The sequence below is a fragment of the Cynocephalus volans genome, chromosome 12 (genome assembly GCF_027409185.1).
Source record: "Cynocephalus volans isolate mCynVol1 chromosome 12, mCynVol1.pri, whole genome shotgun sequence".
Taxonomy (NCBI): Eukaryota; Metazoa; Chordata; class Mammalia; order Dermoptera; family Cynocephalidae; genus Cynocephalus; species Cynocephalus volans.
In genome coordinates, this window is record NC_084471.1 from 11365481 (window position 1) to 11436911 (window position 71431).

The 71431-nt window shown below is 49.9% G+C and overlaps 2 protein-coding genes across 2 annotated transcripts; one reads left to right on the forward strand and one right to left on the reverse strand.

The window, feature by feature from the left end:
- Positions 1-6450: 6450 nt before the first annotated feature.
- Positions 6451-38051, reverse strand: LOC134391612 (DNA dC->dU-editing enzyme APOBEC-3B-like). Its single transcript, XM_063115622.1, has 13 exons — positions 37998-38051; positions 36628-36742; positions 36148-36408; positions 19026-19072; positions 18806-18919; positions 18370-18479; positions 16927-17083; positions 14914-15193; positions 14579-14693; positions 8326-8482; positions 7256-7535; positions 6806-6918; positions 6451-6465 (listed from the first exon to the last, which is right to left on the reverse strand). The coding sequence occupies exons 1-13, from the start codon at positions 38049-38051 to the stop codon at positions 6451-6453; spliced, it is 1818 nt and encodes a 605-aa protein (XP_062971692.1).
- A 55-nt stretch (positions 38052-38106) lies between these two features.
- On the forward strand, positions 38107-45622 carry LOC134391613 (DNA dC->dU-editing enzyme APOBEC-3A-like). The gene is given in 7 exon segments (XM_063115623.1): positions 38107-38130; positions 38734-38817; positions 41275-41387; positions 41389-41546; positions 41990-42105; positions 45158-45273; positions 45481-45622. Coding segments are annotated over 7 exon segments (753 nt in total).
- The last annotated feature ends 25809 nt before the right edge of the window (positions 45623-71431 follow it).

Sequence of the window (71431 nt, forward strand, 5' to 3'; positions counted from 1 at the left end):
CACCTATAAGGGAGCCCCAATCAGGCTAACATCAGACTTTTCATCACAAACCCTAAAAGCTAGAAAGGAACGGGATGATATTTTCAAAATACTAAAAGACAAAGATTGCCAGCCAAGAATACTCTACCCTGCAAGGCTATCCTTCTGAAATGAAGGGCAAATAGTATATTTCTCAGACAAAAACTGCGGGAGTTCACTACCACACGACCACCCGTACAAGAAATCCTCAAGGGAGTACTGGGTTTGGTTCCTGAAAAATAACTACCACTGCCATAAAACCCCAAGAAAAATCAATACCCACTAGTATAATAAAAGTGGCATTCATGAAGAGAAAACAAGCAAACAAAAACGCTATCTACAACCTAAGGAACCAACAAACACAGAAACCAAACAGTAAATCAGAAAGCAAGGAACAAAAGACACCTAGGACAACCAAACAACCAATAAAATGCTAGTAATAAATCAACATCTTTCAATAACAACTCTTAATGTAAAAGGCTTGAATTCCCCAATTAAAAGACACAGACTGGCTGACTGAATCAAAAAGGAGGACCCAACTATATGCTGCCTACAAGAGACCCACCTCACCCATAAAGATTCACACAGACTAAGAGTGAAAGGATGGAAAAAGATTTACCATGCAAACAGAAAAGAAAAACGAGCTGGAGTAGCTATTCTTATATCTGACAAAATAGACTTTAAACTAAAAACCATAAAAAGAGACAATGAGGGACACTACTTAATGATAAAAGGACTGATCCATCAAGAAGACATAACAATCATAAATATGTACGCACCCAATGTTGGAGCAGCCAGATTTATAAAACAAACTCTATTAGACCTCAAGAAGGAAATAGACACTAATACCATAATAGCAGGGGACCTGAACACCCCACTGTCAATATTAGACAGATCATCTAGGCAAAGAATCAGTAGAGAAACACAAGATCTAAACAAGACTCTAGACCAATTGGAATTGGCAGATATCTACAGAACATTCCATCCAACAACCTCAGAATATTCATTCTTCTCATCAGCACATGGATCATTCTCCAGGATAGATCACATATTAGGTCACAAATCAAGTCTCAATAAATTCAAAAAAATTGGAATTATCCCATGTATTTTCTCAGACCACAATGGATTAAAACTAGAAATTAGTAACAAACGAAACTCTGGAAAGTATACAAACACATGGAAATTAAACAGCATTCTACTTAATGACATATGGGTCCAAGAAGAAATCAAGCATGAAATCAAAAAATTTATTGAAACTAATGAAAACAATGATACATCATACCAAAACCTGTGGGATACTGCAAAAGCAGTATTGAGGGGGAAATTTATTGCATTAAACGCTCACTTCAGAAGAATGGAAAGATGGCAAGTGAACAACCTAACACTTCACCTTCAAGAACTAGAAAAACAAGAACAATCCAAACCTAAAGTTAGCAGACGGAAAGAAATCATTAAGATCAGAGCAGAACTGAATGAAATTGAAAACCAAAAAACAATTCAAAAGATCAATGAATCAAAAAGTTGGTTTTTTGAAAAGGTAAATAAAATTGACAGACCATTAGCATGGCTAGCAAAAAAAAGAAGAGAGAAGACTCAAATAACAAAAATTAGAAATGAAAAAGGCGATATTACAACTGATTCATCTGAAATACAAGGAATCATTCAAGACTACTATAAACAACTATACGCCAACAACTTTGAAAATCTGGAGGAAATCGATAAATTTCTGGACACACACAAGCTCCAAAAACTGAACCATGAAGATGTAGAAAATTTGAACAGACCAATAACAATAAAGGAGATTGAAGCAGTTATCAGAAGGCTCCCAACAAAGAAAAGCCCAGGACCAGATGGATTCACAGCAGAATTTTACCAAACATTCAAAGAGGAATTGACACCGATTCTTTACAAACTATTCCAAAAGATTGAAACAGACGCAAATCTCCCAAACTCATTCTATGAAGCAAACATCATCCTGATACCAAAACCAGGTAAATATATAACCAAAAAAGAAAACTACAGGCCGATATCCTTGATGAATATAGATGCAAAAATCCTCACTAAAATACTAGCAAACAGAATACAGCAACACATACGTAAAATTATTCATCACGATCAAGTGGGATTCATCCCAGGGATGCAAGGTTGGTTCAACATATGCAAATCAATAAATGTGATACACCATATTAATAAAGTCAAACACAAAGACCATATGATCATCTCTATAGATGCTGAAAAAGCATTTGATAAAGTTCAGCACTCATTCCTGACAAAGACCCTCTATAAGTTAGGTATAGAGGGAAAGTATCTCAACATAATTAAAGCCATATATGCCAAACCCACTGCCAATATCATCCTGAATGGGGAAAAGCTGAAAGCTTTTCCTTTAAGAACAGGAACTAGACAAGGATGCCCACTCTCACCACTCCTATTCAACATAGTGTTGGAAGTACGAGCCAGAGCAATCAGAGAAGAGAAGGAAATAAAGGGCATCCAGATTGGAAAAGATGAAGTCAAAGTGTCCCGGTTTGCAGATGACATGATCCTATATATCGAACAGCCTAAAACCTCTACCCCAAAACTCTTGGAATTGATAAATGATTTCAGCACAGTAGCAGGATACAAAATCAACACACAAAAATCAGTAGCATTTCTTTTCTCCAATAGTGAACATGCAGAATGAGAAATCAAGAAAGCCTGCTCATTTACAATAGCCACCAAAAAAATAAAATACTTAGTAATTGAGTTAACCAAGGAGGTGAAAAATCTCTATAATGAGAACTACAAACCACTGCTGAGAGAAATTAGAGAGGATACAAGAAGATGGAAAGGTATCCCATGCTCTTGGATTGGAAGAATCAACATAGTGAAAATGTCCATACTACCCAAAGTGATATACAAATTCAATGCAATCCCCATCAAAATTCCAAAGACATTTTTCTCAGAAAAGGAAAGAACTATCCAGACATTTATATGGAATAATAAAAGACCACGCATAGCCAAAGCAATGCTGAGCAAAAAAAATAAAGCTGGAGGCATAAACTACCTGACTTTAAGCTATACTACAAAGCTATAATAACCAAAACAGTATGGTACTGGCATCAAAACAGACACACTGACCAATGGAATAGAATCGAGAATCCAGAAATCAACCCACACACTTACTGCCATCTGATCTTTGTCAAAGGCACCAAGCGTATTCACTGGGGAAGGGACTGCCTTTTCAGCAAATGGTGCTGGGATAACTGGATATCCATATGCAGGAGAATGAAACTAGACCCATATCTCTCACCGTATACTAAAATCAACTCAAAATGAATTAAGGATTTAAATATACACCTTGAAGCAATAAAACTTCTTAAAGAAAACATAGGAGAAACACTTCAGGAAATAGGACTGGACACAGACTTCATGAATACGACCCCAAAAGCACGGGCAACCAAAGAAAAAATAAATAAATGGGATTATATCAAACTAAAAAGCTTCTGCACAGCAAAAGAAACAATTAACAGAGTTAAAAGACAACCAACAGAGTGGGAGAAAATATTTGCAAAATATACATCTGACAAAGGATTAATATCCAGAATATATAAGGAACTCAAACAACTTTACAAGAAGAAAACAAGCAACCCAATTAAAAAATGGGCAAAAGAGCTAAGTAGGCATTTCTCTAAGGAAGATATCCAAATGGCCAACAGACATATGAAAAAATGCTCAACATCACTCAGCATCCGGGAAATGGAAATCAAAACCACAGTGAGATACCATCTAACCCCAGTTAGGATGGCTAAAATCCAAAAGACTCTGAACGATAAATGCTGGTGAGGTTGCAGAGAAAAAGGAACTCTCATACATTGTTGGTGGGACTGCAAAATGGTGCAGCCTCTATGGAAAATGGTATGGAGGTTCCTCAAACAATTGCAGATAGATCTACCATACGACCCAGCTATCCCACTGTTGGGAATATACCCAGAGGAATGGAAATCATCAAGTCGAAGGTATACCTGTTCCCCAATGTTCATCGCAGCACTCTTTACAATAGCCAAGAGTTGGAACCAGCCCAAATGTCCATCATCAGATGAGTGGATACGGAAAATGTGGTACATCTACACAATGGAATACTACTCAGCTATAAAAATGAATGAAATACTGCCATTTGCAACAACATGGATGGACCTTGAGAGAATTATATTAAGTGAAACAAGTCAGGCACAGAAAGAGAAATACCACATGTTCTCACTTATTGGTGGGAGCTAAAAATTAATATATAAATTCTACACACACACACACACACACACACACACACACACACACACACACACACACACACACACACACACACACACAACAAACGGTGGGGGAAGAAGATATAACAACCACAATTACTTGAAGTTGATATGACAAGGAAACAGAAAGGACATTGTTGGGGGGGAGGGGGAGGGAGAAGGGAGGGAGGTTTTGGTGATGGGGAGCAATAATCAACCACTATGTATATCGACAAAATAAAATTAAAAAAAAAAATCAGAACACTTTCCTAGAAGACATTTTCTTACGTTGATTGGTTATAATCGGGTCACATGGCCACTCTTAGTTTCAAGAGTGGCTAAAAAGTATCTGACAAAGGGAAAGGATTGCATGACAGACTTAGGCCAATCATCACACATCCCCTAGGCTACAAACAGTGGGCTATTCAATACTGTTCGGTTAGATACCCCAGGCTCTGACCAACATAGGGGTTCTAATAGATTTGCCTTCATGTATTTGGCTGCTATGTTGTTTGGTACATACAAGTTTGTGATTGTTACATCTTATTCTTCAATTTTTCCCTTATCATTACATTAAGTCCCTCTTTAACCTGTTGGATGCCTTAAACTTCACCTTGTGAACTATTGCCTCTCTTGCTTTCTTTTTAAATTTTAATTTGCCTGATGTCTCTCTGTTCATCCCTTTATTTTCAACTTATTTTGTTTGTTTCTTTTTTTTTTTTAAGAGTGTTTCTTGTAAGCAGCATGGAAAAACTTATTCTGTTTGCATTTAGAGTAAGGTGCTTGATTTTCTCGTTTCATCTTATGCTATATTCATTATCAATTGTAACTTATTTCCTCCTCACTTTCCTTTCCTTTGTTTTTATCAGGGCATTGGCAGTAGAGGTGGCCAAGACAGAGGTTCTGTGCTAGCATCCAGCATCCAGCTGTGGTTGATGTGGGTAGAGCAGTGCTGTCTTCACCAGACCAGCTTTGCAGCATAGTTTGGGGGATCCTTCCTGGCTTTGAATCCTCTGAATTTAGTCCTCCATCTTTCCTAGAGATTCAGTGTGCTACCCAACATCTTTTTTTTTCTCACATTTAATTAGCCAGAATTGGTGTTTGTCGCTTCAACTAAGAACACTGAGTAGCAGAGTTCCAAGTTTTTTGTTTCTTTCCAATCAATTTTATGGGGCACCTCTGCTCAATAGAGTTTTACCTTATTTATTTAGACATATATTAGATACTGAGAAGGGGCAGAGGATACTTAGACCACAAAATAATTAAACTATTTTAGACTCAACAAGAAATTTTCCTGTATGTTTTCTTCTTGGAGATGTAGAATAAAATCCTTTATGCTAATTTTTATGAGAGAAAGACCTGATTCCCCTCTTAGAAAGTAACCCAATGTCTTACTCCATTTGTGCTACTGTAGCAAAACACCACACTGGGCGATTCATAAACAATAGAAATTTATTTCTCACAGTTCTGGAAAATGGGAAGTCCAAAATCACCAGCAGGTTTGGTTGTCTGGTGAGAGATGCTCTCTGCTTCCAGGATGGCACCATGTTCTCTCAGAGGGGAGAAATGCTGTGTTCTCATATGGTGGCAGGTGGAAGAGCAAGCTGGCCAAATGCTGTGTGAAGCCTCTCTTATGAGAGTCTCAATCCCATTCACAAGGGAGGAGTCCTCATGGCCCAGTCACCTCTTAAAGCCCCACTTCTTAACACCGCAGCATCTTAACACCGCAGCGTCTTAACACCGCAGCATCTGAACACCGCAGCGTCTTAACACCGCAACATCTTAATATACTGGCAACATCTGAATTTTGGAGGGGACACATTCAAGCCATAGTGCTCAGGTTTTACAGACTTTGAAATTATTTTTACAATTATAAAATTATGTGCCCACTTATAAAACAAAAGAAGACAGAAGTGAATGAAGGAGAAAGAAGGGTCTTCTGGACTTGGGTCAGAGCCAGGTTTGGGGTGAGGGGCAAGTATTTGGAGCCTGCTTCTTGTTCATAAGGGCCAGCAGTTTATGAGGCAATGAGATGCTCCAGGGACAGTCATCTTGAGTCACTCGCTGATGAGGAGAGTTCTGGGGATCCAAGTTGCAAATTTCTGAAGTCATCCGTTAAGACATTGACATTCCAGGACTGTTGAGAGAGAAAAGGCAATTCGGAAACTCAGCTGGTGAGAAGCTGCAGGAGGAAGGGAGGGAGAGGTGGTGATGAGAGCCCGGGAAGAGAGAGGAGAGGCCCGCCCGGGAAGAGAGAGGAGAGGCCCGGGAGGCCCGGGAGGCCTTGACAGGAACGGAGTGATGAGAGCATCTACAGAAAGGGAGAGAAGGGAGGAGCTGGGAGCCCCTGGCAGCAGAGGAAAGCGAGAAAGGGTGTCGTGAGAAGAGAGCAAGGTGTGGGGGAGCACGGGGACAGCGGGAGGAGAGGAGGGGCGGCAGGTCCACGGCTGGGCGGGCAGGTGCGGGGCAGGCACGGGGCAGGTGTGGGACCGGCCGGGGCTGCTGCAGGGACAGCTTCTCACCCTCAGGATCCTCTCGAGCCGTTGGCTTATGCTGTTGCTGTACTGCTCCAGATTCTCCCACTCCTCAAAGGGCCTTTCCTCATCCACAAAGTTTCTCCAGCAGTCAGTAAACTCTGAGATGGAAGAGGGGGAACCAGTCAGGCCCCGGGACAGGCGCCGCAGGGCCAGGGGCTCCCCCCGCCACCCCAGCACTACTCTCTCCCCAGAATCCTTCCTTCCAGGACGTACACGGTACTTCAAAAAGCTCGTGGAAAGATTTGTATAATCCTTCAATTCTCTTTTTTTCACAAACTCTTTAAAGTGTCCTCATATCAAATCTCGGGCATCACTGGGCCACCATTCTTCCTTCCTGCTCAGTCCCCAACCTCTGTCCCCCCTACCCCAGGTTTTGCCCTCTTGGAACTGCAAACCCTTCCCTGTCTACTGAGAGCTCCGGTCTCTCCTTCCTACCTGGGAGTTTCATGACATCCACTGGGACGTTGGATTTACACAGAAGTTGCAGCCCCTCCTGATGCTTCCTGCGCCAGTGGCAGTACAGGCGGGAGGTGAAGATCCGCAGTCTGCAGCGGGGGTGATCGTGATGGTGGTGGTTTATGAACTCAACCAGTTCCCGGGCACAGGAGGGGCAGGGGCTCCACGTGAGATAGCAGGTGATTTCGTAGCTCTGGGCTGGGTCCAGCCTCATTGACTGGATCTTGTCAATAAAGCGAATTTCTGCATGGCGACGTTTCTAGAGAGGGTTCCAGACAGAGAAGGAAGGGTTAGAAGGCAAAGGCCAGAGGTCATGTGACTGAGGGCAGGGTTGGGGTGAGGGGCACCATCCTGTAAACTTTCTAGTGTGAGCCTCGCCTCGCCTCGCACAGGGAAAGAACCTCTTTCCTGCCTTCCTTCTTTCATGTAGCCCTTCACTCACTCACTCGTCCACTAACTCAACAACATTCCCAAAGCCCCCAGGAATCCCAGTGCCCAGGGAAGGAGACAGTGGCAAACGGACACCACCTCCATGCTCAGTCCTGGCTGCCCTGTGGACCTCGCCTCTGGAACTTGCCCAGGAGTTGTCTGAAAGGTGTTCCAGCCTGGGGATCCTAAGGCACAGTCCGGGGTGGGAAGGCAGAGGGACGGGGCAGGGTGGGAGACAGCAGGGCAGAAGGCAGGTCTGGGGTGCAGATTGCATAGGCGGAGTTAGGAGTTCAGAACTAGGAATAGCATCTTGTTTTTCTGCACCGCAGTGACTGAGCTGAGATGGGGAGGATGAGTGAACGTGAACTTCTCAAAGAGGGGCAGAGAGAGCGTTCTACGGAGGGAACGGCTTCTGCGGAGGTCCAGGGATGGGACAGAATGTGGACAGTCCCAGGGAAGCTGGGCTGCTCAGAGCCAGCTAAGCCACTGCCAGGCAGGGAGCTCAGGAAATCACAGAGGGATTAAGTGGCAGTTGAGGAACTGCTAGGCTTGCATTACATGCGTTTTCCCTGCACGTTGGAGGGGGTAACTGCCCTGTGCCAGTACAGCAAGTCTGGCACCTCGTTTTGAAAGCAGCCTTTGTCGAGTGTGGGGCCACTGAGCAGCTTCAGCTGGTAGCACAAGTACGTCTTCCTCCGGAAGTAGGGCTTTTTGACCCGGTGCTGGTTGTTAAACTGTTTGCTGAATACATCTTCCTTCAGCCACCTCATTGTGTTTCTGTGCAGCAGGAAGGAGAAAATCAAAGAAACAGAGAGAATCCTCTGGAGTTACTGGGCCCCTGGGGGAAGGTGAGGGAGGGTCTCCTCTTTCCTTGTTGGCCAGGAGACCGGGGAGGGAGAGGAAGAGGGGCTGGCAAGAGCAGCAGGAAGAGGGTGAGCTCTATCTCCCACCTTGCATGCTGCCTGCCACCCTCCCACCAGGTGGATGCCAGCCCTTGGCACTGTCCTGCCAGGTTGGGTGGGGAGCCCCTCCCGGGGAACTGTGGGTGCACCCTCCCCTTGGACAATGACACACCCTCCTGGGCTCAGAGCCTCTGCTTTGTGCCGCTCATACACTTTTGTCCCGAGCCTCAGACCCTTCCTCCCAACCTCCAGCTTGACAGCCCCTCCTGGGGATCCCAGAGGCCTCTCAACCCCAACATTGTCCAATGCCAGGAACCTTCTCTTTGGAGAGTGGGGGATGGGAACTGGTGTTTCCTCTAACTCTGTGCTCTTTGCTTAGGTGTAACCATCTTGTCTGCACAAGGAGCACTGAGGTGGGTGAACAGGAAAACTGTTGTCACCAACAGAGGACTTTTGGCTGAAGAATGTACATAGATTTTTCTCCCCCTAATTGTGATCACACTCTATATAGGGTGTTCAATTTTGTTTCTTACTTTGTTTCATTTAATACGATATTGCAAAGTGACCTGGCACAGTTGGGCATGCAGAACCACTGCATTCTTTTTGATAAATGCTGTTGTTTTTGCACAGATAGAAGTAGGTTGACAGAACTGGGAGCCTTCCTCCACTCCACAGGGAAGGACACTGAAGGCATGCTTTGGCCAGAGCCCCACGGCTTGTGGACATTTATGATTAAGTGGACACCAGACAGTCTTGACAGCTGCATGGGAAGCTCAGTGGAACCCAGCTTTCTGTCTTTCTGGACACTGCGACAACACCTTGTGTGAACATATTACCCAAGGCAAATGTGACCTGGCTGACCATTGAGTGAGGCTCAGGTGACCACGGACACTCACAATGTATATCTGGACACAGGAATTAGGCTGAGGTTGCTATTCCTCAGGGCACTGACCATGGGGCCCAGTTGATTTCCATATCCTGTGACTGCAAGGCCAGAAGCTTCTCCCCCAGCTTTCCAGCCATCTCATGAAACACACTAATTCCACCAACAAAAAACCATTTCTAACATGTTATGTTAATTAATAAAGCCACTAAGTTCATTGGTGGAAACCTATTTCTGACATCCCTTTATGCCAATTAGTAAAACTTCAGGTGCATTTGGAGGAAGATTGCTGAAGAGCTGGTGGACGCCATCTCTGGACTGTGGCCTTGGATTAATGACCAGCGACTCCACCTGAAGTGGCAGCTCCCAAACAGGGCAACTAGCCGCCCTCAGCATGAGGCTTAAGACAAAAACACCCATTTATAGCACATGTGGGATGACCAACTCTGCCCCATCTGCCTGGGATCTCCCCAGTTTTAGTCCAGAAGTTCCCACATCTGGGAAATCCCACAGTCCTGGACAAACCAAGCCAATCAAGGCTGAAATATTTCAAATTTTAGACGGTCACAGTATCGTAATAGTACAAATGTTGAATCTTGACCTTGAATAGTTAAAAGTGTAGATATGAGAGAAACCACTTGTAAGAATTATTTAAAGACCAATTTAATTTCTGTTTCACACTGGTAGTGTCTTTAAGGGAAACAAGTTATCTTTTGTCCTGCATAGAGTTTTTCCTCCACAGAGCAAAAATTAGAACATTCTTTGCAAAATTATACAAGTCTTTTAAGTAAAATGTATAAACATGTCTTTAGAGATGACTCCAGTCATTGTTGCAATCACCCTTCAACCTGAAGTCTGCAACTGAGCTTGAACAGAGAGCTTTCAGGAGACCCAGCAGCTGTACCCACGGGTGGCTGTGCCCACAGAACATGTCCAGGGACCTAGACACACAGGATGTAGAGAAGCAGGAGGCTTCTGCTGAGGCAGAGCCTGAGCCCAGAGGGGGCTGGGTGGGAACAGCGGGCAGAGTACCTGGTCCCTGCAGCCCGGCTGCAACTCCTTGTGGACTTGTCCAAGCTCTCCCCTTGAAACGGGCGCCTTGGCTCCGCTTCTCTCAGACAAGGCCGCTGTTAGCCTTGGGTAAGTCTTTTGTCTGTGAGTGTCCTGCTGCAGCAGAGGCCATAGGCTCTTCCTGCCACGGTTGGGCGATCACCCCTGATCACCTCACCAATCACATCACCGGGGTGGGAGGGCCGGGGTTGATTTTACTTCCCTGGGCTCTGACTCACCTTCTCTCCTCTCCGCCCCTCCCACATACCTGATGTGTGGAGTCTGGACACAGCCTCCTTGGCTGGCTTGTCTCAGCTCTGCCTTTTTGTCATGGGCACTCAGGCTCCATTTCCTGCTTTGGGAGACCTCCCAGGGACATCTGAGTGGAGGCCCCACCTTCTTCCTGGGGTGGGAGGGCCTGCAGGGTTTGGCTTCCTCTGCCTCTGGCCCATCTTCTCTCCTTCCGGCTTGGCAGAGCAGGGCCTCTGATGGAGGCAGGCCCCTCTATGCAGCAGGACCCAAGGGAATTGCAAAAGGAAAGAGGAAGTAATTGCCACCAGGGAGAGAGGGTACAGACCCGGGCTGGGAGAGCAGACAGGTGCCCCTGCCCATTGGACAGGGCAGGTTGGAGCCCTCTCCATACCGCCCCTACTTGGCCCTTATTTGTCATTCAGCCTTCTGGCAGGACTCAGGGCAGGATGCAAAGGGAGGGCTGGGCATCAGTGCACAGGATTTCATCTCCAGCCCTGGAGAAGGCAGGTGTGTTGAGCAGATCCTGGGCCCTCACCTCTTCCCCAGTCCCTCAATAGCTCTGAGAGGGGAGGATCATGATCCTGACATCTCAGAGGAGGTCCCAAGCACAGAGAGGCTAAAATACTCTCTCAAGGTCACACAGCAAACAAATGGCAGAGCTGGATGGCCAGTTTCCCTTCCCCATGCCCAGCTCCTTCCAGGTTCCTCATTGTTCCCTGGAAAGCAGAGGAGAGGTGACACAGGGTGTGGGGCTTGCTGTCAGCAAAGGGCCTTCCAGGATAGGGATTCCAGGAGGACTTCAGGTTTGCATACTTCTGGGAAGCTATCTGCTTGCCTTGGCATGTGTCCACCAAGTACCATCTGATAAAGAAAACACGGAGTATGTTGTGAAAGTTGAATCCTAAGGGAGAACTTAGAGCAGCACTCAGTCATCTCAGAGTCCAGATTTCAAAGATGAACCACAAATGAACCTTTCCCAGCTTGTCCCTCTCCACTCCCCACTTCACATACATCCTGTCCCCCAGGCCCTAGGATGGCCCCTGGGGTAACAGTAGCTTGGGCAGGAGTTTAGAGGATCCATGGAAATGTTACTGGACTCAGGTCCGGCTGCCCGCCCCCTTGAAAAGGAAAGAAAAAACTCAGAAATCAAATGGTTGGTGTTAGAAAAGCAGATGTATTCAGCTGAAGGAGGTGGCAGGCTACCCCATCTCAAAGGTTTACATTTACTGAGGGGTTTTTAAAGGAAGGCTTCAGGGAATGAAATGTGGGAGGTGAAAAGCAGGAGAGCAGATGTGAGTTACGAGGGGTCCGTTTCTATGTGTCAGGTACAAAGTCTTGCCAAAGCCTCTCTGGTTTCTGTTCTCATCTTCGCTGTTATCTCAGGACCCTGCAAGATTTTGGTTTGTGCCAGTGCACTTGGCTAGTGCCCAAGGTCAGCTTCAGTCATTTGGCCTTGATCATGTCTCAAAATTCTACAAGTCTCAAAGAAAGAACTGTTAGCTTTGCAAAGTACTAATTAGCTTCTTGGCCTTGTTTTCCTGCTTCGCGAGCAAGATAAGAAAGGGAATGGGAAGCAAGAGTGGAGAGAAAAAAACTGCCCTTTTAAAAATCCTCCCCCTCTTTGCAGCCCAGGCAGCTTTAGGTCCCAACATGGCTTCAGTCCTGCTCACTCCAACAGAAATGACGTCTCCTCCACTTCCATCTGTCTTAATGTCCTGGGAGCACAGCCCATGGAAGATTCCAGAATAAGCCGAGCCATTTCAGGGAGAGATCAGATCTGCTCACTGGGATGTTTGTCAAAGTCAGAGAGCTAAGGTGTCTCCTAACCTGAGAAGCAGGAAGGTGGAACCTTTGCTGGCCTTTCCTGCAGAAGCGTTCCTGCTGCGGGGAACTAGCCAGTGCCTGTGAGCAGAGACCCAAAAGGTGTGAGCCTTCTGGGAAGGGTGCTGTGCCTGGAGTGTGCCCAGCTTGGAGGACACATCCTGGAGGCCCCGTGGGTCTCTAAGACTGGGTCTGCTCAGTTCTTTTTCTCCAGGAGGAGGACACAGTCCGGCCTGTCCACTTTGGCCCATGTTGATGACTGAGACAATCAAGGAATGCACCGTCCGGATCTCTGCCCTCCATGCTTTGCTCCTCGCAGGAAATTCCAAACGGAGAGAGCATCAGGACAGACGTGCTGAAGCAGCCAGAGGGACCCCCCAGATCCTGCCCTCGGGAACCACTCCCAGGGCCCCAGCATCATGGGGCCACGGAGGGAGAGTGTCTGCCGCCTCCCATTCATTCCACCCAGAGGCCCTGGCTGAGGCAAGAGCGGCAGGCGGGGGTGAGGCCCGAGAATGTCCACAGTGATTCTGAGTGTGCCGCACGCTCAGTGCTTCCTTCTTCTCTTCCACCTTCCATCTTTGCCTGCCCGGACTTGCACCGTCAGGCTGAACTCCTGCTTCCTCTTGTCCTGAGTCGTGGAATAGCAGTGGCTGGCATCCCGGGCCACCCTGCCTGGACCCTCCCCTGAGCTTGTGCACAACTCCCTTCACCTTGGGGTTCGCTTCTGAGGTCCAGGACCGAGGGGTTCGCTGCTGCTTCACCTCGAGGCCCGCACTGCCTTTTCTCTGTCCCATTTGGGCCTTGGGGGTCTGTCTTATGTTCTATTCTGCTTTTTGGAAAAGCTCAGACAGTCTCCGGCCTCACGTTATTTCCTAAAATCTTACTTAAGTGTGAACGTGACCACTGGATGTGTTCTTTCGGCTCCCCCTGCAGCACCCTCCCCAGGCTGCAGCCCATGCCAGCTGCTTCTCTGGGAGGGCTGGGAGCAGGATGCAGGGTCAGCAGGAGGGAGGGCTGGGGGTGAAGGAGAGTGACAAGGTGGGACTCCAGGGACAGCAGGGGTGGATGGAAGGGGTGGCAGCGTCACGTGAGGGGTCACCCAGGAGGTCGACCCACAGAACAAGGACTGCTGCCCTCCCCACCCACGCTCGGCCACAGAGGCCCTCGGTCACTGTCACAGGCTGAATTGGGTCCCCCCAATGCATGTGTGGAAGCCCTAACCCCAGTACCTGAGGGGAAGAGAGCACTTGGAGACACGCACTTTAAAGGCTGACAAGTTAAAGTGAGGCCGATGGTGTGTCCTGACCCGACCTGACTGGTGTCTTACGACAAGAGGCAATCAGGACACAGAGAGACACGGGGGACGTGTGCATACAGAGGAGAGACCATGTGAGGACACAGAGAGAGGGCGGCCTTCTGCAAGCCAGGAAGAGGGGCCTCAGGAGAAGCGACCCTGCTGAGCCCCTGATCGTGGACATCCAGCCTCCAGAACAGGGAGAAGTCACTCCCTGGTGACTGGCGCCTGGTCTGGGGCGCTTATTAAGGCAGCCCTGGCAGCTACGGGTCACTTTCACAGAGGAGGTGCCTTCACTGATAAGTCAAGGCTGCCTCGCAGGATATTTCTCAAAGCTTCTGATTTTCATGCTTATGTGTTTTCGTGCCTGTTTATGTTCAGTGTAACACAGATTCGGTTGCTATGTCGTGATGGCAGGAGCCAGGGTAGGGGGGCTCTGAGACTGGAGAGAGGAGACGTTGGGCTGCATGGAGGTGGCTCCGCGGGGAGAAAGGGATCTTTTCCAGGAGGGGCCCAGGGAAGCAGGGAGGAGACGGTGAGGGGGAGCAGCCCAGGGCCGGGCAGGCAGGAGGCCAGGCAGGGAGGGGAGCTGGTCAGAGCAGAGGGACGGCCTGAGGGGTCGAGTGGAGGTGACAGGGGGAGGTGAGGAGCCCCAGGAAGCCCCTCACCTGAGAATGTCCCCCAGCATGGAGTTCAGGAAGTGAAAATTTGTCGTCAGTTTCTTCCAAGGCTTGAAGGGCATTCCCTGGTTGTACACAAACTCTTCCCAGCAGCTTTGAAATTCTGAAATAGAAGAGGCAGGAAGCAGCCAGGGCTGAGCGGGCCCTGCTCCCTGACCTCCGGGCTCGCCCTCCCTGGGACCTGTCTCCTGGCGGCCAGTTGGGATCAGGGCTGGCTCCGTCCTGTGAGACTGCCCTGGGGCCCTCACCCTGCAGGCATCGCACACCTGCCCTCCCTCACCCTGGCCCCTCCCGAAGCCCAGCAGGCCGCCCCCACTTCTCACCTTGGAAGGACATGACGTCCACCTGGGCCCCTTCCCAGCACAGCCTGCGAAGCCCCTGCCTGTATTCTGATTTCCAAAAGTAGTAGAGGCGGGCGGCGAAGATGGTCAGCCTCACGTTTCTGTGCCTGGCCAGGAAGTCGGCCACCTGTTCTGCACACTCGCAGCATGGGCTCCAGGATATGTACCAGGTGACCAAGTAGTGCTTGTCACGGGACAGCACGTTGTTGAAGAACCAAGAGAGGAAGCACAATTCTGCATGGAGGGGAGGACAGGGATAGACCTGGGAGAAGTGGAGAAGGAAAGGGAAGCTCTTGGGTGGGGAGCAGGCAGCAGGGCAGGTGCAGGGAGAGGGGAGCAGGTGGTGGGGCAGGTGCAGGGAGGGGGAGCAGGTGATGGGGCAGGTGCAGGGAGGGGGAGCAGGTGATGGGGCAGGTGCAGGGAGGGGGGAGCAGGCAGCAGGGCAGGTGCAGGGAGAGGGAAGCAGGCGGTGGGGCAGGAGCCCCAGGCATGTTATTCACTGATGATCCCTTTCTCCTTTCCTCCTGCCATGGTTTGGATGTTTGTCCCCTCCAAACTCATGATCAAATTAAAGTGCCATTGGAATGGTATTAAGAGGTGGAAACTTTAAGAGGTGATTAGGCCATGAGAGCTCCTCCCCCTGGGTGGGGTTGGTGCTGTTCTACAAGAGCAAGTTCAGCCCCCTCCTGCCCCCTCTTGCCCCCTGGCCTTCAGCCCTGTCATGATGCAGCAAGAGGGCCCTCGCCAGAGCCGGCACCTTGATATTGGACTTTGCAGCCTCCAGAACTGTGAGGCAATACATTTCCGATGACTGGGAGGTACCCAGTGTCAGGAATTCTGCACAGAACGGACTAAGAAGCTCCCTACTCTTCTTTTTTAAGTCGTGCTCATCCCCCTCATTCCAGGACATTTATTCTAATGTCCACTGTCCCAGGCACCCGTTCAGCAAGCATTCCGAGTCCTGCTCTGGCCAGGCCCTCAGGACTCAGGCTGGTTCCCGGCCTCCTGTCTGCTGGGGAGGGCTACAGAGCTGCACTGTCCCATGAGGGCCATTGGTCACAGGTGGATACTGAGCACTTGAAATGTGACTCGTCTGAAGTGAGACCTGCAGCCTGTGTAAAATACACAGCTCATTTCAAAGACTCACAATGCAAATGAAAAGAACGTACACTCTCTCGTGAAGAATGTTATGTTACTTATATGTTGGAATAACGTTAGGTATACTGCACTCAATGAATTATTAAAATTAATTTTGCCAATTTCTGTCAGCTTTGTAAGCTCTGGGTCTAGAAAAATTTAAATTACTTGTCCGACTGCTATTACATTTTATTGGGTGGCCCTGCTACGGAGCACGCCTGCCCACCCAGCAATGGCTCCCCCAACACATTCAGAAAAGTCTCCAGCCTGGGCGGAGGAGGACGGCAGGTGTGGGTGGACGTCTGCAGGGGTGGCGAGGGGTGGGCGTGGGCTGCAGGGGCTGGTGCCTGCTCTAGTGGCTGCAGAGGCCGGCCACAGCTGCTGTAGTGGTCACCCAAGGGAGTCCTGTCCACGGCCTCTGAGCAGGCTGTGGTCACCACTGTGTGATAATGTGTCCTAGACCAGGAAGAACCAGGGTTGTGGCTGGGGCCGGTAGGACCAGCCTGCGGGTCCTAGGGCCAGATAAGGTGTGGGGTGCACAAGACGCCCCAACTTTCCCAGAGGCTCTTCCCTTGAAGACTGCTAGATGCAGAGCGCAGTTACAAGATTTTGGGATACAACCACTCGGAGACTCAGGGCCGTGGCCTTTAAACAGGACCTTTTGTGACAAGTTGGGCACCATCATCTGTCAAATTCTGCAACAGTCAAGCGGGAACATCAGGGCCAAGGACTGAAGGAATGTTCCGGGAAGAAAACGCACAGTGGGGAGCCCACATCTGGCATTTTGCTTAACGTAATTTTTTCTGCAATCTCAACTGGCTTAGCGCCTGGCTGCGATGTGACTGGTCAGGCTGGTACCTGGTTTTTAAAGACTCCCCTGTCAATGAGGACAGGCGAGCGGTGCTCCACTGCTTCCACTCGGTAGCATAGGAAGGCGGTGTTCCGGCCAGAGGCATAGCGAAGGTTTCGGAAGTGGAAATAGAATGTTCCTCGGTATAACCCCTCCATTGGGTTCCTGGGGCACCAGAGAGAAAAGAGAAAATGCAGACAGCGCTCCCCGGTTCCTCCAGGCTGCTGTCCTCTGAGCCCATCTCCCTGCACCCTGCTGGGCGCTGCGCGTCCCCCAACCCTCCACAGCCCTGAGAATGTCCTGCTGCCTTTCCAGGCGGGGACATGGGGAACAGGGAAGAGGAGAGGACGAGCCCGGGGCAGCAGGGAGGGGCCCACCTCTCCCACCTCGGGCCCCAGCTCTGGTCCTTTCAGTGGGACACCCCCCACCCTCCAGTATGCCTGCGCACACTTTAGAAAAACGCAAAAGAGGAAAACAACCCTCCTCTCCGCAAAATAGCTCTTAACATTTCGGTTCAATTCATTCCTGACTTTTCACCTATGCATGTTTTTTGTTTTGTTTTTGTTTTAATCAGAGCAACAGCCGAATTCACGGGTGGGCACAGGCTACTGTTCTGAGTGCGCATGTGTCTGAGCTCAGCTGATCCTGCCCCAATCCTGCAGGAGGCAACCCCCAGAGGTGGGGTAACCTGCCCAGACCACAGAGCTGGTGAGTGATGGAGCTGGTCCCCTGTGCTGGCCAGGCCGGCACCTCATGTCACCTGCAGGAGTGTGTGTGCACTTATGGATGCACGTACTTAATCCTAATCTACCTAATCTTAAAGTATGAGCATTTCTCCAATTCCGTGTTAGTTGTATAGTTCCACAGGGGACGTGTGGACACTGAGGTCGTGGCTATGTTGGGGACATTCTGCATTGACTCTTCTGCTCACAGTGGAGCCGTCTGTGGAGAAATGCTTCATCTTCTTGCCTCTGAGAGCTAGTCCCTTCTCCCCCACCCCCTCCTAAGACTTTGCGTGTGAAGCAGTGTAAATATTCCAGAAAATCCATGGAAGTGCTTTGGACAAAATTTCCAGTGGCTTCAGTCATCCATCCATTCAATTCTAACTGTCAACGGAGTACAGGCATGTCCTGATGACACATAAAGCCAGGAGCCCTGCACAGGGAAGGCAGCAGACAGCCAGGCCGATGACTTTCACTGTGAGGGGCTCAGCAAGGGAGGGAGACCAGGGTGGGGCAGGTGGGCACAGTGGCCAATTGAGAAGCAGCAGGGCCACCCCCAGAACGGGGCAAAGACCTGCGATGGGCGTGTGTGCTGCAGAGGTGCCCAGAGAGGGACAGAAATATGGCTGGGCCTGGTGAAGCAGTGACCCCGAGCAGAGGCACATCAGGGGCCACCAGGAAAGGAGGGGCAGCCGAGAGGAGCCCAGCAGGGCCAGTGAGCAGCGGTACCTGATCTGTGGACACCAGCTGCAGCCTCCTCGGTAGGCCTGTCTCGACCGGGCTCCTGGGAATCTTTGTCCTTGGCGCCAGGGTTCCATTTCCCGTTCATAGGGCCCTTGCTTCAGGAAAGCCCCTTATTGGTGAGTGACGTCCTAGGGCCACTTTTGTGCAGGCCCCACCCTCTTCCTGCTTAGGCACTGGGGTGGGAGGGTCCTGAGGCTCAGCCCCTCCTTCCCTCCTTCTCTGGGGCCCTCAGGCTTGGAGGAGCGGGACCTCTGATGGAGACAGGCCCTTCCTGCAGCAGGACCCAAGGGAATTGCAAAGGGAAAGAGAAAGTAATTGCCGCCGGGGAGCGGAAGAGTCCAGGCTTGGGCTGAGAGAGCGGGGCAGACGCCCCCTCTACTCTTGACAGGGCAAGCTGGAGCCCTGTCCCCACCACCCCTACCCAGCCCAGGTCTGTGCCCAGAGTGACGTGCAGCTGCTGCCCTTTGGATGAACGGAGGTTGGAGACTCGGGGGTCATGGGAAGTGTGGATCTGGGTCAGGCGCTTGTATTTACTCTGGCACAGAAGTGAAGGGATGGATGTGCTTCGAGTTCCTTATTCTGTGCCCAGTCCTTGACCTGTGTCCCCTCATCTACCCTCCCGGCTGCCCAGGGGGACTCACGTGGACCCAAGCTCGGAGGTGGCTAGGTGGCTGATCAGGACAGACAGCTGCAGATGGTGGAGCTGGCGTTAGAGCCTAAGTTGGCTGCTGCGCGATGCCAGCAGCGTCTGCCGTTTCCCACTGCAAGTCAGAGGAGGGCGTCCGACGGCTGGAGACAAACGGACTTGCTGCCTGCACAGACGCTGGAGGGCTGCTGGGTGGACCGAGGGATCATGGAGGACATGCACTCGCACGCAGACACCTGTGCACATGGATACGCGCACACATAGACACACAGATGCACACGCACAGACATATGCATACACTTGCACAGACACACAGACACATGCACAGACTCGCGCACACACATGCACACAAACACATATGCATACACATGCACAGACACGTATGCATACACGTGCACAGACACATGCACAGATACACATGCACACATGCAGACACACATGCATACACACAGACAGACACATGCATACACTTGCACAGACACACATAGACACATGCACAGACATGCGCACGCACAGACACACATCGCCACACACAAACACATATGCATACACACAGACACACAGACACACACACACACACACACACACACACACACACACACACACACAGCTTTCTGATCTTTAAGTCCATCGTAGGATAAAACCCAGAATATTTTGGAGGAATGAATATATATTGTGTCCTTCACATAATCTTCCTAAATATGAGGATACTTCAAAGTGTTTGGAAAATAGAATTAAGAGATAGTACGAATCCTTCCGTGAACTTTTTGAAGTTCCCTCGTATTTTGACCTTCTACAAGATTTTCTTCCACTTGGAGCTGCTGTGCTCGCCATGGAGGCCCCAAACTCTTCTTGTGGGGCCTGAAGGCAGAGCCCCCCAGTGAGGGTGACCTGGGTGTCAGGATGTGTAACAGCGCCGCCACCTGGAAGGAAGTTGGTTCTACTTCTGTACAAGTGGACCCGGGTTAAATTATATTATTTATTCATTTGAGAAAAAATTTTTCATCTGTTTAATTTTATCTCAGTAATGTTATATATATATGGACTCTTTAGCATTTAGCCTTTTATGAATGGCTTATTTCAGTCAGCAGAATTCCCTTGAGGTCCCTCCAGACTGTTGCCTGTGTCAATAGCTTGTTCCTTTTTATTGCAGAGTAGAATTCAGCTGCAGCTGCTTAACCATTCACCCGTTGAACGACACCTGGGTGGCTTGCAGTGTTTGCTATTATGAATAACGGTGCTATGAACACTAGTTTTTATGTGAACTTAAGTTTTTATTTCTCTGGGATAAATGCCCAAAAGTGCAATTGCTGGACTGTATGTTAAGTTCACATTTAGTTTTATAAGAAACCACGAAAGTATTTTCTGGAATGGCTATAACATTTTATATTCTCACCAGCAGTGTATGAATGATCCATTTTTAGTGTCAGGGTTATGCTCCATCTCTTGAGTCAGTTTTTGTGCTTCTTATTTGCCGAGAGTATTTATTTCAGTGTCATAGAATGCTGAGTGAGACTTTTTCAGCAGTTCTGGAATCAAGAACACGGTCAAAGAGGTGTTATGTACCTGACATCCTAAACAAAGCTTCAGACGGGTGAGAGTAAGACAGATGCACCCCAGAAAGGCTTATGATGAAGGATTCAGAGACGGTCAACCTTGGCCAGGACAACCCTGCAACAAGCAGTTGTGGGCTGTCCCCCAGGGCTGGGAATTAAGAGATTTTGGAGATGTTGGGTGGAAGCAGCTTTCCCGTGTCAGAGAAAATTGGGGAAAGCCTCCCCCACCCCTCCAGGGTCCTCTCTAAAATGACATTTATATGTCTCATGAGACACCCAACCTTTGGATGCCACAGAGGGAGCAATGGCATGCATAGGATGTCCTTCTTGGAGGAGCAGGAACAGCCTGGAGAAACAGCAGCACCTATTAAGTGACAGACACCTGGCTCTGTCTGCCTCCCTGCTCTCTGCCCAGGCCTGTGGGAGAGAATCCCATACCCTCAGCTCTCAGGGGGTCCGTGAAGAGCCAGGGTGGGTCTGCTCTCCAGGTGACCGTCTTCCACGCACGCCTGGGTGCCCTTCTCTGCCCAGAGTGAGAGCAGCTCCCTGAGTCCCTAGGCCGGTTTCAGGAGCAAAGAGAAACTGGAACTGACAGGGAGGGTGTTAGAAGGCCTCATGTGAGGAGCAGGGATCTGGAGGTTTCCTGGTTTCAGGGAGAGCAGTCGGCAGAGACGGGTGTGTCTGTTTTGATCCACAGCTGGTGGATTCCCCATTCCTGCCTGCTGAACCATCTGTGCCTCACCCAGGCTCCAGGTCAAAGCTAGGTTAAAGTCTCGGGTCAGCCCTGGGACTGAGGAATGCAGGGCGGCCCGGGGAAGGGCCCCACTGAAGAGCCAGCCGGTGGAGCAAGAAAACGGGGAGGAAACCCACAGCATGGGCACGGTGGTTGTGCCCCCAGTCCCGCCCCCAGACTGCTTTTTATGTTATGTGAGTTTCACCTCAATAAAATTAAAAAGGAAATAGAGCACATGAATAAACTTCAAACCACTGAAGTAAACAAATCGTTAATTAAATTGCAAACATAACCACACCCCACACACAAATATATGGATTGTACCAACAGTTTCACGAATCGTATTCACATCCCACTGGATTATAATACTAAATCTTTTCTTTAAACAAATACATATATATTATGTATATGAAAGATTAGAAGTGTGTGTTTCTGTATGTCTGTCCATGTGTCTGTGTGTGTGTGCGTGTGTGTTCTATAGAGAGAAGACTAGTTTTAATCATTTTCCAGTAGGCTTCTGAGGTTGGGGCTTTTCTAAGGTGCGGGGGTGGGGTACCTCTGGGTGACCCGCCACCACCTCTTACTTTCTGAGACTCTGGCATGGTGTGGGTGGTGGGTGTGGAGGAGCCTGGGCAGGTCTCAGTTGCTTTGCATTTGAAATGGAAGGAAGTTGGGGTGCAGACTGGAGGGGGGATAACTTAGAGAGCAGTGTTGGCCCCTCTTTCTTTTCTCCAAAAATCCTTCAGTAAATCTGTAGTGGTCTTGTTTTAGGGTGTGTGTCTGCTGTTTTGATGTCATCATGAAGGGCTGAGCTGCTGAAGTCAGCTGCCCTCTGGAGCAGCAGTCATATCCAGGTTATGGTCTGTGTTCCCGTCAGTTCCTCCTACTAAAGTCTCACCTGCATGTTCATGGAGTTATCACCCTAGAGGGAGCCAAAGTCCCTCTGGCCACGTCTGCCCGTTGCCAGACTCCTGGTGCCAGGGCATGAATGGGTGGCCACAGGCACCTGGCGACCCAAGCCCTTAGCTGGGGCAGACGTCTGCGGGGCTTATGATGCTGACCCCAGACCCAGCTCCTCTGTGGAGTTGCCGACCTGCTTATCCTGTCCTCTGACTGAGGATGCCTTCATGGGAGCAGCAAGGTTTTCTCAAAGTCTGCAACTCCGCCCTCCAGGCTGACAAGCCATTCCCCAAGTCAAGGATTTGGAAAGACACCTTTCTTCGTTCTTAAATTTGTTTTTGATTAGGAATGTTGCAAAACAAGAGACGAGTGCAGAGTATAGCAGACACCCTATGCTCCCTACCAAGATTCAATAGCTATTATGTTACCCCACATTTGCTACAGATCTCTCTTTGTTTCTTTTTCTAAAAATATGCAGTTTTTGTTATATACAGATACAGTTACGGAGTCTCCATTCCTGTGTCTTCTTGCCCCTTCCACAGACAATTATACCCTGTGTTTCCTTTTCTTCCATGTTTCCCTGGCTCTATGACTTGCGCGTGTGTCTCTATAAACAGTATGTGGGAGCCTTTGGAAGTTTTCATCATTTGTATGTGCTTATGCAAATGATGAAAAATAAATAACTTTAATAGATAACTGTAAATTCTAACTTTAAAGATAAATATCTAACTTTAATACATATCTATAAATATCTAAATATCTAACTTTAATAAATGTCTATAAATATCTGAACTTCTGGCTACTTGCTTTTCCCCTCAACATTATGTTATTGAGATGGAGTTATCACCCTAGAGGAAGTGAAATTACGTTATTGAGATTAGTCCATGTTCCTGTATGGAGATATTACTCTGACTTAAATTTTGGCTGTAGTCATCCGCTGTAGCACCAGAAGATTATTATTATTTTTTTCTGGAGATCAATTCAATTATTTTCACTTTCTATCCTTACTGACAGCCCTGCAGGAATCACCTACTGTGTATATGTGAGTGAGTCTCTCTAGGAAAGGCTCTAGAATGGGACTTGCTGGGACATGGGGTATGGACATCGTCCCTATTCGTGGCATTGATGAGCTGTTTTCCAAAGCACTTGTGCCAATGAACACTCCTAGGAGAAGTGAGAGTGCCCGCATTTGCTACATCCTCACTGACTGGTATTGTCAGACTGACTTTCTCAACCTGATGAGATGTGAAAAGCTATCCCACTGAGGTTTTATTCTATATTTCCTGATTTCTGATGAGACCAAGTGTCTTTTCACACTTTCCTGTCCTTTTCACATTCCTCTTTTGCAGAACTGTTGGCCAAATCCTTTGTACATTTTTGAATTAGGTAATTTGTCTTTCCTTATTGCTTTATAAGAATTTTTAGATATTCTGGGTATTGATCCTTTGTCAGTTATTTACATGGCAAATACTTTCTTACGATCTGTGGCTAGACTTTCAGTTTATGATATCTTTTCATGTATAGATATTTTAATTCTTACTGTTTTCAAAGGTATCAATTTTTCCATTTATGTACATGGTATGACATAGATATCTAATTCATAATTTTGTAGCTGGAGGGCTAATATAAGAACAATTTAATGAATTACTAACCATGTCCTCCTGTCCTGCTGATTTGTAATGCCCAAACTTATTTAATTTGTGTGTATATATAACATATGTGCACACACACACACACAAATATGTACAAGTGCATGTGCTTATACGAGGAGACTTCAAGAAGTTTGTGAAAAAATGGAATTAAAAGATTGTATGAGTCCGTTTCTGTTGCTTATAAGAAAATAACTGGAGCTGCATAATTTGTAAAGAAACAGTATTTATTGCTCACAGTCTTGGAGGCTGGGAAGTCCAAAGTCTGGGGAACACATCTGGTGATGGCCTTGTCCTGGTGGTGACTACTCAGCAATGCAAGGTGTCATGTGTGGCAGAGGAGAGAGAGACTAACCTCTTCATTCACTCTTTCTAAAACCACTAGAACCACTTCCATTATTCAATCCGTTCATGTGGGCACAGTCCTCACAATCTAACCATCTCTTCAAGGTCCCACCTTTCAATTACCATAATAGGATTTCCCACCCTCTTAACACTGTCACAGTGGGGACCAAGCCTCCATCCAACACATTAAACTTTGAGGTGGCACAATTCAATCTATAATATTCCATCCCTGGCCCCCCATAACTCATGTCCTTTTCACATACAAATACATTCATTTCATCACCAAAGTCTTGACACCCTGTCAAGACTTTTCAGCTCAAAAGTCCAAAGTCTCAAGGTCCCATCTGTGAAATCAAAACAAGTTATCTACTTCCAAGACACACTGGTGGGACAAACATAGGGTATATATGCCTGTTCCAAAAGGGAGAAATATGCCAAAAGAAAGGTGTAACAGGTCTCAGACAAGTCCGAAACCCAGCAGGGCAGGCATTAAATCTCAAAGCTGTCAAGTCACATGTCTTGATCTCCATGTTTGATGTCCTCTGCATACTGGTGCACAGGTTGAATCCCCAAGTCCTTGGGTAGCTCCACTCCTATGGCTTTTCTGGTCCCCAGCCATGGTTTAACTCTCGCAGGCTGGTGTTGAATGCTGGTAGCTCCATAATTCTGGGATCTCCATGGCAGTCCCACTTTCACAGCTCTACTAGGTATGGCGCTGATGGGGTTCCTCTGCTGTTAACTCCAACCCCACATTTCCTCTCAGCATTGCTCTAGTGAAGACTCTATGCCCTGTGACAGATCTCTTCCTGGGTCCCCAAACTTTTCTATGCATCCTTTGAAATCAGGGTGGATGCAGCCAGCCCAGCAGCAACCACCAAGCTACCGCAAGAAGCACCCTGGGTTCTTTGGAGATGGGGCAGTGAGGGGCCTCAGGCCTCGGTCATGCCCCCCTGACATGACACATGCATCAGCCCAGTGACGACCACCAAACTACAGCAAAAAGGGCCCTGGGTCCCTGACTGGGATGGTGGGGGGCAAGGGCTTTTGCCACACCCCCTGACATCTGCACCCAACCCAGCAATGACCAAGCCACCACTGGAAGCCCCCCAGTCTCCCCTGGGAGAATGAGGGGGGTGACACAGGCCTCAATCCTGCCCCTCTTCCTCCCTCCTTCTTCCATCCCATTTCCTTCCCCTTTCCCCTCTCCCCCTCCCTCCCAACTCCTCCACAACAGCATCCTAGCATGTAGAAATTAATATTAATAAAATTGCATTTTCTTTAGAAAACAAAAGAAATCAGGGTGGAGGCTCCAAAGCCTCCATAGCTCTGGCATTTGGCAGTCTTGCAGACTTAACACCACGTGAATGCCACCAAGGCTTCTGGCTTGTATCTTCTGAATCAGCAGGTCCAGCCACATGTGGGGCCAATTTAGCCATGGCTGGAGCAGCCAGGGTGCTGGTGCTGGAAGCAGCTTCCCCAGGTGGCCCTGGCAGCAAGTCCATGGAGGGCACCTCATGCCTGTTCCCCAAGATAATTTTGTCTCTCTAGGCCTCTGGGCCTGTGATAGAAGAGGCAGCCTCAAAGGTCTCTGAAATGCCTTTGAGGTCTTTTTCCCTCTCTCTTCATAATCACTTTCTGTATAATCTCCTTAGCAAACAGTTGCTGGGCTGTACCCTTACTCTCATGGCCAGGCTGAAATTTTTCCAATTTTTTTGCCCTCTGGTTTCTTTTGAATTATAAATTCTGGCTTTACATTGTGACTTTGCTGCCATAACTCAGCGTAGGCTGTTGCAAGTAGCCGTGTAGCTTCCTGAATGCTTTGCTGCTTAGAAATTTCTTCCACCAAATACCCTGGGTCAGCACCTTGAAGTTCCACATTCCATAAAACTTTTGGGCATGAACAGAATGCAGCCAAGTTCCTTCCCAGTTCATAGCAAAGGTCATCTTTGCCCCAGGTTCCAATAAATCCCTTCGCATTTACATATGAGATCTCAGTATGGCCTTTACTGTCCATATTTCTATCAGAGCATTGAACCAGTCTCTAAGAAGTTCAAAACTTTCCCTGGTCTTCTTGTCTTCTAAACTCCCACCAGCAGTTAGGCTTTTTCTAGCCTGCTCCTTCTAATTCTTCCAGCCTCTCCTTAACACCCAGTTCCAAAGCTGCTTCCACATTTTCAGTTATTTGTTATAAGCAACACCCCACTTCCCTGGTACCAATTTTCTGTATTAGTCTGTTTCCCTTGCTTATAAAATAAATACCTGAAAGTGGGTGATTTATAAAGAAAACAAAATTTATTGCTTATGGTTTTAGAGGCCGGGAAGTCCAAAGTCCAAGGAACACATCAGGTGAGGGTCTTCTTCAGAGGCCAAATAGGAGAGTTGACTGGGGATGTGGTGGGAATCACCACCTCTGCCTCTTTCAAGTCCTTGATATTAGCACTAATCTCTGCAGTCCCTCCAGGGATGCAGTATTGTTTTTGATTTACTATTTTCTCAGGTAGAGGCGGTTCTAATGGCTTCCATTTGGCCTTTCCCATCACAATAGTCCTCACTCCAAGGTCAGGGAACCAATGTGGGGATTCTGCCAGCTGCTAAGTATATCTATTCCAGTTATGCATTCTGGAACTGGGGAAATAACCACAGGATGGGTTCAAGGACCCACTGGACCCACAGTAGGTCAGACCTGGGTTAAGTCTCCATTAATAACCTGACCTCCATAAGCCCCTATCCAAACTGGAGGGCCACTGTGATGCTTTGGGTCTCCTGGAATCAATGTCAGTTCAGATCCAGTGTCCAGTAGTTTCCAAAACATCTGGTTATTTCCCTTTCCCCAGTGCACAGTTACTCTGGTAAAAGGCCATAGTTCCCCTTGGGGAAGGATTGGAGAAAGACTAATAATATAAAATTTTGGTAGTGTACCAGGGTCCTTCCTCAAGGGGACCCAGCCACCCCTTCATTCAAGGGGTTCTGGGTCTGTAAACTGGCTCAAGTCTAGGAATTGATTAAGGGTTCATAATTCTCTGTTGTTATGATTCAAGTTAGACTTTTGTTCACTTGACCTAGAAGTTTTCTGCTTATACAGATCAAGTAAGAATTTAGTAGGTTTCCTGCCTGTTTGACTTATAGGAACACCTTGATTAACTAACCAATGCCACAGATCCACATGAGTCAGACTATTCTGATTGTCGCTTTGCCTCTGCTGTCCATTATGGTAACTACGCCCACCTTGCCTTTGTTGGTTGAGTGCCACAGCCCTTGGCCCCTGCCACCCTGGGATCTAATTAGTCCCACCGCATTTAGTTAAGTGTTCAGATTGCCTGACTGCAGTTCCTCCTGTAAGGTCTGGTCTACAGAGAAGAGCCATCACAAGCCCTTCAGGGAGGCTGGGGCTCCCCTCACACATGTATTTCTCAAGGTATCGGTAAAAGGTACGTCTTCTGGAGTCTCCCAGTGTGGCTGAGTAGGTTTTAAGTGACAGATCCACTCTAGCATGCCAATCTCCCTAAGCCTTTGACTCCCTTCCTCTACAGTTAGCCAAGATCAGGCATCTCTAACTCACTCACCTTTTGATCCATATTTCAGACAACCACCCAACAAAACTCTTAGCACCTTTCCTAACTTCCCGAGCTACAACATTGAGTGCAGAATCTCTGCGTAATGGGCCCATATCGATAAATTCGGCCTGATCCAGTTTTATTTTCCTTCCACCATTATCCCACACCGTGAATATCCATTCCCACACACATTCTCCCAGTTTCTGCTTGTATAAAGTAGAAAACGGGGTAGTTCTTTTGGGGTGTAACACGTTTCCTCTCAGGTCATGCTTCGTACCTCCCCTTAGGGGCCTGCTGGCCCTGGAGTCTAGTTATGGGTCTAGAATCAAAGGCAGGTGGGGGTGGGGTCCTGAGGAGACTCAGCATTGTCCTGCTCAGTCACTGCCTCAGGGGAAGCCGTGACTGTGCCCTTAGGCCATGCAGAGTCTATCCCTTCAGGCAGAGGTGGAAAAGCCACTGTCTCTGGGGATGGGGGTGGGGAGTTCTTTCCTGGCAAAACAAGACTCAATGGAATTTAGGGGTTCCCTTCCCCAGCCTCATCGGCGTCTTCCCACACATCCCCATCCCGACTTGCAGGATCCCATTCTTTCCCAACAATTCCCTCACTTTAGCAGTAGATGCCCTGCAAGGCTGATAATTCAGCTGGCTCTGTACTTCAGCCAACCTTATGATGAGGGCTTGTGTCTGATTTTTGGCAACTTCTGCCCTGTGGGAACTGGAGAGAAGATCCTGGCCCAGAGCACGCTTAGAAACTTTTAGGTCATCTATGTGGCGCTTGAGCCGAGAATTTGCATCCCTGACTCTTCCTTTTCTCTCCTCACCTTTGTCCAGTGATGTGAAGAGCAACCAGCCTTGTCATTATATTCCTTGGATTTCCACAGATACTCAAAGGTATCACATGTAGAGTCACTGAATCCCTTGCCTTTTACAAGTAGTGAATCATGAGTATCAAATGGATTTATTCTGCATATCTCTTTAAACAGTTCACACATGGACTATCAGTGCTCTCTGTATTATTAGAAGTTGAGCTGTTAGCATTTTTAGGCCTAAATCCCTGAAACCAATTGACGAAATTCATCTTCAAGATTCTGTTTCTCTGGAACCACTCCTAGCACCAAAATCCATCATCTGCAGATAACTACTCTCCTTTTGAGAAACAGCTCTTGGCCTGCTACTGGGCCTTAGCAGAAACTGAATGCTTGACTGTGGACCGCCAAGTTACCATGTGACCTGAGCTGCCCATCATGAACTGGGCATAACCTGACCCTGCAAGCCATGATGTTGGGTGTGCACAGCAGCACTCGATCATCAAATGGAAACGGAATATATGTGATCGGCCTGAGCAGGTCCTGAAGGCACAAGTAAGTTACATGAAGAAGCGGCCCAAATGCCTGTGGTTCCTACTCCTGCTACACTGCCTTCTCTTCCCCAGCCTGCACCTATGGCCACATGGGGGGGTTCCCTATGATCAGCTGACAGAGGAAGAGAAGACTTGGGCCTGGTTTACAGATGGTTCTGCACCATATGCAGGTACCACCTGAAAGTGGACAGCTGTGGCACTGTAGTTCCTTTCTGGGACATCCCTGAAGGATAGTGGTGAGGGGAAATCTTCTCTGTGGACAGAACTTCGGTGATGCACTTGGTTGTGCACTTTGCTTGGAAGGAGAAATGCCCAGATGTGCGATTGTATACTGATTCATGGGCTGTAGCCAGTGGTTTGGCCAGATGGTCAGGAATGTAGAAGGAACATGATTGGAAAATTGATGAGAAGGAAATTTGGGGAAGAGGTATGTGGATGGACCTCTCTGAGTGGGGAAAGGATGAGGAGATACTTGTTTCCCAGGTAAATGCGCATCAAAAGGTGACCTCAGCAGAGGAGGACTTTAATAATCAGGTGGACAGGATGACCTGTTCTGTGGATACTAGTCAGCCTCTTTCTCCAGCCACCCCTGTCATCACCCAGTGGGCTCATGAGCAAAGTGTCCATGGTGACAGGGATGGAGGTTATACATGGGCTCAGCAACATGGACTTCCACTCACCAGGGCCAATCTGCCTACGGCAACTGCTGACTGCCCAGTCTGCCAGCATCAGAGGCCAACACTGAGCCCCCGATATGACACCATTCCCCAGGGTGATCAGCCAGCTACCTCGTGGCAGGTCGATTCCATTGGACGGCTTCCATCATGGAAGGGGCAGTGTCTTGTCCTTACCAAGACAGACAGTTACTCTAGATATGGATTTCCCTTCCTGGCACGAAATGCTTCTGCCGTGGACTCGCAGAATGCCTTATTCACCGTCATGGTATCCACACGGTGTTGCTTCTGACCAACGAACTCACTTCACAGCCAGAGAAGTGCGGCAGTGGGCTTGTGCTCATGGAGTTCACTGGTCTTACCATGTCCCCATCATCCTGAAGCAGCCGGAATGATAGAATGGTGGAATGGCCTGTTGAAATCACAGTCGCAGCACCAGCTAGGTGACGATGCCCTGCAGGGCTGGAGCAAGGTTCTCCAGAAGGCTGTATGTGCTCTAAACCAGCGCCCAAAACATGATACCATTTCTCCCATAGCCACGATTCATGGGTCCAGGATCAAGGGGTGGAAACAGAAGTGGCACCACCCACCTGTACCCCTAGGGACCCACTAGCAAATTTTTGCTTCCTGTCCCCATGACTTTGTGCTCTGCTGGTCTAGAGGTCTTGGTTCCAGAGGGAGGAATGCTTCCATCAGGAGACACAAGAATGATCCCATTGAACTGGTAATTAAAGCTGCCACCTGGCCATTTTGTGCTCCTCATGCCTCTGAGTCAATAGGCTCAGAAAGGAGTTACAGTGTTGGCTGGGGTGACTGACCCAGACTACCGAGGGGAAGTTGGAACTACTACTCCACAATGGAGGTGAGGGAGATTCTATCTGGAATACAGGAGACCCCTTAGGACGTCTCTTAGTACTACCACACCCTGTGACTAAGGTCAATGGAAAACTACAACAACCAAATCCAGCCAAGACTATAAATGGCCCAGACTCTTCAGGGATGAAGGTTTGGGTCACTCTGCCAGGTAAGGAAGCATGACCCGCTGAGGTGCTCGCTGAAGGCAAAGGGAATGCAGAATGGGTAGTAGAAGAAGGAGGTTACAAATACCAGCTTCGACCATGTGACCAGATATAGAAACAAGGATGGTAATTGTCCGCTCTATTGTGTTAAGAATATGTCTCTAATTGGATAAGCGGCATAAAGAATAATTATGATTTGTAACAATGAATATGCCAATGATTTGATTTGCTTATGCCATGTTGTACACAGGTGATGGTAGTCAATACTGTACCCCAAGATACGTATAATCAATTATGCTTCGATTAAAAAAAAGAAAAAGAATGTCTCTCTGTATATTTACTGTACACTAAGCAATGATCTTTGTTTTTGTTCCTCTTGACAGCTTTTGTTTGTTTGTTTGTTTGTATGGGGACCTTGGTATGATAAGGCTGTTAGCTCCAACCAACAGCGCTAACTGGCCAGCCCCTGTCCTCTTATTCTTTATCATGTACCATGAGACTTAGTGACTTTATATCAGCACTTAAATATTGTTAACTTTACATCATAGTATTTGCATTTTAGTCATGAGATATCAGGAGAAGAGGAAAGATCATCTAAGGAATTTACTTCCTCTTCTGGGAAAAGGATTAATGTGTTTTTGGTTGTGTGCAGGATACTTGCACAGTATTGGGGAGAACTATTACGTTACTGTCCCATTTGAAGATTAAGTATGATTTAGGGAGATAAATAGACACCTGTTAATTCTAGGTGTCAACTTGATTAGATTAAGGAAAGCCGAGAAGCCTGGTAAGGCTGTCTTTGCAGGTGTGTCCATGAGGGTATTCCCAGAAGAAATTAGCATGACACTTGAATGGACTGGGTGGGAAAGATCTGTCCTCAACATGGGTGGGAACCATGCAATCCGCTGGGGGTCCCAAGAGAACAACAACAACAAAAAAAAAAAAAAATGGGGAAAAAATGGTGAATCTCTCTCTCTATCTTCTGGAGCTGGGATACACTGTTCTCTCTTGTCCATGGACACCACATCTCGAGACTTTTCAGCGTCTGGGTTCCAGGACTTACACCAAGGACCGCATCGGCTTCCCTGGTTTTGAGGCCTTCGAACTTGGACTGATCCATGCTACTGGCATCCAGTTTACAGCTGGCCTATCATGGGACTTCTCTTCACAATCCTGTGAACTAATTCCCCTAGTAAGTCCCCTCTCATATATTTATAACATATCCTGTTGATTCTGTCTCTCTGTAGAATCCTGATGCTACAATTTCCTATAAGGATTTGTTATGGGAATCTGACTGCATGCAGCTGTGGGGGCTGGTTATGACAATGTCTATAAGGTTTTACTTTCATATGTGATATGCTGGAGCTTGGAATCTGCAGGGTGGGCAGCTGGGTAGCGATGATGAATTTAAGGTGTGAGAGAAGCTGGAACCCACAAGTGTGACCTGTGGAGCACACAGGGATGGACAGAGTTCCCTGTCTGTTCTTGCCTGTGACTTTAGTAGGGTCCTGCTGGGGCCCTTCCTCAAGTTGCTAAAGACACACACCAGGCCCAGGATGAGATCAGCTCAGGGATGATCTAGAGGAAGTTCCAGCAGCGGTAGGTCCAGTGCCTGCTTCCCACCCAGGAGGTGAAGCAACACGTCGACAACGAGCAAACACGCTCGAAAACGGCTGCTCTTTCACTTCCTCCCTCCCAACCAGCCAGGACAATAAAGGGAGTTCTGGGAAATGTCGTTTAGCCTGGCCACGTGGATCCATGACAGAGCTGCCACAGGCGGCAGAAGAGCTGAACACCCGCGCCCCAGCCCTGAGAATTTGATAAGCAGAATTGCATTGAATCTATAGAATTGGTATCTTAATACTGAGTTTTCCAATCCATGAACCTTTCCATATATTTAGGTCTTTTTTACTTTCTCTTAGGAATGTTTTGTGGTTTTCAGTGTATGGATCTAATACAACTTTTGCAAGATGATTTTTAACGCTCTGTCTTCAGGGACATATTTCTAGTAATAGACAACAGCAAATACTTCTATAGAGCTCACTCTGGGTCAGGCACTCTTCGTGGTCTATGTCGCTATAAATACAAACAAACTCATGGAAGCCTCACAACTACCAGTGAGGAAGATCACGTGTTATCTCCATTTCATATGACAGGACTGAAGCACGCAGGTGCTAAGTAACTTGACAAGCGTCATAATCCAGTAAGTGGTAGAAGCAGGATGGGATCCCCAGCAGCTGGCTTCAGCGTCCCTCCTCCCACCGCTACCCTGTCCTACCTGCTAACAGCTACAAGTGTTCCTGCAGGAGTCCAGCAGCACAGAGAATCAAGACTAATATTCTGCGAATGTAGGATTTTACTCTTACGTTCAGACTCTCTAAACTAGTTATTTGAACTAGTTCTATGGTACAGCAAGAGATCCCTCCCCCCAGCTGCTGCAGGGGAGAAAGGACATTTTCAACTCTGTCTCACAGTATTTTATATTTATGAAGATATGCACATTTTTAAGAATGACGCTGTGGCACTTCATTAGGTAGCAGGGAAGCCAATAGCATACTGGTAGAACTAAATGTTACAGGAAGAAAGGAAGGGAAGGTGGATAGGATTTTCCTTAAAAACAGTTTAAAACAAAGACATGGCTTTAACCTCCCCTAGTGCAGTGGATTGAATTATGCCCCTCCCCCAAACTCGCTGAAGCTTGAATTGTGTCCTCCAAGTTTTATGTATTAGAAACTTAGCCCCCCTGTGACCAGTAAGAGGGTGGGAAATCCTATTATGGTAATTGAAAGGTGGAGCCTTGAAGAGGTGATTGGATTGTAGGACCGGGCAGTAGTGAATAGATTAAAAATGGTGGTCAGGGGTGTGGCTCTGAGGACTTTAAAAGAAGAGGAGAGTCTGTCTTTCTCTCTCTCTGCTCTCTCTGCTTCCGCCATCCTGCAATGTGAGACCCCTGGGTCACTGTCACCACCACCAGATGGACTTTGGACTTCCCAGCCTCAGAAACTGTAAGCAATATATTTCATTTTCTTTATAAATCACCCAGTTTTAGGTATTCTGTTATAGCAGAATAACACAGAATGGACTAAAACAGAAAATTGGTACCAGAGAAGTGGAGTATTGCATATAACAGGTACTTGAAAATGTGGAAATGGCTTTGGAACTGGGTATTGGGCAAAGGTTGGAGGAGTTTGGAGGACTTAGAAGAAGACAAAAAGAGGAGGGAAAGTTTGGAACATTTTAGGGATTGGTTAAATGGTTGTGAGCAGAATGCTGATAGAAATGTGGACAGTAAAGGCTATGCGGATGATGAGGTCTCAGATAGAAATGATGAACTTATCAGGAATTGGACAAAAGCTCACCCTTGCTACACCGTAGCAAGGAACTTGGCTGCATTGTGTCCATGCCCTAGGACTTTGTGGAAGGTGGGACTTAAGAGTTGTGAGCCAGAATGCTTGGCAGAAGAAATTTCTAAGCAGCAAAGCTTTAAGGAAGCTGCATGGTTACTTTTAACAGCCTACTCTGAGTTATGGCAGCAAAGGCATAACATAAAGCCAGAATTTAAAAGGGAAGCAGAGCGTAAAGATTTGGAAAATTTGAAGCCTGGCCATGTGGTAGAGAAGTGGAGAGCTGGAGAAAAATGCAAAGGAGAAGCAGATAAACTGGTTGCTAAAGACATTATCTTGGCAGTGAGGCAGCCAGATGCTAAGAGCCAAAACAATGAGAGAAAAGCCCTAAAGACATTTGAGAAGTCTGGAAGGGTGCCCCACCCATCACAGACCCTGAGGCCTAGAAGGACTGAGTTGTCCTGGAGAACAGACCTGGGGTGCAGCTGCCCTCGGGATCCAGCCATGGCAAAATTGGTCCCAGGTATGGTTAGACCCGCAGCTTTGGAAGATATAAGCCCGAAGCCTTGGTGGCGTCCATGTGGTGTTAAGTTTTTAGGCTCACAGGATGCCAGAACTGTGGAGGCTTGGGAGCCTCCACCCTGATTTCAGAGGATGTATGGAAAAGTCTGGGGGCACAGGAAGAGATCTGTCACAGGGGTGGAGTCACTGCAGACAACCTTCACTAGAGCAATGGCAAGTGGTAACCAAAGACATGGCTTTAACCTCCCCTAGTAATCAGAGAAACACAAATTAGCACCAGTACAGTGGCATATTCCCCCGGCAGAGGGGAAAAGATTAGAGAGAGTGGTTGAGCAGGTGAGCGAGTGAGGTTCTGCAGAAAGGACACAGTCCTGTGAAGCTGGGTTCTAGTGGCCTCTGTCCCCTTGCTCTCCTCATGTCCTTTTCCACTCTGCCACAGTCACCACACCCAAAGCCAAATGCCCAACCATAAGAGAACTGACAAAGACGGTGAGTGTATCCACTGGTGGAATGCTCTACAGCCATGAGCACTGATGATCTGCAACTCTAAGAAACACAGAGGACAAACCTCACAAACACAGGGCTGAGTGACAGAAGGCAGACACAAAAGGCTCTGTACTGTATGCTTGTAATTATGGAAAGTGCAGGAAAGCTAACACTCACTGTGTTAGAAATCCGGAGAGTGGATATCGTGGAGAAGCTGAGGAGGGGGAGACGATGGAGAAAAGGGGGCTCCCAAGGTGATAAATTTCCTATTTGGGATCCAGGTGCTAGTCACACAGGGGTTCATTGTGGGAAAACATATGAACTGTGCATGTAAAGTCAGTGCTTATATCTTCGTGTCATTATACTTCAACTAAAAATGTCCTTAGAGTAACACACCTCATACAATAATGCATTATAAGATACCAGCTCCATGAAAACTCCACCAGTTTTCTTTGCATGCACATAAGTATTTAATCCATGGAGAAAGGTCGGGTGGGCACACTCAGATACACCAGAGGACACCTCTGGAGAGGGCTGGGGTGGCAGCGGGTCGGATGGGGGTGGGGAATGGGAGGAGATTTTCTTTTTCTTTCTCACTCTATTGTTTATAAATTGTTTGAGTGTTTTACTGGAAGCCTACAGTTTGGTTTATCTGTATAACATACTTTTTTACGTATACAAGAATGGATTCCCAGTGATTGTTATTATTGTGGTAACTAACATACGCCTGTTTTAGGGACTCTCCCCTTCTATGGGACCCAGCTGAACTACAAGGACATGGTCTCCAACTGGACATGCCAAGCCAAGGGCCGGTTGGGCTCAGAGACTGAGTGAGTGGCAGGTGTTTAAGAGGGTCCAGGCCATTGACTCTCTTTGCCATGGTGGGCTGGGTGGTTATCAGAGTGCAAATGGCCTGGGGCGGCCTCTCCGGTAGCTGCTGGACATGGGTGTGAGGCAGCAGAGGACATAGCTGACCACTCGAGAAGAGCAGAGGTGAGATGACAGGCTCTCCATTCCTGCGAGTGGCCGGGGAGGAAAGCAGGGACACGGAGGGCATTGGCTCATCCATGTCGATCCAGGGATGTGACTTGGCATCCAGGGCAGCATCTGGAAGAAAGGCTCCCTCTCGCCAGGTCATCTTGAGGTGAGTGCCAGTGGGTAGAAGGAGAAGCCAAGGCCTTGAGCGGTGCTGGGTCTGAGAGACATGCAGAGAAAGGGAGTCTGTATCGGGGGAACCTGGAAGGGAAGGAGAGAGGCAGTCAGGACAGGAGAGCAGGACCAGGAGCATGGGGAGATGAAAAGCAGCAGCAGGGCTTCCAGAGAAGATGGGGGGTGGGGGCTGGGGGCAAAGCAGAGAGCAAAGCCGAGGTGAGCGCAAAGGAGCGGGGAGAGAAAGGAAAACCTACAGAAAGGAAGGGCTCCCCAGAAGGGGTGGGAAGGTGGTGGGCATCCTACCCCAGGACGCCTTCACGCTCCCAGGACAGGCAGTCAGCATCTGTCCCCAGACCAGGCCAGGGCTCAAAGGCTGTTGCCCTGTGTCCCACAAAGTCTTCCTAGCATTGCTCAAACTCTGCAGTGAAAGAGGAGACAGCCTCAGAAGTAGGGGTGCAGAAGCCACCCCCCGAGTTGCAGGGCAAGGAGTCTTCCCCACTCCACAGTGCCCCCTCACCCCAGGGTCTTTTGACATGAACTTGAATATTTTCCCTATGTCCCCTAGAGTCCAAACCCAGGAGCCCCTTCTCCACCCCACAGCTCCCAACCACCCTTCCAGAGGGAATCCTCTCCCTGGGGTTTGCCAGTCAGTCCCTGCCAGTCCCCCAGTGGGCGGCTGATGACCTGATGAGGGCCCCAGCCCTGTGAAGGGTCCTCAGCACCAGGTGATTTGCTGGGTCTTGGCAGTAGGAAAGTCTGGCTATAGAAGTTCTCAGGCAGACGTTGCTGTGCTTAGTCAGGAATCTGGCCACAGTCTGGAACACGGAGGACAAGGGCTCCAGGAAATGTACCAGGTGACCCAGTGCATTGCCAGCGTCCCCAGGATGCTTGAGCGCAGTATGAAGGGCATTTCCGTGCCCGTGTTCCCGAAGGCAGGACAGAAGGGAAGGGCAGGGGCAGTAGGTTGGGGGACCCTGCAGGCCAGACGGGAGGTCCCCAAGCCCAGCCTTTCTAGAAGCCTGTTCTCTCCCCAGAAGGAAAGAAGGAAGGCTGGTGCAGGCATTGCACGATTCCCTCATTCATTGAACAATAACCCATGAGCACCAGGGCCAGGGCTCGGTCAGGAGCCTGGGACACAAGGATGGATCTCGCACCGTCCTGCCTCCAGGAGATCACAGTATTGGGGAGACCGACGAGGACCCACAGGGACCCCCACCTTCTCCCTCCCACAGACACATCCTATATCTGCCTGTGAACTCAGTGGTCTGGGGAGGGGAGGGGGGGGGTCCTACTTTTACAAAGACGGAGCCAGGAGAGACTGATCCTGGTGGGCTGAACAAGAAACAGAGTTGAGGCTGAAGAGGGGATGAGCTGAGGGTCTGAGAGCAGCGACGTCACTTCACAGCAGGGAGGGGAGGAGGGAGAGCAGGGGGTGAGTGCTCCCCTGTCCTGAGTGACATGGAAAGTCCTATGAATTAGGTGGAAAGAAAAGTCCCTGCGTTCCCTTTTCTGATGGACACTCAGGAGTGTCTTGGCCCCGATGCTGGGTGTGGCCCGAGGTAACCCTGCAGAGGAGGAAAAGCCCAGGGCGTCCACTTCAAGCAGGGGTGTGTGGGTCAGGCAGAGCCAGGACAAGGCTAGGTGGTGACACCAGGGGAGGTAACCCAGCCTACCTCAGGGACAGGAGCAGGGGGCCTCATCAGAGGGTCTGAGCACACTGCACTCATCCTGGAGAGACCCTGACAAGGCCCAGGCAGCCACAAGGACTGTGTCGACTCCCCCATGAGCCCCCAGAGGCTCCAGCAAGTGAGTGGAAGCCCCTCCTGTGACAGGTGCCTCAGGATGTGGGGAGCTGGGGAGGAGCGTGGGGAGCAGGGGAGGAGCATGGGGAGCAGGGGAAGAGCGTGGGTGGGGAGGAGGGGAGGAGCGTGGGGAGCAGGGGAGGAGCGTGGGGAGCAGGGGAGGAGCGTGGGGAGCAGGGGAGGGAGCGTGGGGAGCAGGGGAGGAGCGTGGGTGGGAGCAGGGGAGGAGCGTGGGTGGGAGCAGGGGAGGGAGCGTGGGTGGGAGCAGGGGAGGGAGCGTGGGGAGGAGGGGAGGAGCGTGGGGAGGAGGGGAGGGAGCGTGGGGAGGAGGGGAGGGAGCGTGGGGAGGAGGGGAGGAGCGTGGGGAGGAGGGGAGGGAGCGTGGGGAGGAGGGGAGGAGCGTGGGGAGGAGGGGAGGGAGCGTGGGGAGGAGGGGAGGGAGCGTGGGGAGCAGGGGAGGAGCGTGGGGAGCAGGGGAGGGCTTTTAGGGTGGTCTTATGAGGAATTTCTGTCTTGAGTTTCTCCCACCTTTGTTCACAAGGGCTTGGATGAAGACACATTCACTTACAACTTTATAAATGACCCTTTAGTCCCTGGTCTGCACTAGACCTACCTGTGCTATGAGGTGGACCTCCTGGATGGTGACACATGGGTCCCACTGAATGAGCTCAAGGGCTTCGTGCGTAACCAGGTGAACTTCCCGGCCTAACCGCATCCAGGCAGGGCCATCCGCAGTCCAGGCACAGTCTCAGGTAGAGGCCCTCAGTGGCACGTGTGGTGTCGCATAGTCCCCGTCACCTCTAGTCCATGCAGCTACTGATGCTCTGTCCCAGAATCAGATAGGACATATGGGCTCAGATGACTGTCCATGCTTGGTGGCTTTAATCCCACATCAGAAATTGGTCATATGCTCATGAGCTTGGCCCCACTAGCCCAGTATCGCCCCATATCCAGGACTTAGCCACTCACCTCCTGCTGTGCCCCCAAGGAGGAGTCAGGGGTCGAACGAAAAGGCGTCTACACAAGGACCGGGGGTGTCAGGTGTGCCCAAGGCCAAGGAGGTTCCTGGAGACCCAGCACAGGACTCCCCTCCTGGAGATGACTCTCACAGAGAACATTTTTAGAACAGGTCAACTCAAGCACTTACAACCTACGTGACATCACAGGGCAGGTGCCCCAGCGTCTGCTCATGGGCGGATTCCTGGCAAAGCAAGATGGAGGCAAGAGAGGCCATTCTGAGATCCTGTCCTGGCTGGCACAGAGCCCACAGGAAGGCCAGAGAACGGGAGCCCTGTCAGGATTCAGGGACTGGCCAGGCCAAGGAACCCCTGTGCCCGAGGGACCTTCTTCCCTGGCCCTGCTCAGGACGGGCTCTGGCAGGAGAGGTTGAGTTCTGCTGGGCTCTGGTCCAGGGTGTGGGGCTGCTCTGGTCACTACAAGGAAATGGGCCTGGCAGGACACACCTACTACCTTGGAGGGACTTGCAGGGTTGCTGGTCCCCACAACTGTCTCAGGGGCTACACCTTCCCCAGGGATGACCCACGGCCCCTTCTTGGCTCTTTCTGGGTCAGCCATATACCCCTCATCCTCTCTGCACTGGTGTCCTTGTCCTTACTAGTTTTCAGTCCCTAGTGGAAAATGCTTCAGTCTGAAGTTTGGACAAATCTCTGTAATTGTATGAGCCTCCCCAATGACAATCATGTCCTGACCCAGAGACTACTTCTGTAGGGATGAGGCTTGATGGGGCCCCTTGTCACCATTCTTTTCTGCACAGGGACCCCTTTTGGCAGGAGTCTGTATCACCTGGAGCTCTGCATGAGCTGAAGCACAGGGTAGAAGCTTCTAGAAGTACTGGTACACAAGCGAGGATGGGTGGTAGGGGAATAGCTGGGTAGGGGGTAAATCTCCCAATCAAGGAGCACACCCAGGTCACTGGCATCAGTCCCCCGACCTTGGGCTCAGCTGACCTCCTCGTCCCTCCTCCAGCTCGTCAGCTCCTCCCTGCAGAGCTGGATTGGGTGAGGGTCCCGAAGGCACTGACACACAGAGAAAAATTAGAGGGGGCTCCAGAAACTCAGTAATCAAAGAAATCTTGATTGAAAGCAGTATTTTAAAAATCAAATTTAATGCACAAATTCCTTGGAGAACGAAACATGAGCATTTTAAATGAAGACACATGAAACAGTGCTGCGTGGAGTACATGGGAGCCGAGGTTGAGTAAAAAGTCATTGCTCCTGATCTACCTGCATTTAAATGGTTGATATTTTGTTTATCTTGGAGTTGCTGCATTAATTTTGAAATGTTAATTATCGTGCTGAAAGCCATTCATCTTTTTATTTTATTTTATTTTATTTTATTTATTTTTTTTTAATTTTATTTTGTCGATATACATTGTAGCTGATTATTGCTCCCCATCACCAAAACCTCCCTCCCTTCTCCCTCCCCCCCTCCCCCCCAACAATGTCCTTTCTGTTTGCTTGTCGTATCAACTTCAAATAATTGTGGTTGTTATATCTTCTCCCCCCCCCCCGTTTGTGTGTGTGTGTGTGTGTGTGTGTGTGTATGTGTGAATTTATATATTAATTTTTAGCTCCCTCCAATAAGTGAGAACATGTGGTATTTCTCTTTCTGTGCCTGACTTGTTTCACTTAATATAATTCTCTCAAGGTCCATCCATGTTGTTGCAAATGGCAGTATTTCATTCGTTTTTATAGCTGAGTAGTATTCCATTGTGTAGATGTACCACATTTTCCGTATCCACTCATCTGATGATGGGCATTTGGGCTGGTTCCAACTCTTGGCTATTGTAAAGAGTGCTGCGATGAACATTGGGGAACAGGTATACCTTCGACTTGATGATTTCCATTCCTCTGGGTATATTCCCAACAGTGGGATGGCTGGGTCGTATGGTAGATCTATTTGCAATTGTTTAAGGAACCTCCATACCATTTTCCATAGAGGCTGCACCATTTTGCAGTCCCACCAACAATGTATGAGAGCCATTCATCTTAATCACCACATGCGGTGCCCTCCAATTTTGTGCTGGAGGCCAGTGCCTCGCCAGCCTGCGCCTGCTCCTGCCCTCCCTCCCTGTCCCCAACAAATGACCTCACGCTTCTCTTTCTCTTTCTCACAGGGTGGTTATGAGCCCAGGCTATGCCGCCACGCAGAGCTGTGCTTCCTGGACCTGCTGAATTCCTGGCAGCTGGACCCTGCCCTGCGCTACAGAGTCACCTGGTTCTTCACCTAGAGCCCCTGCTGCAAACTGTGCCCAGGAAGTGGCTGCATTTCTGGGATGGAACAGCCACGTGCACCTGCGCATCTTCGCTGCCCGCATCTATGATCGGCCCCCAGGATATGAGCAGGGGCTGCGCACACTGCAGGGGGCTGGGGCGCAGATCGGCATCATGAACTTCGAGGGTCAGAGTGGAAACCTTGGGGTGGACGGGGGTGCTGGGTAGAGACAGGACCCTGGGAAGTTGCTGGAAAGGGGTGCAGAGGATTAGCAGCCCTGGTGGAGAAGCCTTTGTTTGCTGCCTGCAGAGGCCGTGGCTAGATCTGGGACCACACTTGGGGCTCTATTGGAAGAGACAGTCCAGGCCAGGACATGGGGTCCCTGGGAGGGAGGAAGGGTGGTTGGAAGTGGAAGAAGGACTTGGGGGCTTCCAGAAAGAAGGAGAACTGGGCTGGCTCAGCTTCCAATGGGAAGAAAGAGTTTGCTGAGGAAGCCAAGTCCCTAGGGAGGAAAATAAAAAGCAGTGGACTGAAATTATGATGTGCAAGTCTGTCCCCAAGAGTCATAGACCCTGTTTTCTCTCCCTCCCCACAGCTGGAGGCTGACTCTCTCCCCTGTCCGGTTTCAGGGTTTAGGCACTGCTGGGACACCTTTGTGCACCACCGGGGAAGGCCCTTTCAGCCCTGGTCTGGGCTGCATGAACACAGGCGAGCACTGTGGAGGAGGCTGCGGGACATTCTGCAGGTGAGGGCGTCCTGCTCTGGCTGGTCCCTGTCTGCCCTGCCCCCTCCTCTTCTCTCCAGGGGCCTTTCCTTCCCCTGTGCTCAGAACCTCCTCTGGGTCACCTGGTCCCTCCAGGGGTGTCCAGCTCCATCCCTCCCTTTCCCTCTCACTAAGTCCCTGAGCTTTCACCTCCTATGTCCCTCCTTCCTCCCCCTATCATCGTGTCTGTCCCCAGACATTTTCTCTGTTCTTGCTTCCAGCTGCCTCACTTCCTGCTCCATTCACTTTTGCCATTTCTTCCTAGAATCAGGAAAACTGAAGGAGGGACTGCAGTACCTCTCAGGAAGGCTGGAGACCTCTGCTGAGCAGCGCAGTGAAACCTCCTCTTTCAAGAGATGTAAACAGGCCTCTCGCCAGCATCTGCAGGTGCTCACAGAGACCAGCAAAGGCAATGAGGTTACGAGAAGTAGCTTATATTTAAAAATCAGAGTGGACTTACTTTTAATTAAAATTTTATCTTTTGTTTAAAGAATAGAGGAATAAGATCATGTTTGGTACTTTCAAAATAGTTTTCAATTCTTGAATGAAATAATTATTGTAATTGATTTTACATACAGACCAATATAATAAAATTTTGAGAATCTTTCAGAATATTTTTTGTTCTATAGCTCTATCATGAATTTTAAACAGTTCAATAAAGACTTGCAAACCTCCAAACGCATTTCTCTTCTGTAGTGCACCTTAATGTGGGGCAAGGGTCACACTAATCACTCTCGTTTGAGTAAAAGTCAGATAAACCTGCAGGAGAGGACCCAGAACTCACACACCTGCACTGAGTGACAATGTCTCACACTGCCAGCCGGCCCTGATTGGAAGTGACAGGCCACGTACTGAGAGCAGAGAAAGAAGCCAGTGTTACCACTGGAAAGAAGTACAGACGTGCTGTAGTGGATTGAATTATGTCCCTCCAAACTCCCCAGCTTGAACTGTATTCCCAAGTTTTATGTATTAGAACCCTGGCCCCCACCGTGAGTGTTAAGAAGGTAGGAAATCCTATTATGGTAAGTGAAAGGTGGGGCCTTAAAGAGGTGATTGGATTGTAGGACCGTGCAGTAGTGAATGGATTAAAAATGGTGGTCAGGGGTGTGGTTCTGAGGGCTTTAAAAGAAGAGAGAGGAGACTCTGTCTCTCCTTCTCTGCTCTCTCTGCTTCCACCGTCTTGCAATGTGAGACCCCTGGGTCACTGTCACCACCACCAGATGGACTTTGGACTTCCCAGCCTCAGAAACTGTAAGCAATAAATTTTGTTTTCTTCATATATCACCCAGTTGCAGCTATTTTGTTATAAGCAACATAAATGGCTTAATACAGGTGCCCTTGGGGAGCAGCCAGGGTCCTGCAGTCCCCACACCTTCTGCATTCCACTCCCCTGGAAAGGGAGCCAGGGAGGGACAGGGCTTTCCCACAGGGAGGGTGAGTTCTGCCCCTGGACAGTGGCCTGCACAGCATGAGCCCTTGTGGCACCAGATGTCTTTCTGGCCTTCATGTCCACAAGTTGCAGCACCCTGAGCCCAGCCACTTGCAACTGTCACCCTGTGCCCAGCCAGGACTTTCCCAGAGGAAAGGCTGCCCCAGGCCTGTCCGCAGCAGACTTGTGCTCACATCTCAGAGGCTGAAACTAAGTCACAATTTGACAACAACTGTTAGGGGCTGAGGGAGGAATTATTCTGTCTGCAATGCTGGAGGGGTTGGAGGAGGTGATGGCAGAGGAGGGAAGCTCTGGAAGCGGGAAGGGATCTATGAAATGACTGACAAAGAATTCAGAATAATACTCATAAAGAAGTTCAGTGAACTACAAGAATTACATAGATAGAAAATTTAATGAAATTTGGAAAACAAAGTGAGAAGTTTGACAAAGAAATAGAAATAATAACAAAGAACCCAATAGAAACCGTAGAGATGAAGAATACAATGACTGAACTGAAAAATCCAATAGAAAGATTTCACAGTAGATTTAATCAAGCAGAAGAAAGAAGCAGTGAACTGGAAGATAGAACATTTAAAATTATCCGGTCAGAAGCCAGAGTCATTAAAACAGCACGGTACTGGCAAAAAACAATAGGTACATTGACCGGACTAGAGAGCCCAAACAAAAACTCACACATGTATGATCAATTGATTTCTGACAAAGGAGCCAAGAATATGTGATAAGAAAAGGACAGTCTCTTAAATAAATGCTGTTGAGAAACTGGATATCCAGGGCAGAAGAATAAAACTGCACCCTTGTTTCACACCATATACAAGTCAACTCAAAAATGGATTAAAGACAAATGTAAAACTGGAAACTATAAAGTGCTAGAAGTAAACATAGGGGGGAAACTACATCGCATTGATGTATTGGATTTAACTCCAAAAGCACAGGAGACAAAACAAAAAATAGACCAATGGGATTACATCAAACTAAAGGAAACAGTAGTGTGCTGAGACAACCTACAAATTAGGAAAAAAATCAGCAAGCCACGCTTCCAGTAAGGGGTTCATATCCAAACTATATAAGGAGGTCAAACAACTCAATAGCAAGAAAACAAAAACATTCAATTAAAAATGGGAGAGGGACGTGGGCAGTGGGTGGGCAGCCCCTCGCGTCTTCACGCTTCCCTTTCTCCTGCTTCACAGATGCTGCATTTTTTAAAAATTGAAGGTCTGTAGCAACCCTGCACCGAGCAAGTCTATCGACGCCATTCACAGCATGTGCTCACTCCGTGTCTCTGTATCACATTTTGGCAATTTTTGCAAAATTTCAAACTTTCCCCATCACTATTATGTCTGTTGTGGTGATCTGTGATCCGTGATCTTTGATGTTACTATTGCAATCATTTGGGATTGCAACAGTAACATGAATTGCATCCATATGACGGCGAACTGCATCGATAAACGTGTCGTGTGTTCTGACTGCTCCCCTGATCAGCCGTCCCCCATCGCTGTCCCTCTCCTCAGGCCTCCCTATTCCCCGAGACAACAATATTAAAATAAGGCCAATTAGTAGCCCTACCACGGCCTCTGTGTGTTCAAGAGAAAGGAAGAGTCGCGCGTCTCTCACTTGCAATCACAGCCAGAGATGCAGAAGCCCAGGGAGGAAGGCGTCTCGAAAGCCAAGGTGGGCTGGAAGCTCGGGCCTGCACCCAGCAGGTCGCCAAGTTGTGAATGCAAGGAGAAGCTCCTGAGGGAAATGAAAGCGCTGCTGCAGTGGACACACGAGTGATGAGAAAGCCAGACAGCCCATGGCCGAGATGGAGAAAGCCGTAGCGGTCTGGAGAGAAGAGCAAACCAGCCACAACATTCCCTTAAGCCAAAGCCCAACTCAGAGCAAGGCCCGAACTCTTCGATTGTGTGAAGGCTGAGCGGGCTGAGGAAGCTGCGGAAGAAAAGTCTGAAGCTAGCGGAGGAGGGTCCACGAGGTTTAAGAAAAGCAGCCGGCTCCGTCCCAGCAGAGCGCGAGGTGCAGCAGCAGGTGCTGATGCGGGGCTGCAGCCAGTGACCCAGCGGATCCAGCTGAGACAGCGGCTCACGTGTGACGGGGCTGCACTCAGCCACAGAGCTTCAATGTGAATGACACCGTTTTATATTGAAAAAAGATGCCATCTAGGACTTTTACAGCTAGACAGGAGCAGTCAATGCCTGGCTCCAAAGCTTCAGAGGACAGGCTGACTCTTGCTAGGTGCTAACGCAGCTGGTGACTTTAAGTTGCAGCCAATGCTCACTTAGCATTCCCCAAATCCTAGGCCCTTAAAATTGATGCTAAGTCTACTCTGCCTGTGCTCTGTCAGCACACTTACAAATGCAAAACAAAGCCTGCACGACAGCATATCTGTTTACGGCATGGTTTACCGAACATTTTAAGCCCACTGTTGAGACCTAGTGCTCAGAAAAAAAAATTCCTTTCAAAATGTCACTGCTCATTGACAATGCACCCAGTCACCCAAGAGCTCTGACAGAGATGTACGAGGAGATGAATGTTGTTTTCATTCCTGCTAACACAACATCCATTCTGCAGCCCACAGATCAAGCAGTAACTTTGATTTTTAACAAGTATTATTATTTATGAAACACATAAGGCTACAGCTGCAGTAGGTAGTGATTCCTCTCATGGATCTGGGCAAAGTAGATTGAAAACCTTCTGGAAAGGATCCAGCATTCTAGATGCCACTAAGAACAGTTGTGATTCATGAGAGGAGGTCAAAACATCAACATTGACAGGATTTTGGAAGATGCTGATTCCAACCCTCATGGATGACTTTGAGGGATTCAAGACTTCAGTAAAAGGAGGAACTACAAATGTGGTGAAAACAGCAAGAGCATTAGAAGTGGATCCTGAAGATGGGACTGAGTTGCTGCAATCTCATGACAAAACTTTAACAGATGAGAAATTGCTTCTTACGGATGAGCAAAGAAAATGGCTTCTTGAGATGGAATCTGCTCCTGGTGAAGATGCTGTGAACACTGTTGAAAAGACAATGAAGGACTTACGAATTACATAAACCTAGTTAATAAAGCAATGACAGGGTTTGACAGAACTGACTCCAATTTTGAAAGAAGTTCTACTGTGGGTAAAACGCTATGAAACAGCATCGCATGCTACAGAGAAATGTTTCATGAAAGGAAAAGACGATATATGCAGAAAACTCCATTGTCATTTTATTATAAAAAATTGCCACAGCCACCCCAACCTTCAAACACCACCACCCTGATCAGTCAGCAGCCATCACCGCTGAGGCCAGACCTTCCACCAACAAAAAGATTACGACTTGCTGAAAGCTCAAGTGATCATTAGCATTTTTAGCAATAAAGTATTTTTTAACTAAGGTATGTACATTGTTTTTTAGACATAATGGTACTGCATACTTAATAGACTGTGGTACTGCTGGATCCTAAGATGGCGGTGGCTGTGGCAGTTGGCGTGGAGTAGCTGAGGTGGAAAAGGTGGCCACTGGGCCTTAGGCAGCCGGGAAACTTGTGGACCTTCCTCTTGCCATCTCTTAAGGGAGGACCGCTGCTGGTGGCCGGTCATGGGGGCTGACCGCCACTTTGCCCTTGGCAGGAGAGGCTGCCTTGTTTACAGGCAACAGCTTTGAAGTGTGGAGCAGGAAAAGAACTGTTTCTTAGCTGCAAAAGCGAGTCTCTAAACAGGGAACACGGCGCCAGGGCTGCTGTGGATGCAGCCAGGATCCTGGAGGCCGGGGCCGCACTGAAGGCAGCCAGCTGCCCTATTCAGGATTCGAGGTTTCAGGCCGGCATAAAAGAAGATTCCTGGGAGTGCCTGAGCCGCGCCGCAGGGCCGACAGAGCAGCCCGAGGAGGCGGTGGCCGAGAACGGGGAAGCCGACAAACCAGAGGCAGAGAGTGAGCGCCCGACCTGGCACAGCCCTGTGAGTGACCCCCGGCCCGGCCCTGCTCAGGGGGCTGACGCCCGCCCGGCTTCTGCCTGCCCCACCTGGCCACTCACCGCCCCGGGGCTGCCTCCATTTTCTCAGGTGGTGGCAGCTCCGGCCCGGCTCAGCCAAGCCTGTCCTCCTCGCCCGGCTCTACTCCTCATTGAGCCTTGCAACTTGCTTGCCCTGGCGCGGGGCTTCCCAGGGCCTGTGGGCTGGCCTCCCCTCCCACTCCCTCTGCGGTTCTCTGGTGGGGCTGGTGGCGTGGGGCGTCCCCAGCCACCGTCAGGAGGGCAAGGAAGTACGGGCTGGGCCTAGTGTCACTCCACCACACCCTGGGCTCCAGCCCCCAGTAAACTTCCTGTTACTGGGAGACAGATACCATCTCTGAGGCCACCAGTTCGGAAAAACACCTAACCGATTTCTGGTTAGGAATAGTGTGGTTGGAGAGTTCCCAAGTTCACTTGAACCTGCCGGAGAGCTGACTGCGGGTGGGCACTGGACTTGGTCTGCACCGGGGGGATTCAAAGGTGGACCGTGTGCTGTGGGCTCCTCCCCCGAGGAGCTCACACTCTGGTGTGGGAGATAAGACAAGTACACAAATAACCGTGATACCAGGAGGAAGGTGATAAGTCCCGAGAAAGATCTACACAGTGCTACAAAGGCACCCAGAGTGACCGGTCGTCTGTGCCTAGCAGAAACCTGGTAGACTGCCTGGGCGAGACGGTGCTGAGCAGGGTCTTGAAGGCCCAGCTGATAGACGAGGGTTGCAGAAGACACATCCCAGCCCAGCCCAGTGTGCACAGAGCGGGGAGACGTCCGGCTAGGGAGGCGGAGACTCGACAGAAGCCACACACCCTGTGGGGTTGCCACAGCATGATCCAACAGCCCGGGCCAGAGCGCACGGAACAGGGAGAAGTCCTGCATGGGAAGTGGAAGCTCAGCAGAGACCACACACCCTGCGGTACAGCCCCGTGATCCAGCAGCCCAGCAGAGTCCAAGCTGACCAGAGAGGTGGCTCCCTGGATAGGCCCAAGACCCGAGGCAACCACACACACAAGGCACTAGAGGCCAACTGAGCAGTCATGGAGGTAGCCATACCAAATTGGCAACCACAGCAACATCTTAGTTAGTCTATAGTCTCAAACTGGTGGACTGTGAAACCCCCTGCCACAATGAATAAACATCAAAAAAAAGATACCAGAAATACAAAAAATCAAGAAAGTACACCACCAAAAGTTAATAAATCTCAAACTCTAGACCCTATAGAACAAGAAGCCCTTGAAATGACTGACAAGGAATTTCAAGTGATAATTCTAAGGAAACTGAATGAGATACAAGAAAACTCAGCTAGACATCATGATGAAACGAGGAAAAGTATACAGGACCTGAAAGAGGAAACGTACAAGGAAATCAATGCCCTGAAAAAAAATGTAGCAGAACTTGCTGAACTGAAGAAGTTATTCAGCGAAATAAAAAACACAACGGAGAGTTTAACCAGCAGGCTTGTTGAAGTTGAAGAGAGAACCTCAGAACTTGAAGATGGGCTGTTTGAAATAACACAAGCAGACAAAAAGAAAGAAAAAAGAATCAAAGACATTGAAGAAAATCTGAGACAGATATCAGACAACCTTAAGCGCTCAAATATCTGAGTCATGGGTATTCCAGAAGGGGAGGAAAACGGAGATTACATTGAAAACATATTCAACAAAATAGTGGCAGAAAACTTCCCAGGTATAGGAAAAATCACAGATCTTCAGATCCAGGAAGCTCAACGATCTCCAAATGTATTCAACCCAAAAAGGCTTCTCCAAGACATGTTATAGTCAAATTGGCAAAACTCAGAGACAAAGAGAGAATCTTAAAAGCTGCAAGAGAGAAGCGTCAATCGCCTATAAGGGAGCCCTCATCAGGCTAACATCAGACTTTTCATCACAAACCCTAAAAGCCAGAAAGGAATGGGATGATATATTCAAAATACTAAAAGACAAAGATTGCCAGCCAAGAATACTACACCCTGCAAGGCTATCCTTCCAAAACGAAGGGCAAATAGAATATTTCTCAGACAAACAAAAACTGCGGGAGTTCACTACCACACGACCACCCTTACAAGAAATCCTCAAGGGAGTACTGGGTTTGGTTCCTGAAAAATAACTACCACTGCCATAAAAACCCAAGAAAAATCAAAACCCACTAGTATAATAAAAATGGCATTCATGAAGAGAAAACAAACAAACATAAATGCTATCTACAACCTAAGGAACCAACAAACACAGAAACCAAACAGTAAATCAGAAAGCAAGGAACAAAAGACACCTAACACAACCAAACAACCAATAAAATGCTAGGAATAAATCAACACCTTTCAATAACAACTCTTAATGTAAAAGGCTTAAATTCCCCAATCAAAAGACACAGACTGGCTGACTGGATCAAAAAGGAGGACCCAACTATATGCTGCCTACAAGAGACCCACCTCACCCATAAAGATTCACATAGACTAAGAGTGAAAGGATGGAAAAAGATTTACCATGCAAACAGAAAAGAAAAACGAGCTGGAGTAGCTATTCTTATATCTGACAAAATAGACTTTAAACTAAAAACCATAAAAAGAGACAATGAGGGACACTACTTAATGATAAAAGGACTGATCCATCAAGAAGACATAACAATCATAAATATGTACGCACCCAATGTTGGAGCAGCCAGATTTATAAAACAAACTCTATTACACCTAAAGAAGGAAATAGACATTAATACCATAATAGCAGGGGACCTGAACACCCCACTGTCAATATTAGACAGATCATCTAGGCAAAGAATCAGTAGAGAAACACAAGATCTAAACAAGACTCTAGACCAATTGGAATTGGCAGATATCTACAGAACATTCCATCCAACAACCTCAGAATATTCATTCTTCTCATCAGCACATGGATCATTCTCCAGGATAGATCACATATTAGGTCACAAATCAAGTCTCAATAAATTCAAAAAAATTGGAATTATCCCATGTATTTTCTCAGACCACAATGGATTAAAACTAGAAATTAATAACAAACGAAACTCTGGAAAATATACAAACACATGGAAATTAAACAGCATTCTACTTAATGACATATGGGTCCAAGAAGAAATCAAGCAGGAAATCAAAAAATTTATTGAAACTAATGAAAACAATGATACATCATACCAAAACCAGTGGGATACTGCAAAAGCAGTATTGAGGGGGAAATTTATTGCATTAAATGCTCACTTCAGAAGAATGGAAAGATGGCAAGTGAACAACCTAACACTTCACCTTCAAGAACTAGAAAAACAAGAACAATCCAAACCTAAAGTTAGCAGACGGAAAGAAATCATTAAGATTAGAGCAGAACTTAATGAAATTGAAACCCAAAAATCAATACAAAAGATCAATGAATCAAAAAGTTGGTTTTTTGAAAAGATAAATAAAATTGACAAACCATTAGCATGGCTAACAAAAAAAAAAGAAGAGAGAAGACTCAAATAACAAAAATTAGAAATGAAAAAGGCGATATTACAACTGATTCAGCTGAAATGCAAGGAATCATTCGAGACTACTATAAACAACTATATGCCAACAAATTTGACAATCTGGAGGAAATGGATAAATTTCTGGACACACACAAGCTCCCAAAACTGAACCATGAAGACGTAGAAAATTTGAACAGACCAATAACAATAAAGGAGATTGAAGCAGTTATCAGAAGGCTCCCAACAAAGAAAAGCCCAGGACCAGATGGATTCACAGCAGAATTTTACCAAACATTCAAAGAGGAATTGACACCGATTCTTTACAAACTATTCCAAAAGATTGAAACGGACGCAAATCTCCCAAACTCATTCTATGAAGCAAACATCATCCTGATACCAAAACCAGGTAAAGATATAACCAAAAAAGAAAACTACAGGCCGATATCCTTGATGAATATAGATGCAAAAATCCTCAATAAAATACTAGCAAACAGAATACAGCAACACATACGTAAAATTATTCACCACGATCAAGTGGGATTCATCCCAGGGATGCAAGGTTGGTTCAACATACGCAAATCAATAAATGTGATACACCATATTAATAAACTCAAACACAAGGACCATATGATCATCTCTATAGATGCTGAAAAAGCATTTGATAAAGTTCAGCACTCATTCATGACAAAGACCCTCTATAAGTTAGGTATAGAGGGAAAGTATCTCAACATAATTAAAGCCATATATGCCAAACCCACTGCCAATATCATCCTGAATGGGGAAAAGCTGAAAGCTTTTCCTTTAAGAACAGGAACTAGACAAGGATGCCCACTCTCACCACTCCTATTCAACATAGTGTTGGAAGTACTAGCCAGAGCAATCAGAGAAGAGAAGGAAATAAAGGGCATTCAGATTGCAAAAGATGAAGTCAAACTGTCCCGGTTTGCAGATGACATGATCCTATATATCGAACAGCCTAAAACCTCTACAAAAAAACTCTTGGAGTTGATAAATGATTTCAGCACAGTAGCAGGATACAAAATCAACACACAAAAATCAGTAGCATTTCTTTTCTCCAATAGTGAACATGCAGAACGAGAAATCAAGAAAGCCTGCCCATTTACAATAGCCACCAAAAAAATAAAATACTTAGGAATTGAGTTAACCAAGGAGGTGAAAAATCTCTATAATGAGAACTACAAACCACTGTTGAGAGAAATTAGAGAGGATACAAGAAGATGGAAAGATATCCCATGCTCTTGGATTGGAAGAATCAACATAGTGAAAATGTCCATACTACGCAAAGTGATATACAAATTCAATGCAATCCCCATCAAAATTCCAAAGACATTTTTCTCAGAAATGGAAAGAACTATCCAGACATTTATATGGAATAATAAAAGACCACGCATAGCCAAAGCAATGCTGAGCAAAATAATAAAGCTGGAGGCATAACACTACCTGACTTTAAGCTATACTACAAAGCTATAATAACCAAAACAGTATGGTACTGGCATAAAAACAGACACACTGACCAATGGAATAGAATAGAGAATCCAGAAATCAACCCACACACTTACTGCCATCTGATCTTTGACAAAGGCACCAAGCCTATTCACTGGGGAATGGACTGCCTCTTCAGCAAATGGTGCTGGGATAACTGGATATCCATATGCAGGAGAATGAAACTAGACCCATACCTCTCACCATATACTAAAATCAACTCAAAATGGATCAAGGATTTAATTATACACCCTGAAACAATAAAACTTCTTAAAGAAAACATAGGAGAAACACTTCAGGAAATAGGACTGGGCACAGACTTCATGAATATGACCCCAAAAGCACGGGCAACCAAAGGAAAAATAAACAAATGGGATTATATCAAATTGAAAAGCTTCTGCACAGCAAAAGAAACAATTAACAGAGTTAAAAGACAACCAACAGAGTGGGAGAAAATATTTGCAAAATATACATCTGACAAAGGATTAATATCCAGAATATATAAGGAACTCAAACAACTTTACAAGAAAAAAACAAGCAACCCAATTAAAAAATGGGCAAAAGAGCTAAGTAGGCATTTCTCTAAGGAAGATATACAAATGGCCAACAGACATACGAAAAAATGCTCAACATCACTCAGCATCCAGGAAATGCAAATCAAAACCACACTGAGATACCATCTAACCCCAGTTAGGATGGCTAAAATCCAAAAGACTCTGAACGATAAATGCTGGCAAGGTTGTGGAGAAAAAGGAACTCTCATACATTGTTGGTGGGACTGCAAAATGGTGCAGCCTCTATGGAAAATGGTATGGAGGTTCCTCAAACAATTGCAGATAGATCTACCATACGACCCAGCTATCCCACTGTTGGGAATATACCCAGAGGAATGGAAATCATCAAGTCGAAGGTATACCTGTTCCCCAATGTTCATCGCAGCACTCTTTACAATAGCCAAGAGTTGGAACCAGCCCAAATGTCCATCATCAGATGAGTGGATACGGAAAATGTGGTACATCTACACAATGGAATACTACTCAGCTATAAAAACGAATGAAATACTGCCATTCGCAACAACATGGATGGACCTTGAGAGAATTATATTAAGTGAAACAAGTCAGGCACAGAAAGAGAAATACCACATGTTCTCACTTATTGGTGGGAGCTAAAAATTAATATATAAATTCACACACACACACACACACACACACACACACATACACACACAAAACCGGGGGGTGGGAATAAGATATAACAACCACAATTACTTGAAGTTGATACGACAAGCAAACAGAGGGGACATTGATGGGGGGGGTGGGGGGAGGAAGGGAGGTTTTGGTGATGGGCAACAATAATCAACCACAATGTATATCAAGAAAATAAAATTTAAAAAAAGTAAATAAAATAAAAAAATAATAAATAAATTAAAAAAATAGACTGTGGTATAGTGTGAACGTAACTTTTATATGTACTAAAAAACCAAAAAATCTGTTTGAGTCAATGTAATGTGATATTCGCTTTATGGTGGTGATTTGGAACTGAACTGATAATACCTTTAAGGTATGATTGTATGAAAAAATGCTCAACATTGCTAATCATTAGGGAAATGCAAATTAGAACCACAATGAGATATCATCTCACACCTGTAAGAATAGCTATTATGAAAAAGACAAAATAAAACGTGTCGGTGAGGATGTGGTACATCGTGGGAATGTAAATTAGTACAGCCATTGTGGAAAACATTATGGAGGCTTTTCACAGAAGTAAAAATACAATTATTGTATGATCTAGCAATCCCACTTCTGGGTATTTACCCAAAAGACTGAAAACCACCGTGTCAAAGGGATGCGTGCACTCCCGTGTTCCGTGCAGCACTGTTCAGAATGGCCGAGTTACGGAATCAACCTAAAAGTTCATGAGCTAATGAGTGGATACAGCACATATGCTATATAAACACAAGAGAACACAAGCCAGCCTTGAAAAGGACGGACATTCTGTCATTTGTGACAATGTGCATAGAATTGAAGGACAAGGTCAACATGTTGTCACTTATATCTGGAATCTGAAGGAATCTACCTCTAGAAGCAGAGAGTAGAACAGGGGTTACAGAGCCTGGGTGTGGAGGGAACAGGGATATGCTGGTCACAGTGTACAAAATGTGCTAAAGACAGTGGAAAAGGTTTTCTTTGATCTATTGCACAGCATGGTGAATATAGTTACTAACAGAGTATTATACATTTCAAAATTGCTAAGACAGTAAATTTCAAATATTCTCACCACAAAAAATGTTAAGTATTTGAGTTGATGCATATTTTTTTTAAATTTTTTTTTTAAAAGATGACCGGTAAGGGGATCTTAACCCTTGACTTGGTGTTGTCAGCACCACGCTCGGCCAGTGAGCGAACCGGCCATCCCTGTATGGGATCCGAACCCGTGGTCTTGGTGTTATCAGTACCACACTCTCCCAAGTGAGGTAACCGGCCATCCGTATATAGGGATCTGAACCCGTGGCCTTGGTGTTATCAGCACCACACTCTCCCGAGTGAGCCACAGTCCGTCCCGAGTTGATGCATATGTTAACCAGCTTTATTTAATTATTCCACATTATATTTATAAATCATAATGTCAATCTGTACCACAAAAATAGTGTCAATTTAAAATAAAAATAAAAATTTTAAAAATAGTAATTGCACTCTGATTTTTAAATATAAGCTACTTCTCGTGACCTCATTGCCTTTGCTGGTCTCCGTAAGCACCTGCAGATGCTGGCGAGAGGCCTGTTTACATTTCTTGAAAGAGGAGGTTTCACTGCGCTGCTCAGCAGAGGTCTCAGCCTTCCTGAGAGGTACTGCAGTCCCTCGTGCAGTTTTCCTGATTCTAGGAAGAAATGGCAAAAGTGAATGGAGCAGGAAGTGAGGCAGCTGGAAGCAAGGACAAGAGGTCTGGGGACAGACACATGACAGGCGGAGGAAGGAGGGACACAGGAGGTGAGAGCACAGGGACTTAGTGAGAGGGAAAGGGAGGGATGGAGCTGGACGCCCCTGGAGGAAGCAGATGACTCAGAGGAGGCTGTGAGCACAGGGGAAGGAAAGGCCCCTGGAGAGAAGAGGAGGGGGCAGGGCAGACAGGGACCAGCCAGAGCAGGACGCCCTCACCTGCAGAATGTCCCGCAGCCTCCTCCACAGGGCTCGCCTGTGTTCATGCAGCCCAGGCCAGGGCTGAAAGGGCCTTCCCCAGTGGTCCACAAAGGTGTCCCAGCACTGCCTAAACCCTGAAACCGGACAGGGGAGAGAGTCAGCCTCCAGCTGTGGGGAGGGAGAGAAAACAGGGTCTATGACTCTTGGGGACAGACTTGCACATCATAATTTCAGTCCACTGCTTTTTATTTTCCTCCCTAGGGACTTGGCTTCCTCATCAAACTCTTTCTTCCCACTGGAAGCTGAGCCAGCCCAGTTCTCCTCTTTCTGGAAGCCCCCAAGTCCTTCTTCCACTTCCAAACACCCTCCCTCCCTCCCCGAGACCCCATGTCCTGGCCTGGACTGTCTCTTCCAATAGAGCCCCAAGTGTGGTCCCAGATCTAGCCACGGCCTCTGCAGGCAGCAAACAAAGGCTTCTCCACCAGGGCTGCTAATCCTCTGCACCCCTTTCCAGCAACTTCCCAGGGTCCTGTCTCTACCCAGCACCCCCGTCCACCTCAAGGGTTCCACTCTGACCCTTGAAGTTCATGATGCCGATCTGCGCCCCAGCCCCCTGCAGTGTGCGCAGCCCCTGCTCATATCCTGGGAGCCAGTCATAGATGCGGGCAGCGAAGACGCGCAGGCGCACGTGGCTGTTCCAACCCAGAAATGCAGCCACTTCCTGGGCACAGTTGCAGCAGGGACTCCAAGAGATGAACCAGGTGACCCTGTAGCGCATGGCAGGGTCCAGCTGCCAGGAATTCAGCAGGTCCAGGAAGCACAGCTCTGCATGGCGGCGTAGTCTAGGTTCATAACCACCCTGTGAGAAAGAGAAAGAGAAGCGTGAGGTCATTTGTTGGGGACAGGGAGGGAGGGCAGGAGCAGGCACAGGCTGGTGAGGCACTGGCCTGCAGCACAAAATTGGGGGGCACCGCATGCGGCGATCAAGATGAATGGCTTTCAGCACAATCATTAACATTTCGAAATTAATGCCGAAACTCTAAGATAAACAAAATATCAACCATTTAAATGCAGGTAGATCAGGAGTAATGGCTTTTTACTCAGCCTCGGCTCCCATGTACTCCACGCAGCAATGTTACATGTGTCTTCATTTTAAATGCTCATGTTTTGTTCTCCAAGGAATTTGTGCATTACATTAGGAGTTTTAAATATGTCTTTCAAATAAGATTTCTCTGATTATTGAATTTTGAGCCCCCTCTAATTTTGCTCTAGATATAAGTGCCTTTGGGACCCTCACCCAGGCGGTGTCTGCAGGGAGGAGCTGACGAGCTGGAGGAGGGACGGGGAGGCCAGCTGAGCCCAAGGTTGGGGGACTGATGCCAGTGACCTGGGTGTGCTCCTTCATGGGGGGATTTACCCCCTACCCAGCTATTCCCCTACCACCCATCCTGATTTGTGTACCAGTACTTCTAGAAGCTTCTACCCTGTGCTTCACCCTGTGCACAGACCCAGAGTAATACAGACACATCCCAAAGGGCTCCCTGTGCCAAGAAGAATGGGCAGATGGAACCCTGGCAGGATCCACTCCGAGGGGGAAAGTCCCTGGGTCATGGGATGATTGTCATGTTGTGACTCATAGAATTATGGAGATTTCCCTAAACTGCAGAGTGACGAATTTTCAACCAGTGCTGGGAGCAGGTCCGTCTAAGATGCCAGTGCAGAGAGGGAGGCTGACAGGAGAGTGTGGAGAGGGTGAGGGGTGTGATGGCTGACCCAGGAAGAGCCGAGAAGGGGCCGTGTGACGTCCCTGGGGAAGGTGTAGCCCCTGAGACAGTTGTGGGGACCAGCAACCCTGCAAGTCCCTCCAAGGCAGTGGGTGTGTCCTGCCAGGCCCATTTCCTAGTAGTGACCAGAGCAGCCCCACACCCTGGACCAGAGCCCAGCAGAACTCAACCTCTCCTGCCAGAGCCCGTCCTGAGCAGGGCCGGGGAAGAAGGTCCCTCGGGCTCTGGGGCCTCTTGGCCTGGCCAGTCCCTGCTCCTCCCCAAATGCCTGACAACCCTGACATCCTGAGTGGTGCCTGTTCCCTGGCCTTCTTGTGGGCTCCACCGCGGCCAGGACAGGATCTCAGGACGGCCTCTCCTGCCTCTGTCTCTCTTCTGCCAGGAATACGCCCATGAGCAGGTGCTGCGGCACCTGCCCTGTGATGTCACATAGGCCCTAATGCTCAAGTTGACCCGTTCTAAAGATGTTCTCTGTGAGAGTCATTTTCAGGAGGGGAGTCCTGGGCACGGTCCCCAGGAACTTCCTTGGCCTTGGGCATACCTGACACTCCCTGGTCCTTGTGTAGTCGCCTTTTCCTTCTGCCCCTGACTCCTCCTCAGGGACACAGAAGTAAGTGAGTGGCTGAACCTTGGAACCAGAGGTGACACTGGGTAGTGGGTCCAGGCCCTGGAACATGTGACCAGTTTCCAATGTGGGCTTGTAGCCACGAAGCATGGAGAGTCACCTGAGCCCATGTGTCCACCTGACTTCAGGACAGAGCATCAGCAGCTGCAGGGACCAGAGGTGACAGGGACTATGGGACACACATGTGCCACTGAGGGCCTCTACCTGAGACTGTGCCTGGACTGGGGAGGGCACTGACTAGATGCAGTTGGGCCGGTAATGTCACCTGGTTACGCAGACAGCCCAGTCGGACACACGTGTCACCATCCAGGAGGTCCACCTTGTAGCACAGGTAGGTCTGGTGCCGCCCAGGGACCAAAGGGTCGTTTATAAAGTTGTAAGTGAATGTGTCTTCATCCAAGACCCTGTGAACAAAGGTGGGAGAAACTGAAGACAGAGATTCCTCTTAAGACCACCCCACACTCCACCCCCGTGCCCCATGCTCCTCCCCCACCCTGTTCCTCCCCCTGCCCCCTGCGCTCCTCCCCCGCTCTCCTGGCTCCTCCCCTGCTCTCCTTGCTCCTCCCCTGCTCTCCTTGCTCCTCTCCTGCTCTTCGTGCTCCTCCCCTGCTCTCTGTGCTTCTCCCCTGCTCTCCGTGCTCCTCGCCTGCTCCCCACACTCCCATGCGGTTGGCTACTGAGGTCCAGGACCCAGGGGTTCGCTCCTGCTTCACCTCGAGGCCCGCACTGCCTTTTCTCTGTCCCATTCGGGCCTTGGTGTCCCGTCTTATGTTCTATTCTGCTTTTTGGAAAAGCTCAGTCTCCGGTCTCATGTTATTTCCTAAAATCTTAAGTGTGAACATGACCACTGGACTTGTTCTTTCGGCTCCCCCTGCAGCACCCTCCCCAGACTGCAGCCCACGCCAGCTGCTTCTCTGGGAGGGCTGGGAGCAGGACGCAGGGTCAGCAGGAGGGAGGGCTGGGCGTGAAGGGGAGTAACGGGCTCGGGACTCCAGGAGCAGCAGGGGGGGATGGAAGGGGTGGCAGCGTCACGTGAGGGGTCACCCAGGAGGTCAACCCACAGAACAAGGACTGCTGCCCTCCCCACCCACGCTCGGCCACAAAGGCCCTCGGTCACTGTCACGGGCTGAATTGGGTCCCCCCAATGCATGTGTGGAAGCCCTAACCCCAGTACCTGAGGGGATGAGAGCACTTGGAGACACGCACTTTAAAGGCTGACAAGTTAAATTGAGGCCGATGGTGTGTCCTGACCCGACCTGACTGGTGTCCTACGACAAGAGGCAATTAGGACACAGAGAGACACGGGGGACGTGTGCGTACAGAGGAGAGACCACGTGAGGACACAGAGAGAGGGCGGCCCTCTGCAAGCCAGGAAGAGGGGCCTCAGGAGAAGCGACCCTGCTGAGCCCCTGATCGTGGACATTCAGCCTCCAGAACCGGGAGAAGTCACTCCCTGGTGACTGGCGCCTAGTCTGGGGCGCTTATTAAGGCAGCCCTGGCAGCTATGGGTCACTTTCACAGAGGAGGTGCCTTCGCTGATAAGTCAAGGCTGCCTCGCAGGATATTTCTCAAAGCTTCTGGTTTTCATGCTTATGTGTTTTCGTGCCTGTTTATGTTCAGTGTAACACAGATTCGGTTGCTATGTCGTGATGGCAGGAGCCAGGGTAGGGGGGCTCCGAGACTGGAGAGAGGAGACGTTGGGCTGCATGGAGGTGGCTCCGCGGGGAGAAAGGGGTCTTTTCCAGGAGGGGCCCAGGGAAGCAGGGAGGAGACGGTGAGGGGGAGCAGCCCAGGGCCGGGCAGGCAGGAGGCCAGGCAGGGAGGGGAGCTGGTCAGAGCAGAGGGACGGCCTGAGGGGTCGAGTGGAGGTGACAGGGGGAGGTGAGGAGCCCCAGGAAGCCCCTCACCTGAGAACGTCCCCCAGCATGGAGTTCAGGAAGTGAAAATTTGTCGTCAGTTTCTTCCAAGGCTTGAAGGGCATTCCCTGGTTGTCCACAAACTCTTCCCAGCAGCTTTGAAATTCTGAAATAGAAGAGGCAGGAAGCCGCCAGGGCTGAGCGGGCCCTGCTCCCTGACCTCCGGGCTCACCCTCCCTGGGACCTGTCTTCTGGCGGCCAGTTGGGATCAGGGCTGGCTCCGTCCTGTGAGGCTGCCCTGGGGCCCTCACCCTGCGGGCATCGCACACCTGCCCTCCCTCACCCTGGCCCCTCCCGAAGCCCAGAAGCCTGCCCCCCACTTCTCACCTTGGAAGGACATGACGTCCACGTGGGCCCCTTCCCAGCACAGCCTGCGAAGCCCCTGCCTGTATTCTGATTTCCAAAAGTAGTAGAGGCGGGCGGCGAAGATGGTCAGCCTCACGTTTCTGTGCCTGGCCAGGAAGTCGGCCACCTGTTCTGCACACTCGCAGCATGGGCTCCAGGATATGTACCAGGTGACCAAGTAGTTCTTGTCACGGGACAGCACGTTGTTGAAGAACCAAGAGAGGAAGCACAATTCTGCATGGAGTGGAGGATCAGGATAGACCTGGGAGAAGTGGAGAAGGAAAGGGAAGCTCTTGGGTGGGGAGCAGGCAGCAGGGCAGGTGCAGGGAGAGAGGAGCAGGCGGTGGGGCAGGTGCAGGGAGAGGGAAGCAGGCGGTGGGGCAGGTGCAGGGAGAGAGGAGCAGGTGGTGGGGCAGGTGCAGGGAGAGGGGAGCAAGCGGAGGGGCAGGAGCCCCAGGCATGTTATTAACTTGATGATCCCTTTCTCCTTTCCTCCTGCCATGGTTTGGATGTTTGTCCCCTCGAAACTCATGATCAAATTGAAGTGCCATTGGAATGGTATTAAGAGGTGGAAACTTTAAGAGGTGATTAGGCCATGAGAGCTCCTCCCCTTGGGTGGGGTTGGTGCTGTTCTACAAGAGCAAGTTCAGCCCCCTCCTGCCCCCTCTTGCCCCCTGGCCTTCAGCCCTGTCATGATGCAGCAAGAAGGCCCTCGCCAGAGCTGGCACCTTGATATTGGACTTTGCAGCCTCCAGAACTGTGAGGCAATACATTTCCGATGACTGGGAGGTACCCAGTGTCAGGAATTCTTCACAGAACGGACTAAGAAGCTCCCTACTCTTCTTTTTAAGTCGTGCTCATCCCCCTCATTCCAGGACATTTATTCTAATGTCCACTGTCCCAGGCACCCGTTCAGCAAGCATTCCGAGTCCTGCTCTGGCCAGGCCCTCAGGACTCAGGCTGGTTCCCGGCCTCCTGTCTGCTGGGGAGGGCTACAGAGCTGCACTATCCCATGAGGGCCATTGGTCACAGGTGGATACTGAGCACTTGAAATGTGACTCGTCTGAAGTGAGACCTGCAGCCTGTGTAAAATACACAGCTCATTTCAAAGACTCACAATGCAAATGAAAAGAACGTACACTCTCTCGTGAAGAATGTTATGTTACTTATATGTTGGAATAATGTTAGGTATACTGCACTCAATGAATTATTAAAATTAATTTTGCCAATTTCTGTCAGCTTTGTAAGCTCTGGGTCTAGAAAAATTTAAATTACTTGTCCGACTGCTATTACATTTTATTGGGTGGCCCTGCTACGGAGCACGCCTGCCCACCCAGCAATGGCTCCCCCAACACATTCAGAAAAGTCTCCAGCCTGGGCGGAGGAGGACGGCAGGTGTGGGTTGACGTTGCAGGGGTGGCGAGGGGTGGGCGTGGGCTGCAGGGGCTGGTGCCTGCTCTAGTGGCTGCAGAGGCCGGCCACAGCTGCTGTAGTGGTCACCCAAGGGAGTCCTGTCCATGGCCTCTGAGCAGGCTGTGGTCACCACTGTGTGATAATGTGTCCTAGACCAGGAAGAATCAGGGTTGTGGCTGGGGCCGGCAGGACCAGCCCACGGGTTCTAGGGCCAGATAAGGTGTGGGGTGCACAAGACGCCCCAACTTTCCCAGAGGCTCTTCCCTCGAAGACTGCTAGATGCAGAGCGCAGTTACAAGATTTTGGGAAAAAACCACTTGGAGACTCAGGGCCGTGGCCTCTAAGCAGGACCTTTTGTGACAAGTTGGGCACCATCATCTGTCAGATTCTGCAACAGTCAAGCGGGAACATCAGGGCCAAGGACTGAAGAAATGTTCTGGGAAGAAAACGCACAGTGGGGAGCCCACATCTGGCATTTTTGCTTAATGTGATTTTTTCTGCAATCTCAACTGGCTTAGCGCCTGGCTGCGATGTGACTGGTCAGGCTGGTACCTGGTTTTTAAAGACGCCCCTGTCAACGAGGACAGGCGAGCGGTGCTCCACTGCTTCCACTCGGTAGCATAGGAAGGCGGTGCTCGAATCAGAGGCATAGGGAAGGTTTCGGAAGTGGGATTCGAATATTTCTGGATATATCCGCTCCATCGGGTTCCTGGGGCACCAGAGAGAAAAGAGAAAATGCAGACAGCGCTCCCCGGTTCCTCCAGGCTGCTGTCCTCTGAGCCCATCTCCCTGCACCCTGCTGGGCGCTGCGCCTCCCCCAACCCTCCACAGCCCTGAGAATGTCCTGCTGCCTTTCCAGGCGGGGACACGGGGAACAGGGAAGAGGAGAGGACGAGCCCGGGGCAGCAGGGAGGGGCCCACCTCTCCCACCTCGGGCCCCAGCTCTGGTCCTTTCAGTGGGACACCCCCCACCCTCCAGTATGCCTGCGCACACTTTAGAAAAACGCAAAAGAGGAAAACAACCCTCCTCTCCGCAAAATAGCTCTTAACATTTCGGTTCAATTCATTCCTGACTTTTCACCTATGCATGTTTTTGGTTTTGTTTTTGTTTTAATCAGAGCAACAGCCGAATTCACGGGCGGGCACAGGCTACTGTTCTGAGTGCGCATGTGTCTGAGCTCAGCTGATCCTGCCCCAATCCTGCAGGAGGCAACCCCCAGAGGTGGGGTAACCTGCCCAGACCACAGAGCTGGTGAGTGATGGAGCTGGAACCCTATGCTGGCAAGGCCACGTCCAGCTGGCACCTCATGTCACCTGCAGGAGTGTGTCCATGTGAATGTGGCTTTCTTTTCTCCTTAATTTAAAAATATGAGCATTTCTCCCTATCATTACGTTTTTCCTCCAATTCCATTTTAGTGGTATTGTTTGATGACTTTCAGTGTGAGGGGCTCAGCAAGGGAGGGACACCAGGGCTGGGCAGGTGGGCATGGTGGCCAATTGAGAAGCAGCAGGGGCCACCCCCAGAACGGGGCAAAGACCTGCGATGGGCGTGTGTGCTGCAGAGGTGCCCAGAGAGGGACAGAAATATGGCTGGGCCTGGTGAAGCAGTGACCCGGAGCAGAAGCACAGCAGGGGCACCAGGAAAGGAGGGGCAGCAGAGAGGAGCCCAGCAAGGCCAGTGAGCAGTGGTACCTGATCTGTGGACACCAGCTGCAGCCTCCTCGGTAGGCCTGTCTTGACCAGGCTCCTGGGAATCTTTGTCCTTGGCGCCAGGGTTCCATTTCCCGCTCATAGGGCCCTTGCTTCAGGAAAGCCGCTTATTGGTGAGTGACGTCCTAGGGCCACTCTTGTGCAGGCCCCACCCTCTTCCTGCTTAGGCACCAGGGTGGGAGGGTCCTGAGGCTCAGCCCCTCCTTCCCTCCTTCTCTGGGGCCCTCAGGCTTGGAGGAGCGGGACCTCTGATGGAGATAGGTCCTTCCTGCAGCAGGACCGAAGGGAACTGCAAAGGGAAAGAGAAAGTAATTGCCGCCGGGGAGCGGAAGAGAGTCCAGGCTTGGGCTGAGAGAACCGGGCTGACGCCCCCTCTACTGGTGACAGGGCAGGCTGGAGCCCTGTCCCCGCCACCCCTACCCAGCCCAGGTCTGTGCCCAGAGTGACCTCGGGTCTGTGCCCAGAGTGACGTGCAGCTGCTGCCCTTTGGATGAACGGAGGTTGGAGACTCGGGGGTCATGGGAAGTGTGGATCTGGGTCAGGCGCTTGTATTTACTCTGGCACAGAAGTGAAGGGATGGATGTGCTTCGAGTTCCTTATTCTGTGCTCTGTCCTTGACCTGTGTTCCCTCATCTACCCTCCCGGCTGCCCAGGGGGACTCATGGGGACCCAGGCTCGCAGGTGGCAAGGTGGCCGCTCGGGACAGACAGCTGCAGATGGTGAAGCTGGCGTTAGAGCCTAAGTCGGCTGCTGCGCGATGCCAGCGGCGTCTGCCGTTTCTCACTGCAAGTCAGAGGAGGGTGGCCAATGGCTGGAGACAGATGGACTCACTGCCCACACAGATGCTGGAGGACTGCTGGGTGGACTGAGGGATCATGGAGGACACGCACTCACACGCAGACACCTGCGCACATGGATACGTGCACACATAGACACGCACAGACACAGACGCACACGCACAGACAAATGCAGAGACACACAGAAACACGCACGCACACACAGACACCCGCACACACACAGACAAATGCACACATGCATACACATGCATACACATGCAGACACACACATGGACAGACACATGTGCATGCACACATGCATACACATGCACAGACACACACATGCACAGACATGCGCACACATAGACAGACGTGCACACACAGACACAAATGCATACACATACACAGACACACACAGACACATGCACAGACACACGTGCATGTACAGACACATGCACACACAGACACACAGACACGCACAAGCACATGTACAGATACATGCACAGACACACACAGACATATGTGTATACACAAACACATACACACACACACACACACACACACACAGACACACACACCCGGCCTTCTGATCGTTTTAGTCCTTAGGATAAAACCCACAATATTTTGGAGGAATGAATATATATTGTCCTTCAAATAATCTTCTTAAATACGAAGATACTTCAAAAAGCTTGTGGAAAATAGAATTAAAAGATAGTACGAATCCTTCCGTGAACTTTTTGAAGTTCCCTCGTATTTTGTCCTTCTACAGGATTTTGTTCCACTTGGAGCTGCTGTGCTTGCTATGGAGGCCCCGAACCCTTCTGGTGGGGCCTGAAGGCAGAACCCCCCAATGAGGGTGACCTGGGGTGTCAGGATGTGTAACAGCGCCCCCACCTGGTGACCCAGTGGCGCTGGTGCACTGCCAGCGTCCCCAGGATGCTTGAGCGCAGTATGAAGGGCGTTTCCGTGCCCGTGTTCCCGAAGGCAGGACAGAAGGGAAGGGCAGGGGTGGTAGGTTGGGGGACCCTGCAGGCCAGATGGGAGGTCCCCAAGCCCAGCCTTTCTAGAAGCCTGTTCTCTCCCCAGAAGGAAAGAAGGAAGGCTGGTGCAGGCATTGCTCGATTCCCTCATTCATTGAACAATAACCCATGAGCACCAGGGCCAGGGCTCGGTCAGGAGCCTGGGACACAAGGGTGGATCTCGCACCATCCTGCCTCCAGGAGATCACAGCATGGGGGAGACCGATGAGGACGCACAGGGACCCCCACTTTCTCCCTCCCACAGACCCGTCCTGTGAACTCAGTGGCCTGGACCTTTGCCCCAACAGCTGTGTGGAGGTGTGTCACCCTGAGACCTGCAGTCAGGCCAGGGGGCCATGCAGGTGAGAGGGCGCTGGGAGAACCCCAGGCAGGGCTGCAGGTGCAGGGCGTGTGGTGCAGGTGGTCGTGGGGGCTGCTCTGCTGCAGGGACTAGAGGGCGTGGCTCTGGTCTGATTTGGGGCCTGGAGGTCACCACTAGGCGCTATCGCTGCCTTCACAAAATCCCAACCACCGTAGTAGCAGGTGGCCTCGGGAGGAGCCAGTGGTCGCTGGGTCTGTGCTCCCCAGAGAGTCAGGCTCTGGTGGACGGGGAACGTGTGGGGATGCTGGGGGCACCAGTGGTAGGGCCACTGCGGTCCCTGGGAAGGTTGCCCTTCGGGGCCAGGTCGTGGCGCTTTGTAAAACTTGCTGCATCGAGGGGCTGGGGTGGAATTTGTACCCCCTCATGCCCAGGTCACTCTGTCCAGGGAAATGAGACCTGAAGCCCAGACAGTGGCCTCACTCTCCCCCTCTGCCAGGACATCATCCTGGCCTCCCTCCTTGCTGGTGGGGAGACCACCTATCTGTCCTTTCTCTCTCCTCTGGAGCCCCCCATCCACACGTGGCTTGTACCACGTGTTGCAGAGAATTTACCTGTGACTGGAGTCTGGGCCCCCATTTGCTATAATCATAGTGTCCACGGCCCTCTTTGTCACCGACTAAGAAGGCTTACAAAGGTGAGATTGCGGCGATACTCACCTTTCTGGTTTGCAGAACTAGAAAGGGAAACAGACAACAGGCCTCTCAGCAATACTGTCACAGCACACCTGAGCTGCAGGTGGCCACAGGAGTTGTTGCTGACAGAGAAGACCGGGCTCCTAGTTAGGGACATGGCCACTCAGATACTCCCAGAGCCCTTTCTTCCTGACCCCAGCCAAGCGCCCTCCATCCAGCACACCCCTGGGTCCTTCCAAGAGGTGAACACATTGGAGCGGCTGCCTTGGGCTGCGCGGGAGGGTCGCAGCACAGGGACAGCCTTGGTCCTGTGGCTCCCTGAGGACGGAGCCTCTGCGCAAACACTTGGGACTTTCTCTCCCCCTTTCTGGTGGCCCCTGCCCCACCTGCCCTCCACGTCCAGGACCCCGTCCCCACTCATCATTCTGAGCGCTTCGGCCTCCACGGACCTCTGGGCCAGGTCCTGAGGTGGCTTTGTGGCATCCTGCTGGCCCCTTCCCCCTGCGGCCTGACAGGCGACTCAAACAAAATTCTTTGGGGAAGATAAAAAAAAGCCGTCACCTCTGACTCCCCCCCTACTCTTCAGGGAGAAGGATGCTCTTTGCCAAGATTTCTGCTGGAAACTGAATTCAGAATGGACTTTCAGACGTGCAGACCCCCTGGGCAGAGGCTTGTCTGGGTTAAGGGGAAGGCAGGTGTTGGGAGGAGTCAGACGACCCAGAGGTGACCTGGTCAGGCTGGGGGCATCAGGGGTGGGCAAGCAGGACATGCCCAGGAACATATCAGTGAGGGAGACCCCAGATGGAGGCTGAGGAAGGGGACTGGCAGGGTGATGTCCCCGGGTGTTGGAGCAGGGCACTCTCCCTGCATGGAGGGGCCCCTTGTCTCCCCACAGAAAGCTCAGAGAAGGTTGTGGTGGTCCCTGTCCCACGGGCGCATTTGCTTAGGGGATGTGTGATGAAGTCTGAGCCCAGGTGAGAGGCTGTCACTTTGGGCAGCAGGAGCCACCTGGGAATGGCGGGGAAGGACGTGGGGGCTCTACCCTCCGAGGGTCCCGTAGGGCACAGGGTTATCCAGCAGGAGCCCCAAACCAATGTGGCCGTTCCCCCACCCCCAGCTCAGGGCCTTATGCAGTTGAGATCCGACCCCATGACACCCACAGAGGTTCAGAGCACTTAGTGGGGACTGAGTGACCACAGGAGACTGGGGCTATGGGCGGAGAGCTGGCTGTGATCAGGACAATGTCATCCATCCAGGGACGGGCACATGTGGGAAGGCCTTGGAGGGAGAGCAGGGACACTGGCCCTTCCTTGTCTCAGGACCCCTGACGCTCACACAGACCCGTCTCTAGCTCAGCAGGGCTGTAAGTACTGGGGTGTGCAGCGTCTGCGTGTGCAGTCAGTGTGGGCTCTAGTCACACACACGCTACACACCCGAGGTCACTTCACACCAGAAACCACCTACGACACCACTGGTGCTGACACCGCCCAGGGAAAGTCCTCTCCATTACAGGGGACCAAGGTCTGAGGACAGGTGAGACGGGGGCCCCTCACAGCAGAGGGGGCAGAGCACCCTCCCATGTCTCTATGAGTTTGGCGCCCACCCGAGAACACAGGGGACACTGTGCTGAGGTTTTCCACCCAAAACATGTCACTGGCAACGAGGACGAGCAAGGAATGTGGTGTAAGTCCAGGTGTCCAGGACAGGACTGTCCCCAGGACATGGATTTCCCCTGCATGGAAGAGCTGTGCATGGACAGGGTGGTCTAAGAGGATCCAGAACAAGGGGGTCAGCAGGACAGAGGGGCAGTCCTGTGGGACCCACAACACCAGCACCTTCCTGGGGCAGCTGTGCCCGGTGCTGGCCCGAGGACCAGGGAGAGCTCAGGGGCCGGCTCTGCCACTCGGACTCAGGGTCTCACTTGGGGCAGGAGCACACATTCCCCCAAATTGCTGGAGGTGGCAGAAAAGAGCACGGGCTGGCCCTTCCGAGGTCGGTGTATGTCCCTGCGCCCATCTGCCTGCTGGGAGGTCCTGGGTAACTCACCTAAAATCTGCGAGAATTTATTTTCCCCTCTGAGTAATGAGGATAAAAACACTCCTCTCTCTCGTTCGCCATCATTAGATGGACCGGGACACGGGAGGGTTCAGTCCGTATTTGTCCCCTGCCCATCCCAGAGCCTGGGATGATGGCTGGGCTCCCGCCCCTCAGAGCAGACTGTCCCCTCCACAGGGCGGCACCTCCTCACAGGGCCACACCCGGCAGGCCCCGGGGAGCCCGGCCCAGGCACTCCCTGTGCTGGCTTCTGTGGGGGACAAGGGGGCTGCCCTCTCACATGGACTCTGGGGCTCTGAGTCCTGGGTGTGGCCTTTCTCCAGGGTGTGGACACCTGTCCTCTCACCTGTCCCTCGCCTCCTGCCTTCCTGGTTCCTGCAGCAGAGAGTGACCACATTTCGACCTGAGGTCACTTTGCCCACTGTAGGTCCTCACGTGTCCAGGTAGGACTGGCATCAGAGCAGGGAAATCAAAACCAAAACTTGCCCTGTGCATTCCAAGGGTGAGACACGGCAGAGAAGTTCTTTCTTCAGTGACACCCATGTGGGTGGCATATATGGCCTGAGCTAGGGAAGGGGTGGGGCACAGTGTTATAAAACCAGAAGCTTCTTGGTCACTCAGATGGTATGGGAGGCTCCCAGGTCCTCAGAGCATTCGGGAGAGGGTGACCTGACCTCATGCTGTGACGGTCACAGAAGCAGGAGGACCCAGAGCCAGCACCACTGAATGGACTCACACACAGAGGCCAACCCAGCACCGATGCCCAGGTACTGCCGGCCCTGGTAGCATCTCTGCTCCTGAGCCTCCTCCTGGGGTGTCCCTGGCAGGAACTCACCTCCTCCCCTGCAGTGGCTCCTCCTCGGGCCCCTGGGCACCCCTCTCCTCCGGACCCTCTCTCTGGGCCTGGACTCTCGCTCTCGGGTGCCATCTGTGGTCCCAGCCATGGTCACTAGGCGGATGCCCCCAGTTCTGCGTCCCCTCCCACCTCCTGCTGTGCTGCGGTGTGCCAGGGAGGCAGCGGGTCCTGGTAGATGACAGCATCGTGCCAAGTCAGCAAAGGTGCTGAGAGAGGCGCTGCTCGCTGTGTCTAATTTGACATGTTCCATTTGTTGCAAATGTACCATGTCTCCAACCTGGTCTAAGCCCGTTTCTTACCGAATCTCATCTCGTTTCACCACATGTTGGGAGTAGGGAGCTGCTCCTGTCACTACATTGCTATGAGGACAAGTCCAGTGTCCTTTTCCCGGGAGCAAACAGGTGGGACGTAGTGGAGCCCAGACTCACCCCCGGGTCCATGACAACCGGAGCCCACACTGAGCCCACCCTAAGGACAGACTAATGCGACTCTCACGGGGGTGCACAGACGGGGCTGGAGGAGCTGGAGGGGAAGCTGCGGCTTCCAGCCCGGGATGAGGAAGTGGCCCTGTGGCTGGAGGGCACATTTGGGTACTATCGGGGCAGAGCAGGTCTCTGAGGTGTGAGGCAGGACTGGACTGCGGGGGAGCCATGTGCCGGGGGCAGGGGAGGGCAGGGGAGGGCAGGCGAGAGCAGGCACGGAGGGAGGAGCACTTGTCACAGGGGGCTGGGGAAGGTCATCAGCCAGGAGGAGGAATGTCGGGCCCCACGCAAACCCCGAAGCCACCAGGCTCTGCTTCCCCGCTCAGACACAAGTGCTTGTGGGGCCGGCTGCCAGCAACAGAACACTGCGTGCCCGGTGAACTTGGAATTTCAGATGAGCAGCAAATGATTGAGAACTTACTTAACTAACAAAAAGAAGTCACACTTACTGGGCATCCTGTGTAGTTTTTGGCTGAATCCGGCCTCCCCGTTTACGTGGGAGGAGATGGAAATGCAGGTGGGGGAGGGGGCAGTGGGAGGGAAGGGGGTCGCTGACGCCGCTGGGTTAGGAGACACTCTGTCCTGCCAGGGAAAGCCCGAGTCCACCGGACGACACGCTCGTGAGCGTCATCCCACCTGAGGGCCAGGGCACTGGGCTCCCGACACCGGCATGTGCCGCTCTCTGGCTGAGATGTGCTCCGGGGCCCCTGCAGGCCGCACAGGTGGCCCAGCAGACTAGGCAGCCTGGGAAAGTTCTCTGGCTAAGAAGTGCAGGGGCTGCAGTCAGGGGAGGGACAAGAGCATGACAGGGTGAGGACAGGGGCCAGGGACGAGGCGCTGTCAGTGTCTGGTCAGTGTCTGCCAGGCTCGGGAAGGAGGCAGGAAACAGCCCAGTGTGCGGGCTGTGCTTTCCCAGCCTGGGCTCTGTCGGCCTCTGACCCTGCTCCCTGCGCCCTGGGCTCCTGGCCCTGAGTCCCCTGCTTCCCTCCTGGGTTCAGTCCCAGCCCTGTTCCTTTTAGCTGTGATCAGTAATTGGCAGACACGTCCGGAACATTGATGAGCCCCTCTCTGCCCTCCTTGCCTCACGAGGACTTGAGCATGCCCTGGGAAGGTGCCCCAGGGGCGGGGAGCACTCTTGAGCTGGGGTCTCTCCAGGCGCATCCAATCCCCCTCCTCCCCTCCGAGAGGCTTCCTGAAGAAAACCGGCCCTTCGTGATTCTGTTGCTCCGCTGAGTACAAGCCTCTTGCCGTTGCGTGGGACACGGGCATCCTGAACTTTCCGGCAGGATTTGTTGGCTGTGTCCAGGGTTCAGCTACTCGGGCCCGTGGGGCAGGCTCCGTTTGCTTCTCACATCTGGATGCAGAGCCCGAGGCTCCTCCAAGCCGGAGGCATCTGAGGCTCAGGCCTGAGGCTCCTGGAGGGAGGGCGTCAGGCTGGGTTTGTGTCTGGCTCCCTCTCAGCTCTCCCAAATCGGTGCTTTGCACACAGTAGGAGCACAATGTGTGTTTGTTGTCCGGAAAAGCCATTTGAGGTGGGATGGGAAGGCTAGATTGGAAACGACACGCCTGCTTTTCCTCCCTGGCTTGAAGACCAGCAGGATAGTGGCCGGTGTTAGCAGTCGTGGGTCGTGGCCACTCGGTCTGTGCCAGGAGTGTCCTCGGCGCCCATCAGATGCTCACACTGAATCTTACCACAGAGGCAGGAGTAGTGGGTCAAGTCACAGAGGGCTCCTACAACATTTAACAAATGCTAAGACTCCAAAACAGAAACAAAATCCCGAAAAAG

Coding starts and splice junctions, on each gene's coding strand:
- LOC134391612 (XM_063115622.1), bottom strand. CDS start 38,051: ATGAGTGCAGTGTGCTCAGACCCTCTGATGAGGCCCCCTGCTCCTGTC. Junction 8,483..14,578: donor ATGCTGGGGGACATTCTCAG/GTGAGGGGCTTC, acceptor CCTGCTGCACAG/AAACACAATGAGGTGGCTGA. Junction 7,536..8,325: donor AAGGCTGCTTTCAAAACGAG/GTGCCAGACTTG, acceptor AACCCTCTCTAG/AAACGTCGCCATGCAGAAAT.